General features: G+C 38.0%; 2 protein-coding genes across 2 annotated transcripts in view; one reads left to right on the forward strand and one right to left on the reverse strand.

Moving 5' to 3' along the window:
• The window catches only part of LOC132130618 (vesicle transport protein SEC20-like), a 3,095-nt gene extending 1,474 nt beyond the window's left edge, over positions 1-1,621 (forward strand). Inside the window, exons 4-6 of the mRNA XM_059542386.1 lie at positions 1-87; positions 276-394; positions 1,188-1,621. The exon at positions 1-87 is cut by the window's left edge and continues 15 nt beyond it. Coding sequence (XP_059398369.1) covers positions 1-87; positions 276-394; positions 1,188-1,384 — 403 coding nt within the window. The 3' untranslated portion in view covers positions 1,385-1,621. The remainder of the gene's footprint in view (positions 88-275; positions 395-1,187) is intronic.
• Positions 1,622-4,520: 2,899 nt separating this feature from the next.
• LOC132130861 (uncharacterized) lies at positions 4,521-31,639 on the reverse strand. The gene is made up of 7 exons (XM_059542700.1): positions 31,259-31,639; positions 30,828-30,952; positions 30,422-30,617; positions 20,182-20,356; positions 17,752-17,894; positions 17,277-17,488; positions 4,521-5,742 (listed from the first exon to the last, which is right to left on the reverse strand). Exons 1-7 carry the CDS (start codon positions 31,394-31,396, stop codon positions 5,367-5,369), a joined length of 1,365 nt encoding a protein of 454 aa, XP_059398683.1. The 5' UTR covers positions 31,397-31,639; the 3' UTR covers positions 4,521-5,366.
• Positions 31,640-72,089: the final 40,450 nt, after the last annotated feature.

Below are 72,089 nucleotides of genomic sequence, written 5' to 3' on the forward strand. Positions count from 1 at the left end.
GAGGAAGGCAAATCTGGCCTGCAAGATGGTCATTGACAACCTGGAGAAGGACGAACTGCTTCAAGGTGGTGATTCAGTTAGACAAAGGTAAACCATGCCGCTGTTTTCAGCCGGTCAGAATCAAATCACTGTGACTGACATTTGACCGTTTCTATGATGTTTGAAAAAATAGAACATTTGCACATTTAAATTTGTATATAAAATGGATGGTGTTTTACTTCCCAACACTGTCCTAAGCCATATTTTCTAATTTCATCTTGCTGTTGTTGTTTTAGGAAGGCCACTAAAGAGAGTTTGGTGCAGACATCCAGTGACATCACCGAGAGTCTGATGAGCGTCAGTCGTATGATGTCACAGCAGGTGCAGCAGAGCGAGGAGACCATCGGAAATCTGGGTAAAAAAAAACACCTGTGTGCTCTGGGTCGTCGGGGATGGAAATCGATTAAAAGAATAGTTTCCTGACATATGAAATAGAAATGTAACAGAATACCTAAAAAATTCTCATTAGTCTAAGAAAAAGTTGCTTTGTTTTGCATGTTGACATCACATGACCAGTTACTAATAGCAAGAAAAATAACACTAATTATTACTTTAGAAAGCATATATGAATAAATACATCTTAAACAAACCAAATACACAATGCTATATACACTACATAAGAAGAATCTCTTCCACTCGCCATTAAGAACAGTTATATCTTAAAATATTATTCTAATTTAAATAATATTTAAAATGAAATATATTTGACTATATTTTAAAATGGTGATGGCAGAGATGACTTTTCAGTCTTCAGTGTCACATGATCTTTCAGAATTGATTCTAATATACTGATATGGTGCTTAAGAAAATTATAAATTATTCTCCCATCCATCTATAAAATATGATAAATCATTTTTTCACGAACTGATTTGGGGGGAAATTGCTAGTGAAAGGATTTGAATGTTTTTTTTAAACCCGCAGAAGGTACAAGAATCTGAGATACATGATGTGTTTTGAGATTTGAGATGCAAATCTGATAGAAATGATTCCTTTTATATATTCGGGTTGAAGAGCATAACATTTGATTATAAATACTTTGTAGGAAGCTTGTAAAGGTGGACGTGGAACGCTGCTTCTGAACAGCCGTCTAACCTCATCTTGTTATGAATGTTGCAGGTTCTAATGTTCATTGTATGCTCTGTTTCCAGCTTCATCCTCCAGGACTGTGCAAGAGACAAATGAAGAGTTTAAGGCCATGACGGGAACCATTCACTCGGGGCGAAAACTTATCCTGAAATATAATCGGCGTGAACTGACCGACAAACTGCTGATCTTTTTAGCTCTTGCTCTGTTTCTGGCTACAGTGCTCTACATCCTGAAAAAGAGACTCTTCCCCTTCATTTAGTGGAAAAGAGAACTGTGTCAACTTCACACTGCTTTCCAGAAATCATTCTGTGGTGAGACCCACAGTCCTTAAACCAGTGGTTCTTTCAAAATGAGAGTTTTGTCACCATTTACTCACCATAAAGTGGGTGAAAAGCTTCAAAACTCTCTGGGGACACAATAAGGGAGGATATCGAAGTGCTGTTATAAAATCTCAATAATCAGGATCACTAAACAGAAAATCAGGAAGGAATGAAATCCACTTTGCTGTCTTGTAAATTTTCCTACTTTAGTCTTACTGATTGATAGCATTGGCATATTCAGTTGTATACTATAATAACATGTTTTGCTCTCAGGTTAGTTCTGTAATATCCCAGTATTGCATAAAGTTCAAAACAACCTTAAATATGTTTATGCCTTATGAACTATTGCAATGGTTAATAATATACATGACTGAAGGCCATGCTTTATATGCACTTCAGATCAAAGGTTAGAATAATTATAAGAAGTCGCTTCAGTAATTGTGAAATATTATAACAGTTTTAAAGGACTGTTTTCTATGATTAAAACCATAATACACTACTGTCAAAAAGTTAGATATATTTATTTTTTTCAAGAAACTCCTACTTTTATTCAGCAAGAAGGATGCATTAAATTGGTCAAGTGACAGTGAGTTTTAAATAAATAAATACACCTTTGAATGGTAGTGTATTTTCAACAATGATGATAGCAGATCAGCATATTAGAGTGATTTCTGAAGATCATGTGACACTGAAGACTGGAGGAATGATGCTGAAAATACAGCCGTGCATCACAGGAATAAATTACAGTGTAAAACAGTTCTTTTCTATGACTTCACATATTACAATTGACTATATTTGTGATCAAATAAATGCATCCTTACTAAGAGACTTAGTAAAAATAATTAATCCAAACTTTTGACTGCAGTTTAGTATCTGGGATATTTCATATTGTACACAGCCTCAGCAGTAACTCTCTACTTGGTCGCTATTCTAGACATTCTGAGTTATTCCACATTAAATATCTCAGAGCATGATTATAGTGTGTCCACAACATGGAAGATGTTTGGGGCTGTTAGGGTCCTTCATGTTTTTCTTTGGAGTTAACCACTAGGGGGTGCTGTGTCTCTGTTTCAATGGAAAATGTGTCTGGATGTCTTTAACAATTTACAAATATTCTGAACTGATCATTTTTTTTATTCATTTACAGTACTGTTAAAAATGTTAGCATTTTTTAAAATGTTTTTAAAGGAAGTCTCATAAAGGCTGCATTTGTCTGATCAAAAACAGTAAAATAATGAACAACATATTAGAATGATTTCTGAAGGATAACGTGACACTGAAGACTGGAGAGTTGATGCTGAAAATTCAGAATAAATTACATTTATTAAATGTATTCAAAACCGCAAACTTGATAGAAAACAGTCATTTTAAATATTTCACAGTGTTACTTTAAAAAGAATAATAAGAATAAGAGACTTCTTTCAGAGACATTAAAAATGTTTAATTATTCTAAATTTTGAGTGTAGTGTATTACCTAATTTACTCATCTCAGACAGGCTCCTTTTATTTAAATCACCACAGCTGCAAAAATGATGTAAATGCAAATGAGATTTAGAAATGCTGTCACTGGTATCTGTTTAGGTCTGTATCTTGTGGTATAATAATTCCAGCAAGATTTTCTTCTGTTGCAGTAGAGCTCTGCTGTTAAGTTTTGCTCTATGTTGAAATGATCCTCTCCCTCTCTGTCTGTGTGTGTGTTGATCAAAACAAACATTGTAGTCTTGCCGCGCTTGGTTTCTGATGGTAAAATGTTACTCAAGTAGCAGGTGTTGGCATTTTTGATTTATTACTTTATAGTTTCTTTATCACCTTTCAGAAACTGTGATGGTTCACACATTTTGAATCCACAAAAGGCCAAAAAATTGAATACAGGGTTAATTTATTGTGGGAAAACATTTTTTTTTTTCAGTGAATACATTTGATTACTTTGATGCAGATCCAAAATGTAAAAAAAAAAAAGTTAGTGGTTGATAAAATAACTAAAATAAAAAAAATAAATAGTACAAGCATGTATATAAAATGACTTTCCAGCACTATATAGTGGCTGAAATGAACCTGACTTTAAAAGAAAAATCCACAAGATACACTTCATGCATACATTTTAAGAAATTATTATTATTACTATTATTATTGAATAATAATAATGTAAAATATCTACAAGACACATTGAAACTGAGGGGAGTGAGTCTAGACATCGACCAGTTTGCCTTGTGAAAATATGGGACACGTTCTAACATGTTTTATGCAATATATTACACAGTATATTCAGGTGCATGTTACAGAGATGAGGTAGATCCAAAATCAATGATCTGCATATTCTATCATGTTTAAAAATGTTTGTGCATGTAACTGCAATCTATCAAGAATGGCATAGGTTTTTAGCACGCATGAAAAATGTCTATTCTAAATTCTATGCAAGAATAATATGAAATCTGATATTACGTATTAGATATGTCACATTGCCTTGGCTACAGGGACAGTGCAGGGGACACATTGAGTGTGCTGCACGAAGCACGTGGCATATAAGAGCTTATATCGCTGCTGAGGCTTCACCTGTGCTCAGAAACCGTCCAAATAGATCAATCTCACCCAACCGGTCAGTGGCATGTCCAGTTCCATATCTCACCCCAAATACAGATTAGAAGAGAGTAGAAAACACTGTATTATTAAAGGTATTTAAAGCATGGTAGTTGATGTACAGTCTTAATGTTCGATTTAATGTTAAAGATTTACAGTAATTACTTGAAATATGAAATGCAGCAAAAATAATTATTACCAAAAACAAAACAAAACAAAAAAACCCTTGAAATAATGCCGCACTTTTAAACATTCAAAAATACAGTAAAAATAATACTACGGTGAAATATCATTCCAATTTAAAAGAACTGTTTACTATACTTTCCTGTGATGTAAAGATTAATTTTCACATGATCTTTCAGAAATCATTCTAATACAGTATGCTGATTTACTGCTCAAGAAACATTTCTTATCATTATCAATGTTGAAAACAACTTTTGCTGCTTAATATTTTTGTGGAAGCCATAATACACATATACATGTTCAATTCAAAAGAAATGAATACTTTTATTCAGCGAGGACAAGCTCAAGACATCAACAGTGACAGTAAAGACATTTCCAAATTCGACATTTGAAACTAAATGCTGTTATTTGAAACTTTCCATTCATTAAAGAATAACTTAATACTGATGATCAGAAAGTTCAAAAGAGCAGGATTCCTTTGAAAGAAACTTTTGTATCATTATAAATATCTTGGCTGTCACTAGCTTGTTAAATAAAAGTATTCATTATATTAATTATATATATTGTTTTAAGTATACTGACCCCAAACTATAGAACGGAAGTGTAATCCAATGTTTAAATACTGTTTTTTAAGAACATTCCATTTATTAATATATATTTCCTTTTTTTTTCTTTTGGGGTGAGATGTGACCCAGACGTGTTTTTGTGATGTTCACCTAAATGGCCTCGCTTCAAAGCAGACAAATACTGAGCGGATGGAATGATGTCATCACAAAACACAAGGCCCAGTTTTTGTAATAATGCTGTTCACAGAATTGCAGCCTGACAGACTCCCTCTAAGCGTTCTGAAGAGTCTGCAGTCTGAGGAATGCACTTAGTCCACAATCTACAAATACATGAAACGTCACTGAAATATTGTGCAATTTTTGAGACTATCAAATATTGTACCAGTCCACGTTCTCACAGAATGACCTACAAATCAAACACAATGACGATGGCAGTTCTAAATGTAATATCACATTGAAATACCCTGTCATCGCTCGTGCTCTCATAATAGAAGCACTGGAGACTGCAGCTGATTTGTCCTTGAGCGAGGCAGGGATAGTGCTGAACAAACCTTTTTGGACGTGTGGGCTAAAGGCACTGAGAATCTTTTACCCTTCACCTCCTTTTGGTGGCATTCAGAGACCTCTTCAGCTCTTTTTCGGCATCAGAGGCATGGTGGTGAGGACCTGAGGACTGATTTTCATCTTCATCTCTTGCTGTGAGTGTCCAGAACGTTTCCCCATCAGCCTCAGGGAGAAGCGGGCTCACGGGAGGAAGGGAGTTGCCGCTGGCTCCTGAGGGGGTGGTGATGTCTGGGACAGGGGTGAGGGTGGAAATGGCCTGGTTCTCCACCTTTCCGAGGGCACAGAGACTCAGACTCCTGCACAGAGCTCCCCAGTTCTGCTCACACTGAGTTCGTATTCGGCGGGCGATGGCAACGCGCACCTCCTCGCCGCATCCCAACAGGATGTTTACTAACTCCACATGGGGCCTTTTCAGTGAAGGAGAGGAGACGGTTAGGAAAGTAAAACCACAGCTAAATCCAATTCACACCAAGAACGATAACTATAATAATAAAGATAGAGTGCTAAAAAAAATTCTAAATTTAAAAGAAGAGCAAAGTCACACCACAAAAATAATGATAACTGGAACAATATCATTGGAATCACTTTAAAAAATATTTTTCCAGCTGATGAACAATAAACTCCAATGAGAATCCTTCCTACTTTAAAGAGCTTGAACATTTAAAGGGTTAGTTCACCCAAAAATGAAAATGATGTCATTAATGACTCACCCTCATGTCGTTCCAAACCTGTAAAACCTCCGTTCATCTTGGGAACAAAGTTCAAGATATTTTAGATTTAGTCCGAGAGCTTTCTGTCCCTCCATTGAAACTGTGTGTATGGTATACTGTCCATGTCCAGAAAGGTAATAAAAACATCATCAAAGTAGTCCATGTGACATCAGAGGGTCAGTTAGAATTTGTTGAAGCATCAAAAATAAATTTTGGACCAAAAATAACAAACATTACGACTTTATTCAGCATTGTCTTCTCTTCCGGGTCTGTTGTGAGTGCGTTCATGATGCTGCTGATATATGATGCTGCTGTCGTGTTTTCTGGTGCGCCCAATAACAAAGATAACATGTCAGCAGCATAACTGCAGTGTTGTGAATGCACTCAGAACAGACCTGGAAGAGAAGACAATGCTGAATAAAGTCATTATTTTTGGACAAAAATGTATTTTTGAGTCATTAATGACATAATATTTATTTTTGGGTGAACTAACCCTTTAAAGGTGCAGTATGTGATATTGACAACTAGTTGTTGAAATGGGTACTGCGGTCCAAATTCAAAATATTACAGAGCATTTTTCTCCTTCCCCCTCCTCAGACTAGATGCTCACTTGTGTGGCCGGATTGAGAACTTGCAACGGGAACCAGAGCAATTGACAACGAAAGTTGATGAGCTGATTTTTTGTATAGCCTTGCCTGTGGGAAGCGCAATACATGTGAATTTGTTGACTAAGCTGACTGAACCGACCTGAACACAAAACTAACAGAGTGTGGTTCTAGCAGCTAGGAGGCTGCTCAGGTAGCAGCGGAGGTAGAATTCATCCAGTCAAGAGTAGTGTTGCACGGTGCACCGGTACTTCAAAAGTATCGCGATTCTTGGAAATTAAAAACGTCACAATACCTAAATTTATTAGTATCGATACTTCAAGGAATGACTGCGTTCCAGATTTGTAAGACACATATTTCATGTTGGTGTGTGCAACGCACGCTTCCAGTGCCTCCCTATGGACGTCTGTGTTTTCTCCTCAAGCACCAAAAAAGCACTAGCCTACAGCAAGATGCTGCATTAGTGGCTTTACTAAACTGATTTGGTAAAATGTGTGCATAATCGCATTAAATAGTTTAAATTAGTTGTTCAGATGAACAAAGCACGAGGTTTTCTTGCATAATTAACATTTTAATTGTTTGGTCAGACAGTTCATATATAATATTCACATTAATCGGGGATTAAATGTGGAGTTATGTTCTGTATGCTAAATATGAAAACGAGTGTATCTGCACAGCACCTATAACTGCGCTTTGTATCTGCTGATTGCTGATCGAGATTTACATTAGTGATGTCCGATTCGTGAACGAATCGTTCAATTTAGCCGGTTCTTCTTAGTGAACCGGTTGAACCAGTTCACCAAATCGAACTGAGTCATTTGAAACGGTTCACGTCTCCAATAAGCATTAATCCACAAATGACTTAAGCTGTTAACTTTTTCAACGTGACTGACACTCCCCCTGAGGCAGAATAAACCAATATCCCGGAGTAATTAATTTACTCAAACAGTACACTTACTGAACTGCTCTGAAGATGATCACCGAGCCGAGCCAGATGATGAACGAACACGCCCACTGCTGGAGCAGTTCTCGTTCTCGAGTCAAGAACCGGTTGCATCGGTTTTCGGTCACCAGTACACTGAACCGAGAATCGTTTCTGTCGGACGTGTCCGATTTGAGAACCGTGGAGCTGATTCTCGTTCTCGAGTCAAGAACCGGTTGCATCGGTTTTCGGCTCACCAGTACACTGAACCGATGAACTTATGATACTTATGATATGATACGCATGCGTGTAATTTTTTAAGTATTTTGTTAAACATCTATATAACTATATTTTATTTTGCTTTTTTTTTTTTTTAAATGAATGTTTCTTATCTGTATATTGTAGATAATGTATAGGCCAAAGGGGTTTTCAGGGAAGTTGGACAAAAATTAAGACTCTAAAGACTCTATGTTTAATAGGAATAAGGGATGATTTATGAAATATCTGTACTGTATATATAGTTAATGATGACCAGACATGGGGACTTGTGACTTGGTGACTTGGACTCGAGTCGACTCGAGTCGCTATTTTTATGACTTGTGACTTGACTTGACAAAAAATAAAATACTTGAGACTTGACTCGGACTTGGAAGTTAAAGACTCGGGACTTGACTTGACTTGAGACAGGATGACTTGAATGACTTGAGTGTTAATCACATTATGTTTTCAGTTTGAATATAAAATATATAAATTATTTTTAAAAAATAAAATTGATTACTCAGCTGGAGCGCAGGCTGAGAATCGCGTTGTCATGTCATGACATCATCAGTCATGCCCTCTCTACCTTACGCAGACCACGCCCACTTAGATCAGATATCACATCACATCAACATCTCAGCTTGAGGGGTACTGAGGGTCATCGCTTTTGTCGTCAATAATTCGCGCCTAAAAACGCGTGGAAATCGCTAGTTGCGCCGCTTTCTCCTTGTTTCCAAAGCGCTCGGGCAGTTGCGCCCCTGAGGCGTCGAGCGTGTCGCACCGCGTGCGAGTCGCGACCGCGTTGCTTCCATTATGAGCGCGCATACCGGTGGCGCATACATGGTGGGATAGGCCACATCGTGCTCGGCTTGCAGACAAGACTCTCGAATCTTATATTTTGCAAGTGCAATACCTTGTAATAGAGGTAATGACTTACGGATGTACTCTGAGAGAGAGATTGTGTGTGTGTGTGTGTGTGTGTGAGAGAGAGAGAGAGAGAGAGAGAGAGAGACACACTCGTGCTTCACCTGATGAAGGAAACCCAAACTGAGTCTGACTCCAATCACAACCCCAACATTCAGAAACTAATTGACAAAAATCTGAAGTATAATTATGATGAAAAATGAAAAAATGAATTTGAGCTCCAAACCAAACTCCAGTGTTATTCGGCCCTAAACAGAACCACAAAACTGGCAAATTACTTATCACTCAAGCAATTAAAAGAAAGACAAATCCTTTCAAAATATCGACTCAGTGATCATGATTTGGAAATAGAGATTGGTAGACATAAAAGATCCTGGCTACCGAGAGAAGAGAGGCAAACACTGAGCTGAATCAAACAGAGGATGAGAAACACTTCCTTCTTGTCTGTCCCAAATACAGCACTACAAGAGAAACATTCTTCCCACAGTTTGAAGCTTTGAATCGTTCATTCTTGTCTCTAAATGACTCAGAGAAACTACTCTATATACTTGGAGAGAATGAGACGGCAGTCACAATAGCTGCTAAATATTTATACACCATACACACCATACGAAAGGGATCATTTATTGTATTCAACTGTTTTATTTGATATTCTTAATTGTATATAATTACTATTATTAATATTAGAAATATTATCAGCTGCTGCTATTTTTATTGTATTGTATTTTATTGTAATCATATTTTATTCTGTATCTAAATGCTAAATTTGGCAATACTGTAACTCAAATGTCATGCCAATAAAGCAACTTGAACTTGAACTTAATGTTGTATGTAAACTGTGTTTGAGGGGAAGTTGTGGCCTAATGGTTAGAGAGTCGGACTTGCAATCGAAGGGTTGTGAGTTCGAGTCTCGGGCCGGCAGGAATTGTGGGTGCGTGCATGTACAGTTCTCTCTCCACCTTCAATACCATGACTTAGGTGCCCTTGAGCAAGGCATCAAACCCCCAACTGCTCCCCGGGCGCCGCAGCATAAATGGCTGTCCACTGCTCCGGGTGTGTGCTCACAGTGTGTGTGTGTGTGTGTTCACTGCTCTGTGTGTGTGCACTTCGGATGGGTTAAATGCAGAGCACGAATTCTGAGTATGGGTCACCATACTTGGCTGAATGTCACGTCACGTCGTTTGCGAGAGAGAGAGAGAGAGAGGGGGGTGTTCAGAGAGGAGTCTGTTGGATGTTTAGCTGTTATTTGTTTTATGGACTCAATGTTGAAAATTTCAATGTTTCTGTTGGCAGAAGTGAAAAATAAATAATTTTATGAAGTTACAATTTTGTTTGATTCCATGATGTATTTTACTGAACATGAGTATTTACAATGCAAATCCAAATTATTTTAATTTACTGTTACTTATATCTTGTCTTTTAACTTTATTAAGATCAGATTCTGCAGGTAAAATTACAATAATAAGGTGACTTGACTTGGACTTGACTTGACTTACTACAGGACTTGACTTGACTTGACTTGACATAACTTGTGACTTGACTTGACTTGACTTGCCCAAGAAAAAAATACTTGGGACTTACTTGAGACTTGAAGGTTAAGACTTGAGACTTACTTGAGACTTGCACATGTGTGACTTGGTCCCATCTCTGATGATGACACATTCACAAATTGCGTTTGTAGTAAACAGAACATGAACACGAGTAGAGCAGCTGATGAAACTGAACTGCAGCAAGTGCCAGTTAGAGTGATTCTCGTTCTTGAGTCAAGAACCGGTTGCATCGGTTTTCGGATCATCAGTACACTGAACCAAAAACCGTTTCTTTCGGACGCGTCCGATTCGAGAGCCAAGGAGCTGATGATACTGTGCATGCGTGATTCAGCATGAAGCCAACTGACTCACAGCGCGTCTGAACCGAACTGATTCTTTTGGTGATTGATTCTGAACTGATTCTGTGCTAATGTTATGAGCGCGGGTAAACGGAGGGCTTGGATCAAGGGCAGTCTGGCGTTTGAAGCGTAAGTTCATTTAATAAAAAATACATCGCAATGGATTATGTATAGTAAGTGGATCACATCTGCGCTGATGACACCTAATTTATTTACTTTATATCTTTAAGACTTAAATCCTCGTATGCACATTATTGCTGTTACTGTATTTGGGTGCGTTGTTGCAAAACTCAAACGTAAACTTTGAGGTTTTTAACTGACTAAAGTTATGATTACTGACTTATAAAATATATATATATATATATATATATATATATATATATATATATATATATATATATATATATATATATATATATATATATATATATATATATTTGATAGACGTGATGCCATTACGTCGAGCGTAAAAGAACCGCTGAACCGTTTTTTTCAACCGGTTCATTGAATCGAACCGTCCGAAAGAACCAGTTCAATCAAACTTCCCATCACTAATTTACATGCTTGGCTTACTGACCCTGTATACTCATTCATTTCATTCACGAACGAGATTTATCAGTTCATTCAACTTGTTCTCGAATGAGAAGATCTCTCGATCTCGTTCAGTGAGGGGCGGATTCGTTCACTACATTCAACAAATCACATGCTCCGTCACATCTTGAGTAACTCTTTGACAGGATGAAACAGTTCACCGAGCTGTTTACGAGCTGCGCTTGCGCTGCTAATAGCGCCGAGCTCGCACACTGCTGTGGAGGGAGGAGCTTCAGTCAATGAGAAATATGAGTCTAGTAGCAACGTATCTTCCGTGATGTCCTCGATGCGTGGGTCGGGGTGGATTAAGGAATATTACTTTATTTGCGGGCTGGGGTGGGCCAAATAATTTCATAAAAGCGGGACCCGTGGGTTGGAAAAATACCGACCCGCGCATCACTAGGCTGCATGTGCGAGCACAAGTGATACTGTGGCCACCGGTCCACGACTGGTAGAAAAAGATGATGCTCACTAAAGCCAGAAAGGACTTTGTTAAAGCTCACTGGCTGAGTTTTCTCCTCTGAAAGAAAAGGTTGCACAACTGACAGAATAAGTTACAATATCTGAGATATTGCTGCTAAATTTTATTTGCTTTTTTTTTTTTACTTGAATGCCATTGCTTAAATTGATATTATTTATCTTTTGACATTTAATCTTCTGAGTTCAGAAACATTGTTTAATATAATCACTGTTCATATTTTTATTTAAAGTTCAGAATCAAGATAAATGTATTACTCTTATGTTTCTTATGATAACTGAGATAATGCTGCTAAATTTATTCTTTCTTTACCTTGAATGTCATTGCTCTATTTTATTTTTTATATTTTGATATTTCATATTTTGTTCAAATGTTTAATATATCTGCTGTTCATATGTTCATTTATTAGTGTGTTATATGATTAGAATGTTGTCCCGGTTTTAAAATAAAGCACATCAATGAGATTTGAGAGTGTATTTTCCCTGTTAAGAAAAAGTATCGAAAAAGTATCGAAATCGCTCTAACGGATATGCAGGTCATCGATTCATGGGTTCTGAACTAATGAATCACGGTTCGTTGAATCTAAAACAATGCAAACCTAACACTTTTAGATTTTGATTTCAGGCATATAAAATGAAACCTTTTTACACTAAATGCCTGGCTGGATTTAAATTATTTACGACACAGGATGAGACATTCCAAAGTCATGTGAGCAGCCTCAAAGGAGAAACGAAACCCCCACATTCCTAAACACACACACACAAACTTTTCTTTACGCTCGGTATGTAAGTCCTTAATAATATGTATTTTGAATAGGTTTGTGTATTGCATAAAAATGGTTAATCCTCTGATGCGAGGATTATAAGTATGACTTGTAAATGGGAAATGTTTTTGGTGTAATGTTCTCAAATAGAACCATGGGTTGTAACCCTACCCCTGACCAGCTCATAAAACTTTATGATCCCACTGGGAAACAGGACAGGAAAAAGCCAGCTTACTGGCTAATTTCTCTCAAGGTATTCTAAATGTATTAACTATTGCTTTTTGTGCAGTAGATGTTTCCCCATATAAATTGGAGTATCTGCAGTTTATCGTGTGTTAATCAAACTTTAAATGTGTGTTATTCTACATTTGAATGTAACTTCATGTTTTGATCATTTATATATGTTATTTTTGGTATCTGTTTAATCGTCATGCTTTGACGGACTCACTTATATAAAGGAAATTAATGAAAAATGTATAAATCTGGAATTACGAACTTGCTAGAATATCACTGTTGAAATCTGATAAGCCATCATTTAGTAGAGTGGGTGTTTCCACAGAGACAAAGGAACTTTTTCCCGCTTCAGATCGCGGGCGTTCATTGGTTGTTCATGCTAACAGAGGCGTGAACCATTTCAAGCCATAAGAGCTGACCCAGGAAGTTCCTCCCTCTCTTGCTCTTAGTCCTTCTTCGATTCCAGGCTTCTGACCCTGCTGGTCCTTCTTCGCGGCCTCGGTCTGCTCTCCTATCGCTGTCACTCTCAGCACGGCGGCTGAGAGGACAGCCTTTTCCATGGCTCCTCTGGGAGCTTTTATCTTTTATTTCTTTTGTTTTCTTTTCTTTACTAAGTTTATTCACCTATTCGCCTCTCCACACGAGGAAGACGAATTCTGAAACATTGCTTTGTTGGACCTTTCAAATATCGCGCGATTCCGCAGCAGCCCTGAAAACAGAAAGAACATGCCTAGTTACGGGACCACGCTCACGCTGCTCATACGCACGCTCGTCTTTCGCATACACAAAGAGAACCATGCAAGTATCATTCTCTATGGAGATTTAAATGCTGCTTAAAGTTTGTCTCTGATTTGATTCGTTGTTGTCTTTCAAGGGTTACTGTCTGTGAGTTTGCATAACTGAGCGCGTGATTCTGTGATCACGCCTATTCTCTCATTCATCCTCTCTCACTCATTCTCTCTCTCTCTCTCTCTCTCTCTCTCTCTCTCTATCTCTCTCCCTCTCATTTGGATTCCGTTATGTCTTGTACAAAGTTTACTGTCTATATTGTCGTACGCGTATTTACTCTGTATAAATCGTAGTTTGATGTATTATTAGTTTAATTATTAAATTCCATATACTCCAGATTGTCTGTCTACGTTGCTCATGTTACAAAGTCAATGAAATGTCAATCTTAGCTACAAAGCTTATTTGTTACTTTTAAGTAATCTAAATTTTATAAGGACAGGAGAATGGTTTCATGGCCAGAAACTATTTGTCCTGGAATTATAAGAAGTGATAGCGTTACTGAGAGTTAATAAGTTAATCTTACGGCCGTTTGCTGGACGAACTACGTTTGATTTACATTAATTTCTAGTAAAAGATATCACAATAATTGATATGAAGAATAGAATATTAAAATATTAATGAGTAAATTACAGTGCCTTGTGATGAGTTATTAATATACACAATTGACCTATTTTTCATCTTCAATAATTTTAATGCAACTGTAATATGATATATATATATATATATATATATATATATACATTTGAATTAATTATTATGTACAACCCAGTGCGGCTACATCGCAATTCTCGACTAGGTATCGGTTTCGAAACAATAATTTTGGTATCATGACAACACTAGTCAAGAGGTGTTCTACCACTGAAATAATTTTACAGACATTATTTTAAGGTAAAAAAAAACTACATAGTGTGGCTTTAATATTCCTCTGGTCATAGGGCTTTTTCGATGGATGCCGATTCACACAGACCAAAACAAAAACAGGAATTCTGACACAGAACACACGTTTCAAAATAGAATAACTGGCTGTAGCACTCTTTTCAAAGAAACAAGTATGTGAACTCAGCATGTTTCCCTTAAAATCTGAAAGCATATTTTGGTCTTTTTATGCTTTAGTAAAGTAAAAAAAAAAAACACAGCACCTTTAAAGCTGTATACAACAAAGCTGCAATCCATGCTTATAATAAACAAACATAATATTATCATGCGGTGTGTACACTGATATGCAAACCCGATTCCAAAAAAGTTGGGACACTGTACCAATAAGCTGATGTGTGGTGGGCGTTCTGGCGCAATATGTCTGCCGTCGCATCATCCAGGTGGATGCTGCACACTGGTGGTGGATGAGGAGATACCCCCTGACTATGTAAAGCGCTTTGAGTGCCTAGAAAAGCGCTATATAAATGTAATGAATTATTATTAATTGGCAACATGATTGGGTATAAAAAGAGCCTTTCAGAGTGGCAGTGTCTCTCATAAGTCAAGATGGGCAGAGGATCACCAATTCCCCCAATGCTATGGCAAAAATAGTGGAGCAATATCAGAAAGGAGTCTCTCAGAGAAAAATCCCAAAGAGTTTGAATTTGACATAATCTACAGTGCATAATGTCATCCAAAGATTCAGAGAATCTGGAACAATCTCTGTGCGTAAGGGTCAAGGTCGGAAAACCATCCTGGATGCCCGTGATCTTCGGGCCCTTAGACGGCACTGCATCACATACAGGAATGCTACTGTAATGGAAATCACAGCATTGGCTCAGGAATACTTCCAGAAAACATTATCGGTGAACACAATCCACCGTGCCATTCACCGTTGCCGGCCAAAACTCTATAGGTCAAAAAAGAAGCCATATCTAAACATGATCCAGAAGCGCAGGCGTTTTCTCTGGGCCAAGGCTAATTTAAAATGGACTGTGGCAAAGTGGAAAACTGTTCTGTGGTCAGACAAATCAAAATTTGAAGTTCTTTTTGGAACACTGGGACGCATGTAATCCGGACTAAAGAGGACAAGGACAACCCAAGTTGTTATAAGTGCTCAGTTCAGAAGCCTGCATCTCTGATGGTATGGGGTTGCATGAGTGTGTGTGGCATGGGCAGCTTACACATCTGGAAAGGTACCATCAATGCTGAAAGGTATATCCAAGTTCTAGAACAACATATGTTGCCATCCAGACGTCGTCTCTTTTAGGGGAAGACCTTGCATCCAGAAAACATTTGGCGCATCATAAATAGGAAGATGTGACAAAGAAGACCTAAGACAGTTGAGCAACTAGAAGCCTGTATTAGACAAGAATGGGACAACATTCCTATTCCTAAACTTGAGCAACTTGTCTCCTCAGTCCCCAGACGTTTGCAGACTGTTATAAAAAGAAGAGGGGATGCCACACAGTGGTAAACATGGCCTTGTCCCAACTTTTTTGAGATGTGTTGAAGCCATGAAATTTTAAATCAACTTATTTTCCCCTTAAAATGATACATTTTCTCAGTTTAAACATTTGATGTGTCATCATGAAATTTGAAACTTCCACATCATTGCATTCTGTTTTTATTCACAATTTGTACAGTGTCCCAACTTTTTTAGAAATCGGGTTTGTAGTTATCGCATAGAGTATAGTATATTCATAGTAATCTATAATAATTGTTCTTGGTGTGGAAGGGCCTTTACTTGGTTATTCTTCCAAAGATTCAGTGCATGTGATATTGAAGTGGGAGTGTGATATGTATCATCAACTATAATATCTAATTTGTTGTTTGAACAATGTGGAAGCTGACATTTTTATACAAAAGTGTTTTGGTAAATTAAGTGTAAGCATGTTGCTTTTTCTCTAATAATATCCCAATTTTAAATGTGACATTGATTTTATATAGAATTTTATTGCAGCCCTATCTGAACACTGAACTGACTTGAGGTGAATAATGAGATGTTACAGTAGAATCTGAGCTGTCTTCATGGTTGAGTTGACATAATTGATTCTGATGTTTTCCTGTTTAAAACTGTGAAGCTGCTTTTACACAATCTATATTGTATAAAGCACTATAAAATAAAGGTGATTTTTTTTTTTTTTTGCACTATATCGCTAATAGAATGGTTCTAAACAAAGCCACAGCAGTACTATTGTGCATCTCTGTGGTGTTTCATTCCTGAATGAATCAGCATTTTTGAACAAATCAATGATTCACATGCTTTGTTCCTGAATGAATCATCTGGTTGAACAAATCAGTTGAGTGAATGACTCAATACCTCACTCATTAAGGCAGTTTTAGTTTCATATTTAAAGTATCATTTAATTTTTTTCATATTCTTACAAAATTATTTTAAAACATTAATCTCAAATAATTTTTATGCAATGGTAACTGCAGTGTAAATGCATCTAAATGCTACTTTAGATGCAGCTTCTGTGCACTTCTTCAGTGCAAAAAAAAATGTTGTTCAATGGTAACACACTAAAGTATTTTATTCTAATTGAATTTATTGGTTAAGTGTAAAAGATGATTAACACATCTCAAAATATGCTCTTATATAGGTGGAAATACCCCTGCAAATCAGTTTAAAGTGAAAAATACATATCACTCCTTAATGAATAATTTTTTTTATTCTGTCAGCTTCTGCTGTGAATTAACCATTGCACAGAATATGAGAATGTGAAAAGCCTAAACCAGTCCAGGAACAAGCATAAAAACACACTCAGTAAAATCGAATTATTGCTTTTGACAAAATCCCAGAAAATATCAGGATATAATTTTTTTGTTAATATCGCACACCCCTATATTGAAGGACTCACCCTTTAGGAAATAGGTCCTTGAAGTGGATCATCTCCACCATGACGTTTATGTTCTCCCTCACAGCAGAGCAGAGGTTGTGTTTGACGTAACATTCGCGCTGCAGCTGGAACACCATCTCTTTCACGGCCAGACACTTGCGGCTGACGCAGCTGAGCTTGTGGCGAAGTCCATGGGCCATGCATTTCAGCGCATCTTTGATGAACGATTTTCCCTGAGGTGATGCACAAGTCGTTCATCAAGCCAAAGTCGTTAGCACATGCAGTAAATGGCAAAATGCTGACTAAGTTAATTTCAGCTCAAGCATGTCTAATGATATGGACATAGCGAGCAAACTGCCAGCTCTCCATGACGAGGTGCTGTAGATTGCAGTGCAAAGCATTCAAGATGCCAACCCAACCTCAGACTAAATGTTAAATGCATTCATGTTGTGCACACTGTGATTTAAGTACATAGGTGAAGCAGTCAGGGTCCTACCTGGGAGTCAAATTTGCCAGCGTTGTGGAGGAACGTCATGCAGATGTCATGTAGTCCGCGGATCTCGCAGGAGTTGTTGTTAAAGCACTCAAACATCCCGCAGCCCACATCACCTGCGTTCACCAGACACTGCTGAATCTCCGCTGGAGAATGGTCAACGGAGAGAGAACATTGAGTAAATGACGTGAAAAAAAAGTGACGTGACATACAGCCAAGTATGGTGACCCATACTCAGAATTCATGCTCTGCATTTAACTCATCCAAAGTGCACAGACACAGCAGTGAACACACACACACACCCGGAGCAGTGGGCAGCCATTTATGCTGCAGCACCCAGGGAGCAGTTGGGGGTTTGATGCCTTGCTCAAGTCGTGTTATTGCCGGCCCAAAATTCAAACCCACAACCCTAGGGTTAGGAGTCAAACTCTCTAACCACTAAGCCACGACTTCCCTTCATCACATTACAGTTTTTACATTCACAATTACACATTGTCCTTGCTATAGTAACACTGTGAATATTAATTGTAAGTGGCCTGTCCATAGAACATGGCTAATACTAGTACTCGGGTCATGCAAAACACCATCAGGGCAATACACACGACACTAAAATAATGCCATAAACAATCCTTAAACAACAGATAATGTAACACAAAACACCCTAATGTACATTACTTATTACAAAAATAAAAAGACACTAAATTATTTATGCACTGTATAGTTTTTACTTGTAAAAACATACTTGAGAGTATTTTACAGTAAAATTACATATGTGATGTGTATCCATTTACAGTTTTTCTACCATATATGGTAAGGTAACTGATTAACAGGTTTTTACTGTAGCATTTTTACATTATCTGTCCAATGCATCTGAGTGGTATATAATTTGTATGAATTATATTCATATAAATATTGTTTAAAATCATTTTTATTTAAATTCTAAACAAACAGTTGTATAAAATATGATTATAAAATAATTCAACAACTATAAGTCACAATGGATAACATGGATATTGTTTAAAGGACTGCAATTGAGAACATTCAAAATAATCTAAATGTTCCATGTCTGATATGTTTGCAGGATAGAGCTTTGTGAAAACTGTATCTCTGCGTGGACTTTGGTATGGTTTGAAATGCAGTGTTCTAAATTTATGTGCACCATGTGTAATTTAAAGCTCTATGGCAGTAAATATTAAAAAGCTTTTGACAACTGCAGCTATGTCACTTAGTAGAGCATTTAGATAAGTTCATTTGTTATTTTTTATATTTTTGTTGTTTTGTATTTTGAGAGAATTTCATGATAATTAAACATTTTAATCTAATTAAAATGTTATGCAATTTCTAAAATATTTTTATATTAGGTACTTTTCAATTATGACTAAGGCTTATAAATTCTCTAGTTGGTTTTAGACATAATTACTTATTTTTCTTAAGTTGTGGATTTGGATATATATTTAAGACATTCTCAAAGACAACTTTTTGTAAAGATTTAGATTTTATTTATTTTACATTTTGCTTTGGTATTACAGTTTTTGCATTATTATTACTACAGTCAAACCTGAAAACATAGAAAAACATTTTGTTGCACACAACATTAAAATTAAACAGAGGGGATCAGGAATGATTTATCAGAGGTTAATCAGTCTGATTTCAACCTCTTATTTGAATCTTCTGGCTCAATCCTGCCATATTCCCATATTTTTACAGCCAGTTCATTTGTGTGTGTATAAATTATCGTTGAGCTGTTTTGGTGGAAGTGACAAACTGTAAGCTTTGAATGCTTTTATTTTCTAAATGCGAATTTTGTCTGTTTTGTAGGACACTGCCTTATAGATAACCTTAAGACTAACATATTGATGCTAACACCCAAAAAACTTTCATTTCATGGGGTCTTTAAATAGCCTACAGGTAAGGGTTATTCTGATTAGGCTACACAGCTTTTAAGTCAGAACACCTAATTATTATTATAGAATGTCAAAGTCTCACCATTTAATATGTCTACGTTTTTTTCTTTGCTTTAAAGAAAAAGAAACGTGGCAAAAAATTTAATGAATGTATGTAGCTACCAGTTTTGACGTGGTAATGAGGGCCAAAACGTCGCAACGGTGTTCAAATGCATATTTATTATGTATGTACAATATATGTGAATATTATGTAGCTATATAGCATTGAAAAAAAAAAAAAAAGAAAAAAAATATATATATATATAACTGGCAACTGATGTACGCAGGTTTAAAAAAATACAACATTTTAGAATATGCATTTTAATGTTGTGCTAACCGGGATGACATAATCTAGATAAGTTGTTTGATAGAACATCTAAAAGTTTGATTCAGCTTTAATGCAAGCAGTTTAAACAGCTCCAGGCATTTACGAGCTGTTCTTGAATTTCTGTGCATGCACTGCGCAAAAGCCCTATTACAACCAACCTACCTGTGTTCTGCAGAGAGAGTCTTCTCTTCAGGATGTTCAGGGATCTCTCTTGTGAGGTGTCATGAGCGCTGCTGGAATCAGTCGCGTGTGTTTGCCTCACCGCCAAAAACAATATAAACACTACTATAGTCAGTAGCACACGCATGTCTCGTGATGATGATAACGCTGTGTAAAACTGTCAATGTCTTCGGATCACTGTAGCATTACCACAGAGAATGAAGCACACGCGGCGGAGGGAGTAGCGCAGACGCGTAGTGAGGATCGGGGGGATGGATGCTGCCTATATTTCCTCCAACTCATGTCAGTTTGGATGAAGGAGGCGAGCAGGTGCTGACCAATCACAGTCACCGGCGAGACGACAGCACCGTGCGTCTATTCGAAGTTCACACAGCACGTAAAGTGTAGACCGGGGCTAGTTGACACGAGGGCTGTGGTTGTATCGCCAACTATAAGGTTTAAGTCAAAAGTCCTAATGCTATTTTTGTATGCATCCTTTTGATGAAACTTGAATTGAATTTCTGTTCCCTTATTGTTGATTTGTGCTGCTGTAATTTTTGTTTTCCTTTTTTTTTACTGTTTACATTTTCCTGAAAGCTACACACTGTATTTAGTCTAACACATTTTTTTTATGCATGGCATAAAAAGTGTGATATCTAGCCCCGACCTCCACAATTGTTAAAGTTATAGCTTTAGATATTAAATTATCAAATTAATAGTTCCGGTTTTGTCTTCTGATGAGATGTAAAAATCCATGATAGTAACGCCCGTTCATCTTATTGCCCAGCTCGTCCTCTCATGAGATTTAACAACAGCAAATTACATACATACATACATTTAGGTTATGATAAATTTCAACTAAAGTTTTGTTATATGAATACATTTCATTTTGTGCTGTATGTTATGTCCATTCACCTTATGAATAAATGTACTTCGAAAGACAATATGACCAACTTTTAATCATGCATGAAATGATATATTACTGATATGTTTCATTTAGACAGAGCTAACCAATGTAGAATTAAAAATGTTTATGTACTCCCAACCCCAACCTTTTGTCTTGACTTACTCTGGAGGGCGTCATAACCCCCCACCCTCCCATCCTGTAATTCACACCATAGTCATATGATCGTACAGTAATGTAGCCTCCAGCTATCAGGTGGCGAGTACACATGTTAAATCTATTAGATGGACCTAATGGGATTTTCACATTCAGACTCAATTAGTTGGATATATAACCCAACAGTGCTCCAAGATAACCTCTTGAGACCCAGGACAAGGAATCACTTATTTATTAAAAGATTTAAAAGAAACATATGAATAGTTTTTGAATATTTACTTATTTTTCTTAATATATGTATATAACACTATAACTTTATTTTACAAAAGCACAATGTTTTGTTGGCATTGTGAAAGTATACAAATAAAAGTAGACCTTTTACAGTTTCAAATGATATATTACTTTTTTCTGTACAATCGAAAATGACAGAATATTTTAAGTTATTTTGCTGTTATCAGGAAAAAAGCAAGATATCGTTGAAGGTGTTGTTTCATATGTAAGTTTTTTCAGTCAATATTAAATTACTGAAAGAACTATGAGTTTCACTTTGTAGTGTATTTTTTTAGGGCTGATAACTTAAAAAGTAAAATGAACTTGAAAGTAGGCTAACTTGAAAGTAAAGTAATAAGTAATCTGATTACTTTTTAAATGCAGGAATCAGTAATGTAATCAATCTGTAATTTTAAAATAGTAATTAGTCATTTGTAGTGGGTTACTTTTTTTGAGTAACTAACCCAACACTGCTTATCACATTAAATCAAATAGACATTCTTAATATCATCACAGGCTACACAGAAACTTCTGTTAAGTAACTTACTGCAGAAACCATATCAAGCAACCAGAAATTGATTTGTGCAATTTCAAGTTTCAAGTTTGTTTGTACTTTGCTTTTCACTTTATAAATAGTTTCAAAGAAACTTCACAATAAAATATTTTTTCAGTGTTAGAGTTGGGAGGGATTCTGTTATTGGTCAGAGATGAGTGTATGAAAAGTAATGTCCATATGGATTTAATATACAGCTGTAAGCCAATCTAAATTATGTGGTTGCAGTTAAGCAGTTAGGCCATGATTACAGCTTAATCATAATTATTACAATATAAGTATAATATGTGACAGTTTTGTATGTCAATCCAAATTTGGTGTCAAAATATGTAATTGTAATTTCTCCCTGGAATTATTGCTTATTGAAATAGTGCATAACTTACAAATTAACCAAAATATAGTCTCCTTGAAACACTTGGACAATAAATTATCACGTTAAAATAGCTATGGAGTCCAAGAAAACTTGCTAACTGGATGCAGTTATATACAGTGAATCAAAGTTATTTTCCCCATCGAAGGCATTGAAAAAGGAGTCACCGCACTGTTTTGCTTGAGGTATATAACAGATGATCTGTTTACCATGATCTATTTTTTCATTTTGCTTGAGCAGTGGAGGAACACGAGGTGAGAGGCAGTTGAATGCTTTCGCCGGGGCCTCCTGCCAAACCTAACATATCCCTTTGGCATCCTTACATTAGTGTCAATGGTCTGCATCCATTATATGTTAGAGCAAGCAGCTCTGGAAATGAGACCCTGGCTGAGAAGGAATGGCAAGCTTATTATGGGCTAAATTTGGCAAGTAAATGTACTCCTTGCAAGCAGAAATTATTCTAATTGTAACCACATATGATTTACTAAATGTCAGTTATTTTAGAGACATTATTTAGCACTGTGGTTGACTATTGCATCATCGCCGGGGGTCATGAACACATTGAATAGCATATAATTATCAGATAATAAATATAAATTTACAAGGACTGTAAAACAAGATTGCATGTTTCCAGAAAAATACATGGGAATGGCATAGGGAAAAATATGAAACCTATTTTACTTCTGCAATCATGCACAAGGATAGTAGAAGAATGATGGCGGACTCCATTGAGAATCAATTGGATTGTAAAAAGTGGGCATTAAATACTATAAAGCAGACAAGTGGTTGAGAAATAAGAGTGATTTGTGGCATCAGTCGATAAGAAACGTGATGCCAGATCATGATTAAAGACTGGTGAATCGTGCACAGTAACACCTGTTGACCTAAAGGCTATAGTCTTGTTTGACAATTGGTGGTGAACATTGTCTTGACATTCAGTTCATTGTTGATTCCATGCTTTAAAATTCAGCTCTGCTTTGTTCTAGACAGGTGTACCTTGTATAGTGACTTAATTGTGGGGATTTCACAAATACATGAGTGCAACAGAGGACCCAGGTTTGAAATATTGGAAATATTGTCTTTTTGTTTACTTGCGGTTACTTTTTTTAAAAAATGCAGTCGCAAATATATTTTCACATATGCTGTAATCAGTAGAACTGTGTGATACATTTTCCTAAACTTTTAACTTTCAAAAACTCAAGCTCAAACACAAAACACAAAAATGACCTATCAACTCTTGTTATGTACAGAGAACAATACGTTATTTGTAGGCTGATTTCCCCCACAAGTGTTTACACTGTTACTATTAAAACGGCATTCTGACCAGCCTGACACAGCAACATTTGCTCAAACAGTGGTGTAAGTTTGGGGTGGGAGTTGAGGGACTAGAATATGATACAACTTGAATTACCTTTTTATTTATTAATTATTTTTTTTTTTTTGGAAATGAAATCCACAAAAAAGGACCATTCACATCTATCTGTATTGTTTACCCAATTGTGTAGTGGTATGCAACTATGCAGTTTTTAGTATTTTTATCACGCTTTCTTATTTTAAAACCAGTATAAAACACCAGTCATTCATTACTGTCTGTACAAGTGGCAGGGCAATGACAAACAGCCTTTGCCAATAGCAGAGAGGCTCTGCTCAGTCCCGGTGTGTTTAGTTAAGATACTGCGTCTACAAATTTCCCTTAATATGTGACGGGTTAGTTACTGCAGAGGGTCATGGAAAACATCTTTGAAGCTGTTCCTCAAGTTCTTTGAGCTCGCTGACGCATGTTTAAGTTATTAGAAAGTTTACTACATTTGCTGTGCGGTGTTCCTCTTGTGTTTATCGTTTGGGTACATGCTATCCTTCTGGCACAGAGAAAGCATCATGTATCTGAACAAGTACACGATCAGGACAGGGGTCCTTGTGTTCCGAACAGTCAATGACAGCTTAAAAAAGAGCTGCAATGCTTTAAATGGAGAGGTTTCCTTGGATTCTTTTCCTCAGGATAACCACCGATATATTTAAACTGACAGACACACATTAATTGCATATTCTTAAAGCACTTGGGGAACTGAATACTGACCTATTTCCAACATCACAGAGAATGCATGTCATTTCATTAAAGTCATTCCATGCCAGAGTTTTTTCCGGCACATTACAGTTACGTCATCACAACAAACCTGCTTATCTTTCAGGGATAATGAGCACAATGTGTGTGAGGAGTGTTTGTGTTGAGAGATTCTTCACTTAAAAGTCATCATTTACTCACCCTCATGTTGTTCCTAAGCCAAATGACTTTCTCTTTTCTCTGGAACACAAACTTAAATTGTTATTCATATACTGATAATATTTCACTCCAGTGAGCTGTTACCTTCTGCAACTGGAACACTGAAATCAGAATTGAACATGAGAACTGGATCAGTCTGATTGAATATGAATGAAACATTCGGATCAGTTTGGTGAACCAGATTAAATGATTCATTGATAAGAACACTTCCGTCATTGGACATTGTAATATCCCTCAAGAACATGTCAAGGAGATCTAGGCTGGATGTCAAGATTTAAGGAGGATGATAACTAAAGTAAATAATCATTCTAATTCTAAAGTGACTTTAAAACTATTTACTTTGATGCAGCAAAGTGAAAGTTCATTTTTTCCCCCCAATTTTCAGGGGCTGCTGAAGTGTGCGGGGTATGTACGAAATTTAAAGGGATAGTTCACCCAAAAATGTCATCAATTACAATATTCTCCAAAATATCTTTAGAATTTTCATTTGTGGGTGAACTATGGGTTAAAAGGGTGTACTTTGATTCAATATATAAATCAAAAAATCTTAATTTCCCATGGAGTAAAAAAGTCATATGGATTTGGAAGTAAATAATTATAAAATTTGCTCATGCTACTAGGCTCATGAACGAAACATAGGCCAAGGTCAGTAGGAGTAGTGCACCATGGGACTGAATATGCCATGATACCAATCAGCCAAATTGGGTTAGTTACACATCTCTGTCTATGCTGGTGGTGTCCAAACCTGTTCATGGAGGGCAACTGTCCTGCAGAGTTTAGCCCCAACCCTATTTAAACACACCTGAACCAATGTTATCAAGGTCTTCAGACTCACTAGAAGCTTCCGGGCAAGTGTGTTGGAACTGGTTGGAGCTACACTCTGCTGGGCATTTGCCCTCCAGGGGCAGGATTTGACAACCTTGGTCTATGCTCCCCTGTCAGGTGACATTTTGGGGGGAAGTCGTGTTTATGCTCCTTGTTTGAGCGGCTGAATGTCTGATCTCTTGCCTACACACCGTTTTGAGTAGATTTACACAACTTGTTGGCATTAACCTCAGTTAACCTCACTGTTGATTGCAAGTTGACCCCTGTCCCACAAACACATTCTTACAAATACATGTACCCATGAACTCTTGTACTCTACTATGTTATGACCAGAGCAGCTGTGGCCAACATGCAGCACGTACATCATGTGCTGGGGCTTGAGGACCATTGCACACAAGTAAACTACTGTATGTCCGCATGATTATGTTGAAAGGGAGGAATTTTGGTTTGATAAGACCTTTAAGAGCTTTTGCTGAATGAGGTATGGTTCAAATGGATATAATTATTACCATTTTTTAAATTCTTCTGTATGGAAAATACTTTCATACTTCCAGGTGTTAGGTAGGAATGCAAAACACCATGTGCATGTACACACACACACTTAGAGATGAAACTAAGTATTCTGTTGGTCACGCAATTCAAACGTCACTTCGCTGCCATGAGCTTGTATATTATACAAAAATTACGGTAAGGTACGATGATCGTTAAGTTCAAAAACATAAACATAATGGAGTATGTTCCAGGAAGAAGCGGGTCAAGGCTGTGAGTAGGCATTTGTGTGTTTAGCATACTTTTTGTGTGTGTGTGTGTGTGTGTGTGTGTGTGTGTACATACTGTACACACATATTTGGGTCTGCACAGAATGTTTATTAGCACAAGACTCTCCCAACTTTCCAAAAGTCAAAAAAAGAATAATATAAAAAAAATAATATTAATAATTAAAAAAGGGGTTAAACATGGTTTGTAAATGTTTTTATGGTGTAGTAATTAAAAATATCTGAAGTATTGGAAATGTATATGGCATTTTAAAACTTTATTTATAATAAAATTAATTAGATACTTATTTTCTTCTCAACTGAAAAGGCATTTAAAAATTATAAAAAGTCATGATATATATATATATATATATATATATATATATATATATATATATATATATGGTTAAAACCCTAGAAGAGGTCAATACTCAACTGGATAACTATTCAAGAAATATTCAAACAGCTATCTTCATAAGTGAGTCACTGAATCATTCACTCAAACATTGATTCCTTCAGGAACAAAGTGTTGCCTCTGTGTGTTGCAAGAAGACTTAATGGTTGACTGTGCTTCCTTTTAGAACTATTTTCATTGGTTGCAGAAAAATATACAAAAAATATTGTGTCTGTAAAGTTTGAGTTGCTTCTTTCCTGAGCTGTTGCATTTTGGCATTGCTAGTGCCATGTTCTACATTTTCAAGCCTCAAGAGTGCAGATATCCGCAATCACGTTGCTGGTCTGAATATTGAAACCGCATTCTTGCTCACGTATGTCATGGTTGACTGATCAGAATCGGGATTTCCAGACATCTGTGTAATCAGAGTAATCAGTCACTTTAACATGTTATACAATGAAGCATCCTGGGAAACCATATAGGCCACGGTGACAACCTTCAGCTACATTTGACTCATGTGTTGCTCTGTTCCTACAAATAGCTGCATTGGAAATTACCTTTTCTGTTCAGTGGGACAATTCACTTGGGCTTTCTCAACATCTGGGCAGAAAAAGTTAGAATGGGGCCGATCTAGTTTGCCACTGTAATGAATCTCCTCCACCATGGGGTGAGAAAATTTGAAGAGCAATTAAACTCAACAGATGCAGCAGGATTTTTTGAGGAATGGGGATTTCATTGTTGTGGCTTGAACTTTGGAAGGCTAACTCGAGAGCGACCAGCAGCTGTGTCTCCGGAGAGGTTGGGGGTGGATGGGCGGTTGGATTTTCTCCCTCCCGTCCCCACTCGGTAATTACTCTGGTGATTTATAATGTCAAGAATACATATGCAATGTCAGCTGAGACGTCCCCCTAACCGATGCCCTAAACATACAATTTCACACTACATTACCGACCCTCTCCAAGGGCAGCGGGATTTAATTGCTGCATATACGAGGCCAAAAGTGCTGTGTCACTTGTTTCCAACATTGGACAACTTCTTTCGACACTTTGAGAGCTGATGGGGGATGAAATCGGACACCGTAATTCATCTGCACAGTAATCTACACATAATTCTTGGAATAACACAAGAGCTGCTAACATAGCTGGATCTTCAAAATTCATCCTTATGACCCCTCGTACATTTAGGTGTACAATAGAAAGGGTAAAATGATAAACTAATAGAATTACACATTTTTAAGTGGGGTATATTAATAAAATAATATCTGATGTTACTCTAAAACCAGTGATATTACTCTAAAACAAGGGTTTCCAGACTCTGTCCTGCAGAATTTTGCTCCAACCAGCTCAAACACCTGCCTGGAAGTTTCTAGTATGCCTAGTTTACCTGGTTCACGTGTGTTTAATTAGGGTTGGAGCTAAACTCTGCAGGACAGTGGCTCTCCAGGACCGAGTCTGAACACCCCTGCTCTAAAGCTTCTAAAAACAAATAAAAAATTAAGGAAATACTTAACACAAAAAGAAAATTTTGTCGCCATTTACTCACCGTCCTGTTTTTCCAGAACCATTTGACCTTTTTTCCTTATAGAATATTCTGGACTCTCTTTTTTGATTGTCTCAAAATGCTACACAGTAGATTTGTGAGACAATCAAATTTAGGTAGCTTATGTCACAGATCTCAAACCAAATATCACAATTTTTGGCTATGAAGCAAGCGAGAACAAATGGTGTTTTGCATCCGAGATGTTGTTAGTGTTCCATTGTTGCAGTCCACAGCTTCAGAGGGGATGATTTTCAGTGAATAAATGCAATCACATAAAAATACTGCATGACTTCATAAGACATGAGTACATGAGCTCCTTTAATGGTATTTTCTTCCATTTTGGAACTTGACAGCCCCAGACTCCACTCACTTTCATTGAATGAAAAAATAAAACTGCCAGAACGAGCTTCAAAAATGCACCTTTCATGTTCCACAGAAACAAAATGGCAAATAAATAATGATTTGAATTTTTTCTGTAAACTAGCTCATTGATTAACATCATCAAACACAGTAAAACCACACCTCCTACCGGCCTTAATCTTACACTTCTCAAAAACGTAAAAGTGAACACATGGGTTTGGTAGGTTGGCATGCTCCACTAGGAGCTTGCTGACAGCTCCAAAGAGTCCCTCAATTCCCAATGTGGCTTTCAAATGAGAGCAGGATCAGTTTTCATCAGATGGGGAGGAACTACAGCAAAGCATCTTAATAGGCATGAGTGGACGCTGGGTTCAGGACAGAATCGGCAGTGAAACTGCCAAGACCGGCGCTGGAAATATGAGCTTGCACCTGGGCTATTATGGAGAACATTTTGCTATCAAGCACACCAAATGAGAATCCAGAGTCTGTGGATGTGACATTACCAACGATGTATTATTGTGCATCCCATTATGACCATATTTACAACAGAATCATAACTAGATTTGAATATCTGCAGCTGCACAGAATATGAATATGGATCCACCAGCTAGACTGCAACAAGCAGCTAATGTCAAAAACACGTGACCAAAGTTCTTTAGCAATCCGACCGAGCATCTGACTGTTCAGAACATTCTCAGAGCAGAGGTGCTGAAAGACAGAAACAAGCTGGAGCAGTCGCCCTTTGTCCCAAGCCGGGACATGACACCTCTCCAGAGGCTCTTCTGTTACTAAAATGTTCTTTTCTGGAAATGCATGCCATGAGGATGCTGGAGATAAGCTTTTAGCCCCAAATGGTTTCAATCACATAACACTGTCTGCATGGTAGGGAACATGGTGAACTTTTGAGGGTACTCTCTCTCTCTTTACTTAATGTCCAGATGGAATCATAAAAACTCTGGTGATGACCTCCTGTCAGAAATGCCCCTGCTAAAAGGAGTCCAGGAGTATGTCATTATGTAGCATGTTTCCCCACAACAAACCGTCATCTCTTGCAATAGACTTTACAATAGCAGAAATGATACAACCAACTTGGCTTTTGTTAAAAAGTTACATTTATTGTACAAACATTGCTATAAGTTCCATTAGAATATCACCAGAATAAAACCAGTTGCGTAAAAAGGGTAATTTCAGTCTGTCTTCAGTCCAAATAAGAATTATGTACTTTTTATCAATGTTATTTTGAGATACATTTATTTTAATTTGGATAAATCAGCTTCGGTTGGTCTTTAGTGCTGAAAGAACTAAACCAGACTTCAGAGGCTTGGGCTGGACATCCTGCTGTTTTGTAACATGCTAAACACACACATACTGTAAAAAAAAAAATTAAAAAATAATAATAAATCTATCCAACCACTTTAAATTAGTGCAAACTTCCAATATTCCAGTGTTCAGCGATTCTTCATCCAGTCTAGCCAAGCACGAAAGGACAACTTTTGGTGATCTTCATGTGACAGCAAAAAAAAAAGTATCTCTGAACAGTAACTGGAAAATGAAAAAGTGTTACATGTGCAGGAAAAACTTTCCCCCAAGTTTTTACATGATGCACTCAACCATAACTTTCAATATTAGGGTTCGATATTGACACTTAACGATAAGTGTATGCTGAGAAATGTTGGAATAAGATACTTCTAAGTGGAATCAAACAAAAAATAGCTCCACCCCTAATACTGAAAGTTATGGTTGAGTGCAACATGTAAAAACTTGGAAGAAAAAAAAAATGTTTTTCCTGCACATGTAACACTTTGTCATTTTCCAGGTACTGGAAACACCTCATTGTGTTTTGGCTGCAGTGTTGCTTGATGTTTCCTGTTGTTCAGCATCAGGGGCTGAATTCGGTGCGCACTCTTCTTTCTTCTCTGCGGCTAGAAAATCATGAATGGCATCCTCGATGTGTGGCCTGAAGATATGGTTCAGTTTAGGATCCACCACCTGAGTAATGATACGGTCCACTCCTGATTCCAACATCCCTGACCTGTGAAGAAAAGCAAGTGTTTTCAACAAAAGTGCAAACTAAATTACATTATTTAATACACTCGTGTGATGCATCAGCTACCTTTCCTTTAAAATGAGCTCTCTAAAACATCACACATTTCTCACAACACATTTAAAACAAAACTGAGAGTACAGCACTGCACAACACACGGATACAAACACAATAAGAGTCCACGGAGTTGATACATACTGAACCACGCTTTGTCTCAAGACATTCCTCACTTGGTTCTTGTTGATGGATGGATTCCATTCTTGAGTACTGAGATGATTGGATACAAAGTTGTCCACCTTCTGTCGTAGATTTTGATAAGCAGGCTAGAGACAAAATATGAATTCACGTCAGTTTAAACAAGATGGATGGATGACAGATGGACAAAATAACATATAAGATACATACAAAGATAGACAGATAGTAGAAAGATAGATAGATGGATAGATAGATGGAGAGACAGACAGATAGAAAAAGACAGTGTTTCAAAAGCGAGTGAGTTGCCTAAATGTCCAGACAGGTAAATCTGGGCGTGTTCGACAGTTGTGATGGCCACAAATGCTGTCTATGTGGGCAGCTCACCAGGTTTTGATACACAGCCCTGACTGTTCATATGTACATCTAGATCTCACCTTCGTGTCCACGTCTGCCAGACAGTCTCGTCTGAACTCATCAAACAGGCCTCTGTTCTTCAGGTGCTGCACTATGAGCTCGATGAGCTGCGGGTCTCCTGGAGGAGCACTGCTCAGATTGCTGCTTCCCTCGGCCATCAATTATTATCAGCTTATCAACTATTATCGGCTGCTCTCGGTAACAGAGGAACACAACCCGCTCGCTCAGCCTTACAACGGCTCCTGTCGCGATTAAAGTGTAATAAATGAGTCTTGAAATAATAAAAAAACAACCGAAGTTTTTAGATGACAACAAAAGTAAACAAAAGCGCTTCGTCGTCTTCTTCTGTGCTGCTGTTTGTAAATGTGTCCCGGCAGACCTACCGCCACCCACCGGACACGAGGAGAACAGCACCTCAGTGTCGCGCTCTCTAGAATAGAATATAAAAGACAACAGTTTTTAATAGAATTGTAGAATTAAGTTGTATAGAATTGTAGAATTAAAATATAATTAAAAAGTAAATAAAATTGGAAACATGGGCTTTCAACTTTAAAAACATCAGACAGTGGCTTGGTTTAGGTTAAATCAGGATTAGGCCATAGTTCAATTAGGACATTTAAGTATCTTTTATAAATGTGATTTAGAAAATAGCATTAACTGGTGTGCATCTTGACACAAAACAATGTGTTAAACTCTCAAGACTGTGATAATTATAGGCCTGCACAATTTGCTCAAAGTTTGCACGTTCAGAAGTACATTAGAAGGTTTTAGAAGCTTCTCTGTCTGCTCAATGATTATATTTAAAAAAAATATTAATTTTTTTCAAGATGAAAAGCTTGTGTTATATTCTCAGAGCTTGGTAGATTACTTACAAATTATAGTTTGTTACTGAAAGAAAATGAAATGTTAAAAATCTAAAATTGTGGTCATTAATATAATAAAGATTAGGCCTACTCATTATAGGTAATGTATTCGGACTAAATTTGGATTACCCTTTGATTACTTTTGACACAACTTGTCAAAAGAGAATAAAAGAGAATCAAATGTATGACCATAAACTGAAATCAAACAACACAATTATTGAAACGATTTACTTTAAACCTCAGGGGTCTTCAAGTAAATAAATAAATTAATTAAATATATAAGTGTTCCATCCATGGCATCTATGGTGAACCTGGAACACTTTTGAAAGGGCAAATCATCCTGGCTATTGGAAGGATAATCTGAATGTGATTACGATTGATTAGTTGTGATAATGAACTGGAATAAAGAAAGGCCATCACATGATATTTACTCTCAAATTTTCCCATTGTGTAATTGGATGATTTTAAATCATGGAGTCTTTGATGTTTGCTTCAAATGCAGGATGAAACGGTTGCCAAGCAACAACAGAGAGGAACCAAGGTGACACTGATGAGTGGAAATGTAACAAATATGTCCCCTGTGCCCCGTCATTAGTGGATGACCTTGTGTCTATACCACTCACAATATTAATAGTTTTAATAATAATAATAATAGCAACAGATATGTAACACATGAAGCGCATCCACATATTCATGTTTCCTTTCAGAATATAGTAAGTGTTGCATTCTGTGTCCATGGGGAGTGACCATCAGGTATAGTGCTACTTCTCTCAAATTCTGTAGTTTAAATCTAGTTGCTTTTGTGGCATTATTTGTACCTTTATTAAGCTTGTCACCTTTCCTGATAGGGTCCAAAATATATTACGCCACAAGATGGCGACAAATTATAAATCAGTGCCATCACAAGATCAGCTTCTTTTAATATATTTTTTTATTGAAGTAATTAAAAAAAAAAAACATATAATACATATAATATAATTTTGTTGCTGTCTACACTCCACACTTTCCCAGCTTCGTCTGTCTCTTTAAGAAATAACCCCAAACACCCCCCCCCCCCAAAAAAACAAAAATAAACAAAATTACAGCTGAGGGACAAATGCATGCAAACACAAATTATCATTCGACACGTAAAAAAAGTTATTCTTTTAGAAAAGTACAAACTATAAAATAATAATACTTGTGCTACCATTAATATGAAAAATGGTTATACTAACTATAATTAAAAACCTAAAAACTAAGGAGTAGTTAATTCATTAAATTTATTTTATTATTTATTTTAACTTGTTCCAAAATAAAGAATATGTGTGTGTGTGTATGTGTGATAAAAAAAAATAATAATAACAAATAATAGAAAAAGAGCAGTGTGAACATTCTGCAAAACAACTCCTAAAATACAGTTTCTTTAAAAAAAAAAAAGAAAACAGAATTATAAGCAGAAATATTGTTTAATTCTCCTGTAGGATCAGAGTATAGCTGAAAGGATACCAAATAAAAGAAAGGCAATGAAGCGTCTGTAAAAAGCATAATTGCATGGCAAATGCAGTCTAGTGGACATATCCAAATGAAATGTGTCAGATTAAATTTCAGAAACAAGTCTGACAAGCTCCATCCTTATATTAGAGTGTCAATCAAATTCTGAAGGTGATTAATCAGATTATGACCTTTGAAAACATTCAATGGATTTAAGCTTCCATGCCATAAATCTGACATAAGAATACACGATGTCACTTAGCACAAATCAAGCATAATTCAGCAATTTATCATGAGTTCAATGTAAACAGACAAAATATATAATCTAAAACATAGCAGGCTTCATTTGTATACCAATGAACTGACAGGATTCCAAAATCATGTGTATTATAGCATGCACCTTTGTGTGGACACCATTCATGGCTTCTGCTCTTATTGTTCAATCCATCAGGGTCTGTGAACAGACAAAAGCAGATACAAGATTATCAAGCTTTACAAATACAGAACATTCCCTGTCTTTCTCTATTGAATCCACACAAAGTCACAGGGCTTCTGTATTGGATTTCCTTTTGACATCTCAAAAGATATTGAACAAGCAGTAATAGAAGCTCATCAGCTGGTGAAGTCTGTGCAAACGAACCCAGTTGGCCACAAAAATCTAATTTGCCGCTTTGAATGAGCATACAAGTCTTTTCGGTTGCCAAGGCAACTTGCTCCTTGTTCACTCTCTCCCCAAGCAGTGAGTCGGCAACAGATCTTTATATCACGTTCATAATTGTTCTCACAGACTGAGATAATTACTATTCAAAATGTTTGCAGTACTGTATTTGCAGAGAATAAAAAATCCACCTCGCATGAAGACAAACTACACGAAAGAGCAACTGCCTCAAATGAAATAAGTTGATGCAGGGGACATAGCTAGCTTTCATAGCTTACACCTACTATTATAAACCCTCATGGCACTTGTAATGAATCCTAATTGGACGGTGTGTGTTTTTGTCACATCTTGTTGTGTGTGTGTGTGTGTTTGCTGCAAGCTGGTTCAGAGCTCTTTTGAAAACCTCCACCTCCCCCAGCTCCACCTGTCTCAATCTGCTAAGGGATTCATGGATGCCTATTCATACAGCAGAAGCAGCATATCTTACACTATCACAGCAGGGAGTCCATACTTGCTCTGCAGCAGTAGTGTGAATAGCAGCTCTAGTGCTCCAAGACAACATACATTAACTTTGTCATATCTATTTATATATTTAAATTTGTATAGCCACGTGACCTGAATATATTACATTTTCTCAAGACTAATCAACATAGACAAAGAGGGACCACAACAGGAGGATGCATTCAGTCCAAAATTCATGATGTGGTATGGGTTTTTCAAAGGCTGGTACTTTTAAATATCACCTCTAATTTAAATTATGTGGTTACAGCCTGCACATTAGCAGTGTTTAAACCAATAGACTGAGACCATAACCCTTAATCATTTTATTTTAAATTGAATGCTGTCATGTCAAATCGCAGTTAAACCGATAATAAATTTATTTTGCATTAAAATTTATTAAATAATGTGACTATAAATACATTTCAGGTTAAAATGACACTGATTATTACAATAATAGATGATTGATCAGAAATCCATTTATATATCCATCCATTCATCCAATATTCAGACGAAGCTATGTTAAAGACAGAAAAAACCTCCAAAAATAAAATGTAGATTAAATATGAAACCAGTGGCAACAATGAAATTCTCATTATCACACATTGATAATGATGTCACACATTATAATGGTGTGACATCAACTGGCACATGGTTTTCCTAGAGGTCATCATTCAGACATACATAAAACAATCACACACAAGATCTAGGGGTCTTTTCAGGCATGACCTCCAGATGCTGTGAGGTCATGTTTCACTTTGTGGAGAGTCGCCCAGCCGTCCAGTGAGAGTCTCACAGATGTGAGCTTCATCAAGCAGGATGATCATGAGAGCTCATCTGATGATGGCTGAGAGATTGATGTGGCTCTGGGGTTGTCGGCTATTAATAATTCCTTGCAAGAGTGGTAAAGGCCACTGCTCTGATTGGAATAGATTGGATTGGCCATCTGTGTGGTCGGCATGGTTACCAGAGTGGCACAACAGCAGGAAATGCATCCTTTAGGTGTGATGATGCGTCTGTGTTCGAAGGGTTTGTGTCTAGATAATCTAGCCACGTTAATAGGATAGTTTGCGCAAACAAGAAAATTCATCGTTTACTTGTCGTTTTAAACCTTTATGGCTTTGTTTCTTCTGTGGAACATAGATAAAGAGATTTTGATAAATGTGACCAATCAGTGGAAGTCAACAGGTTTCCAACATTCTTCAGAATACCTTCTTTCGTCATAGTCCATTTCTGTATGGAATGCATTTTAGTGGTGCATTAATTAGTGGGTTAGGTGGATTTATCATTATTATTATAATTATAATTTTTTTTATATATTTTGTTTTATTTTCAAGAACAAGAGAGACACAATTTTTCAGTGTTTTCAGTGACATTGTTTTTTCTTAAGACTAAAAACTAATTCTGATTTGAAACACCTCATGTGCCTTTAGACCATATACTGACCAAATTAGTGATTCGTGAGCCAGTTTAGAGCGTCTTTCTCTTGGGTTTTCAGTTATCGGCAAAGAATCGATTTAAACTAATCAAGATCAATTTTCTACCCAATATGCCTTCTGGTGAAAATGAAAGCAGCATGGAATCAAAACGAAATCAAACCGAAGAAACGACATCCAAGTTCTACACTGATAGCACAGTACATGGACATATCTTTTTCGCTAAGAAGAAAAAAGTTGGTTGAAAATGAGCCTTCAGTAAAAGAATTTACAAAAATGGCCAGCACTCTTCAGGGAAAGTCAGGTAATTAAGACACATTGTATCTAGGGCATGTAAAAATGTTTTAAGTCTTAATGTGTTGTTTCTTTTGTTCTCCTCTTTTTGTAGATTATTGCTGAGTTCAACCGGATCACAAGCAAAAACCAAAAGCAAGAATTCTTCCCTGCCCTTGTTTTCGAAGCAAAGAAAGGCACAGCTGGAAAAAAGCTCTCGGAGTACCTAATGCAAATTAAATCAGCAGTTAAGTGTTTTTTTTGTTTTATTTTAAGTATTCTTCTAATTTAATATCTGTAAAAAGTGCTACAAGAAAGATGTCCCAATTTTTGTGTCAGCATTACATCTATTTAAGAGAACCTATATAAAGTACATAGAAGCTAAATAAAATGCAAGTAAAATATATACTTTGTTTTCCATAACATTTGATCAAATAAATCTTAAAATGTATAAAAATCTCATATAGAATAGTGTCTTGAATTTTTACAGTCCAATTTCAATCCAACTACTCAGGGCAAAGAGGTCTCTATATATAGCCATTCCTTACCTATGTCCTTTGACAGTTTTAGCAACATGCGTTCTGCACCCTATCACTTCACTCTCTGCTGGTATAGACGGTTTCAGAAGTAACTACAAAAACAAACGCCTTTCGATGACCAATAATTAGAGTTAAATAATAAGTTAAACATTAAAAGGATAGGGAAAGTATCTCATTTTGTTACAAACCTGTATACATTTATTTGTTCTGATGAACACGAAGGAAGATATTTTGAGTAATGTTTGAAACCAAACTGATCATGGGATGGATGTAACTGTTTTACTAAAAAGACATTGCTATTAAATGTTTCAATGATGCTTTTGCTGAAAAGGTCCAACTTATCACTGAATATTCCCACTGAAGCCCTGTTACAAATTTAAATGTTACTTCAAGAACTAGTAACAGCACCTTAAGCAGTTTACATTTTTAAAAGGAACATGCACTTGTTTGCGTTTGCAATATAAGAACATATTTTAATATTGCTTTTCTTTCTTTCTTAGGACTGTGATATTGTTGCACCTCAAGTATCGATAGTTTTTCTCACTGTGGTGCCAGAGGACAACCCGATGTCTCCACCAGGTTTGCCATTGGAGGTCACTGATACAGCAATAATTTTGGAGGGTGTTATAGCAATGGATGGACTTGAGAATGTTCCACGTGCCATGTGTTTTGTTTTTGGGCTGATCTATGCTTTAAATATGGAGTACCCTTCACAGCTTAAAAACACAAGTTCATTCATAGGGTTTTTCTTTCCCTGGGGCACAGATCTCTCAAGCCAAAACTGCAATCACTAAAACACCTACTGATGTTTTAATGTGTTTTTGTGTTTCTTATGGCAGAAACAAGACCATGTTACTGTAGGTCAATCAAGCTTTGTAGTCAAGAATTTGTTCAATATGTTTTTAATAGCAGAAACAAGACTGTCTTAGGTCTATTGTTGCATTTTGGGTGTTGTATCCAGATTGATGGGTGACTGATAAAAAATCTCAATACCTGCAACTTAAACCTTGTTTTAATCCGTTTTTGTTTTATGCTTCTGATGGCAGAAACAAGGCCATGTTGCCGTAGGTCTGTTGTTGAATTTTTTGGTAGTTTTAATCAGACATCTACCAAACTGGATGCAAAACCAAAACTTTATTTAGTCAAGATGTGTTTGTTAGTAATAACAAAGATTTAGTCTTGTGTCTATTGTTGCATTTTGGGTGTTGTATCCAGGTTGATGGTTGACTGATTAAAACAAATCCCTGTACCCACAACAAAAAAAAAAAACATCAATACTTTATATTATATATAATATTAATATAATATTAAGTTACCTCAACTAATGCTTTTGAGTCACCAGTACTTAATTGTACTTGATAATTAAGTTTAGTCTACAAATACTGTTTAGTTTTGCCAACTTAAAATGAATACTATACTTTACTTAATGAATAAGTTTAGTTTACAAATACTATTTAGTTTTACCAACTCAAAAGTAATATATTACTTTACTTATAAATTTAAAGCAATCGGTTTACCTCACTTTAAGTTAACTCAACTTATTACATTTTAAAGTGCAGAGATTAAGTTTGCATGTTACATCTCACTCATACATGCATTAATAATGTGGATCTGGAAGAATACCAACTCCATACTTACACTCTCAGGTCAAGAACAGACAGAGGCATGTCTGCATGAGTAAGAAAAGAGCACTGCATGCCAGCAGGATAAATAAATGTAGGTTAAGAAGCCTGGTTACTTAATTTTGATGTTCCCTTTGACACATTCTGTTGACTAAGTAATGTTGCACCTACATGTCATCTAACTCTCATTAGAGTATTAGTAGACTGGTAGAGATAGGGTTAGAATAAGTTGACGTACTTGCAAAGTTACTTATAGTCAGTAAAATGCCAGTTGGGAGACCATGACAATAAAGAGTTAGCAGATATTAAGCAAACAGTTAACTAATACTCTGATGAGAGTTAGACATGTAGGTGCAACATTACTTATTGTTAAAAGAACGGGGATTATAGATGGGGAATTCTTATCAAGAGTTGGGACCATCAAAATAAAGGAAGATCAATTAAATTAAAGGGTCCCAATTCTTGATTGGGAAGATTGGGAATTCTTCTTTAGTGTGAAAGGGCTTTTAAATTTGCTATAAATAGAACTTCTTATATTAAAAACAATGAAGCCCTGCTCATATTTAAAAGTAACGTGAAAGTTACTTAAAAGTAACATAATAAATTACTTTCCATAAAAAGTAACTAAGTAATGTAATTAGTTACTTTTTAAGGGAGTTACGCAATGTTGTAATGCATTACTTTTAAAAGTAACTTTCCCCAACACTGGAAATTTCACTTTGAAAATGTTGTGAAATGTGGAATAAGCAACATAATATCATTTTGCAGAGATTTGCAATAATTTTCTCCTATTCAATTCAGATAAGACAGAGATATTACTTATTGGACCAAAAAAAAAAAAAAAAAAAAAACAAGTACACAGGATCTTGTAGACTACAGTTTGCAACTAGACGGATGTACTGTTACTTCTTCTACAGTCAAAACTCTGGGTGTTATATTAGACTGCAGCTTGTCTTTTGAAAACCATATTTCCCAAGTTACTAAAAACGTATTCTTCCGTCTTAGAAACATTGCCAAGCTACGAAACATGTTATCTGTTTCTGATGCAGAAAAGCTAGTTCATGCATTCATGACCTCTAGACTGGATTATTGCAATGCACTTCTAGGTGGTTGTCCTGCATCTTCAATAAACAAGCTACAGGTAGTCCAAAATACAGCGGCTAAAGTCCTTACCAGGTCAAGAAAATATGATCATATTACCCCAATTTTACAGTCTCTGCACTGGCTACCTATTAAGTTCTGTATCAGTTACAAATTGTTATTACTTACCTATAAGGCCCTAAATGGTTTAGCTCCTGCGTACCTAACTAGCCTTCTACCACGCTACAACCCATCACGCACCCTAAGGTCACAAAACGCTGGACTTTTGGTAGTTCCTAGGATAGCAAAGTCCACTAAAGGAGGTAGAGCTTTCTCACATTTGGCTCCCAAACTCTGGAATAACCTTCCTGATAATGTTCGGGGTTCAGACACACTCTCTCTGTTTAAATCTAGATTAAAAACACATCTCTTTCGCCAAGCATTCAAATAATGCATCTCATAATTTTGGACTGCAGTTGTATCTGATCAAATGCGCATTATTATTCTCTAGCTTGGGTTAAACTAATTAATTTTACTTTGTTGGAACAGCAGCTATGCTAATGATGTCTCTATTTGTTTCTATGTTTTGCCACGGTATTTACACAAGCTCCAGTCTGGATCCAGAACACCAGAGAAGAGAAGATAATGACCCCTCAGAGGACCTCAGATGATGCTAACCCTGAATCAACAAACAGAACTAACAAATATTGCTACAAGTGTGACTGCATCATATAATAATGTATACATTTTTCTGAACATTTCTGTCATTTCTGCACACAAACTGACAGTCGACACTGATAAGCTACTACTAAATAATGTAGAAACTTAATTTTCTGTAAAGCTGCTTTGCAATGATTTGTATCATAAAAAGCGCTATATGAATAAACTTGATTAGATGTCATAAACAGAAACATTATTACAGTGAATCTGGATTGAAAATTTGTCATTGTGGTAACTCAATGTAACAAAAAGACTTATTTTTTTATGGTTCTTCTGTAATTCTGTAGTGCTAATTATGACCATACTATTTATTTTCACATAGCATAAATATTTTGGTGAATATTTAGGTCAGGTAAATTTTTGAACTTTTGAAATATGTTTGTAAAACAACATTTTTATTTATTTTATTTATTTTTAGATATTTTTCAATTGCAAGGATGCAAGGTTTATGGAAGTTTATATAACATTCTGTAATTGCTATTGTGGATTTCTTTTTTTGCTTTTGGAGCAAATGGGAATGCAAAAATCTGTCCGCTACTACAGAAGTTTACCCATCTATGATAATTAGCAGGAGAAACATTTTCATGTTAGAAGGCCATTTATCAGACAGCTCTTCTTATATGCCTTTGGACACAATGAGTTTAAATTTGTGCTAAATGTTAATGTTGAGTACACTAGACTCCACAAAGCCCCAGTTTTGATGGGATCTTTAATAGGATGTTGCCATGGTCACAGAATCCCGCCATCTCATCATTCACTACTGTGGCACACCAATCTGCCCAGGAGCGCCTCTGTTTTTTTTGGAATACACTGTGAACGATGTTCAAACCAACCAGACCTTGAATCAATTTGTGTGCGATTTACATTCTCTGCATGACTTTGACGCGCTAGATTGAATTCCGTCAGGGCTCTATCCGTGCCTCTTGGCGGTGTTTTCCATTTTGTTTTCTTATGAAGACACCACACCACTCTGCATGAGATGTAGACGTGAAAGATAATCACTCTTCTGCATCTCAAAGCTTGGCTCATCTCTACTTCACGTGCATCCACAGGTTGCTTTGACAGTCAAGAGGCTTGGCGTTCGTTTCAGATAGAAATCACTCATAGGAATAAAGTCAGATATATGGAAAGAAGTTGTTTCTGGAATTCTGATTCGGGAAATGTAAGACAAGCAAAAGATAAAATCATCCTGTAGAGAAATGAAAAACATTTGGCTTTATGTCATGCTGTAGCAGGAGGAAAGGAAACAAGCATGCTTTAAACCTCTGATAATTAAAAAATCCTGTAAAAAAGCTCCAGAGCTGCAGCCTAACCAGGGGATCAAGGGTTGCAGTGATGATATTTTTGTAGGACTTTCTGGAAGTTGGCATCACGCAGCTTTGACAGCCTAGTGGACTAATTTTTCCTGTTCGGCTCGATGATTTTTAATCAACAAACTCTTTAGCCACTTGCTATCAAACTGCCTTTTTCAAGACAAGAAAAAGCTTTTAAAAAAATCGCAAGGGAGTATTGATTGATGTTTTTATGTTGTAGAATAAAACATCAAAATATTCTGAGCTTCTTTTAGTACCCATTTACCCAAAACCCATTTAAAAATCACACTAACTTCAGAACGATGGAAATGGAAGGACTCATTTGCGTTTTGGCCTACACAAAAACGTCACCCCTACAGTACTCTAAAGTCACCCAAGCATTATGTGAAAACTGATTAGGTTCACACTGCACACAATTCCAGCTTGCTTTAGGACTGACTGTCCACACTGGCATTTTATAAGTGATGATATCTGGGCCATTTGTTCAGACAGCATCATCGATATCTGATGTAACCTATCCGTTGCCATAGCAATACCATGACACCAAGGAACCTCCTTCTGATATAATTTTGAATGCTAGCATACTCCTGAAATCAATGACTGAGGGATCAATCAATGAAAGAGATCATGAAAATTATTTTTTTGTTTGTTTACTGATGTCATTAAGGCAAGAACCCACTTGAGGCCTTGTGATTCACTGATGTTACAATTTTATAATAATATTAATAATATTTCTTCTTCAACCAAATAATATAGTTTATTAGTCTAACGACTGTAGGGTGCTTACGGTTGCCAAATAGTGATCACAATTGTGCGTTTATCACAATAGGCAGAATTGCAGGCAATGGCTGCACCAAAACACCTTTGGCTGGAGTCATGAGCCAAACCACTAGAGGGCGTCTTTTCCTCTCATGTCAATTAGCCTTTTGGTCATCTGAGGGAACATCCGCCTCTCAGGCCAGACAGCAGCATTCTTTACATATTCAAAGACACGATTAGGCCTTAGGTGAAGCGATAAGGTTGATGTTGACTGTATTCAGCAATTACAATCTTACAAGAATGCCAAGATTTGGACATAATCTGTTGTATATGTGTTAAATATATATAAAACTCATTTTGGTAAACCTTTGCAAAGTATGCACTCATATAAAATGCAAAGAAAATATAATAGCTAAAATGAACCAGATCATTAAAAATATCAGTAATGATTTCTTTCTCCCTTCATCTAAGGTTTTATTTTGTACCTTATTCATGGTAAGAGCAAAACACGCAGTCTTTCAGATGGATTCCTCATGCTGTTCATCTCTCTTCTATTCTTCTCTCTCGCTCCTCCATTTCCTGTCTAACCTCCTTTATATTCTTCTTTCACCTCTTTTCATGTGGTGTTGTGCCCATCAATCATATCCACAGATTTCTCACCTTCTCTGTCTAACCTAGTTGTCAAGTTCTTACTCTGTGAGTTTCACCAATCTACCATTTTCAACCCCTCCCACTGCAGCTACTTTCTTCCCTCAGCACGCGGTGTGTGTGTGTGTGTGTGTGCTCTTTCAGATGGGAGTCTTTCTCTGCTCTTGGGAAGCTCTATAAATAGCGGGATGCAGTGATAAGCAAGAACAGTGCTGCATTATGAAGCATTACATCGGCCATTACAAACATGAAATTAGAAAACTCGCTCTGCTGCAATGCAGGGAATAAACTTGAATGTATGATTGAGACATTTAGTGTGCCCTTTTATCCCATTTTGCATGATTATTTTTGCACACATTTATGTTTAACACAGCCCTCATTCTGACTGCTCAGGCACAGCATTCTGTGGTTAAACATTTCTTTATAATGACCGCTAAAGTATATTGAAAGATCACTGAACTGTATTTTTGTCTTGTTTTCTAGTACAACTATCTAAATATACTTATATCAACAGCAAAATGAAATAAAATATTCAGTCTTGTTTCTTAAAAAAAAAAGTTTCGCTTGAAACAAGAAAAATAATGTGGCTTTACCTTTTGAAATCATTTTTATTTTTCTTATTTTAAGTTAGAATTTTTGATCAAAAGGCATTTTTGATTCTCAAGTCAATGTATCTTGATTTACAAATGCTTAAATCATGATTTTGAGATTATTTATAGTATGTTTTACAATAAATATTTGAGTCTTTAGTTTAAAATGTGATGTTTATTGCAATGTGTTATTTGTAATTTCTTTGTAACTATTTGAGAAATGTACTTGCAGTTTCTCAGTCCATTTTTTTTCATCATCCACAGCTAATCTGCATTCATTTACTCACGTCTTCATGGTGTATGTGAGCATGAATAGTGTTTCTCTGGCACAGAAGCATATGGAGTGTGTGTTTGTGTAAGTGGAGCTCTCTGCTGAGACGCAGAACTCTGCATCATGAATCTTTAAACATGGGCTGGAGGCTCAGCTTTCTCACGCCACACACCACTGAAAGAGAAACGAGAGACAGATTTGACAGCTTTCTTCATCCTACACCCACACACCCTCTCTGTCTCTCTTCATGAGGGTATTCCCTGACTCCTCCCGCCTCCCGCACTACGTCACGCTCCCTCCCTCCCTCTCTCCACCAACATCATCAGAGCAATTATTCACTCTCGGGAACGGGAAGTGTGAGCGTCTGCCTCTGTCTTCTTCCTTCTCCTGCTCTTTTGCAATAGTAGCCCTTCCCTATTCTCTCTGATACATCTATTACAAAAAAGAAAGCTGCTAAATCAAATATTTTTCATAGGAGGTGAGCGAGAGAGCGAGAGACCAACAGAATGAGATAAAGAAGAAGGTGGCAGAGATTGGCACGATATTATCCTCTGGATCCTTGAGGAAAATCAAAATGTGTGTGAGAGATGACGAAAATAGATTGAAAGAGATATATGTCCCTAGAAGAAAAAAGATAGTGAATGATAGCACGATACAGAGCTAGCAAACTACTCTGCTATTTCTGCAGTACACTAGATATCTAAAATATTACAAATTGATTCATTTATTGAGAAATATTTGTAGACTAAGTGCGGCAGTCTAGGCATTATTTTTCAACCAATTTTTTTTTAAATTCCAAATTCAGGAGAAAAGGCATCTCATCTTTTGGCTGTCCATTAAAAACAAAACTGTTTAAAATGACATATAATGTGATTTAAAATTTTCTTTGCACACGAATATTCTTCAATACCAAGTTGCCAAGTGGCCAAGCTGAGTGCATTGCACTGTGAGAAACAATATTTTAGAGAATACTCTGTTGTATAATGTGCACTTTATTATTTATAATAGATTCAATGCATACAGTATATCATACAGTAACATATAGTATGAGTAGCTGATTTTTTTTTAGTGCTAATATCATTTTCAGTATTTGACCCGACTGTGAAAAGTAATTTTTACAGATACTTGGGATGGGAATGTAAAATAGTCATATATATTTCCTGGACTTAAATAAATAATTAACATGGTGAGGTCATGTGACCTCAGTGTAGCATAATATTATCTGAATCGTTTATCATATTGTATGTAGCTTCACACACATGCCATGCATTAAGGATTTGTGGCCATGGTGTAACTTAATTAAAATGATGTATTAGTACAACATGACCGTGATTTAACTACAACGAGGGAATGAATTAAGTCACCAAATTAATGTAGTAATTTAAGAATCAATTCTAAATGTCATATCGCACTAATTCATTCGTACATAGTGTTAAATAGTAGCCATGATTTAACTTAATAAAAACAAGGAAACATATAAATACACCATGGCCACAATTTAACTAAAAGAAGGAAGGGAATTAATAAAACATGGAGATGGACACATCTTAATTTGTGAACACACACACACAAAAAATACATATATATATGCAATAATGTAAAAAAAAAATTGCATACTAAAAACAGCCTATAGTATGTACTTTGCATGCTATAAACAGCCAAATAGTATCCCATTTTTTTCTGAATTCAGAACCATTTGGAATTAAGTATGATATGCTGGAACACATAAAACTACACAGTATATATTGGCTAATAGTAAAACAGTATGCAGTATGGAATGACTGATCTAATGTTATCACATGACTTAATTACACTGCCCCAAATTATTTTCACATTGTTTCATAATAATAAAATATTGCATCTTTTGGTTTTTCAATCAAATGAGTCAGGAAAGAGATCTAAAAATCAGTTTATTTGTCACATGAGTAACAAAAGGTCAAGAGCACATTGCATTGTGGGATACAGTACCCAGCGCAGTGTGTTCTGTTGTATACTGTCCATTTTAGCAAATGTAGAAGATTATCTCTTATGCGAACAGAAAATTGACTTGCTGCACACATAATTCATCCTGCATGCTGCATAAATAACAGTTCTATGGTCAACACAGGGAGAAAAAAGTGTCAGTGTTGCGATATTTCTATAAAATGATATTAAATTGCTTCTTGCATGTTTTGTGACACTATCAGTAAAGTAAAATTTCCAGTGAGTGGCATGAAAACAGAGTTTAGTTTTATTTGAAATGGGTGAATGTGAATCTGGCAATGCTTTATTACACTGAATGTTGTTAAATCAACCATACACTTTTAGCTTGCAATTTTAGCTTGCTAGTCTTTGAGCTTCTTTATCGTGACTCCAACCTGAGCGCTCTGCAGAGCTGTACCAGGTGAGCTACTGAGCAAGTTTACCACATCAAAAAAGTCATACATATGGAACTAGTTATTGTTATACAAACATCAATGTATTAGTTTACAAATCACGCACAATGTTAATCTGTTTTGAGGTCATAACATAGTATTGTGCAAGGAACTGTGCAGTCTGTCAGTAAAGACATTTTCCATTGAGTATAGTAGTATGCTATTCCAAACTTGGTCAAGGTAGGAAACTGTCTACTATGTGACAAAGCCTGTTAATTTAAATTCGGTGGAAAAGTGCTGCCTGGAAAAAATAAATAAATAAATACTTGCTCTCCATAAATGGTGCTCTCCATCACTCACCTTCATTGAATCATATTTTCAGATTTGCCCCATTCCTGCCTATTTCTATATTTCTGCCTGCTGCCCTCTTGTTATTTCATTTTTCTTTCCCTCTTGACTTTTCCATATTTCTGTGTCACTGTCAGCCAACAGCAGAGCAGGAATGTATGCCGGCATCTCTCAGCATGAGAAAATCAATGAAAGATTATGTCCGCTTAGCAACCACCACTACACCAATACCCTAGTAACCACACACAATATGCAAAAAACAAACAAACAACAACAACAAAAACAATACCTTTGCAACTGCTTAGCAAGGGATTGGCAACCAACTAGTCGGCCATCAGTGCAATGCCAATTTTGCCTGAGCAAACACAATACTTTTCAACCCAGAAATTGTGAACATTAAGTCAACTTTTATTATTTCCAAAATAAGTTCATTATAATTCTGATACTTTTTCCACTTTAAATATAATTTTATTAAAGGGGTCATATGATGTGATTTCAAGTTCCCTTTCGAGAGTACTCTCGTACTGCGTAAGCTAGCTTACGCTATGGGAAAAGGTCCCCTTTTCTCGAGAATATGAAGCCAAAAATTATCCTTAATTTTTAAATAATGTAAAACGCAGTGCTGCAGCACAGCAGACCTAAGCGAAGCGGCTCGCGCGCTTATTGGCTGTGCTGTGGCAACTGCAGCAACCTATGGTGAGGCGGCGGAGAGGAACGAACCAATGGGGGCGCTTCGCGCCCATTGGACGTCAGAGCGCGCCAAAATAGGCGTGGCTGGAACTATATAAGCCACCGCTTCGCCATAGGGATCAGATTTCATCTCCTTCAGCGATCTCACCTGCACTTCGCTGTCTTCTCCGGAGAAGCCTCTACACGCCGTCGAAAAGCCTCTCAGCGGGATAGCACTGCAACGCAGATCTGAGGATGTCGGCTCGTTCTTAATCTCGACGCCGCCTTCAGCACTCGCTTCCTGCTGCGCCATCCGGCGTGACTATATCCTTTATAAAGCTAGTGTGTTTGCCGCTGCATCACACTTTTTTCTCCAAAATTCGAGGCGTTGTTTCAAATGCCTCGGGCCTGCGCTTCCTGCCGAGGCCCTCTGCCCAGCGAGGACCGCCACATCCTCTGTGTCTCCTGCCTGGGCCGCGAGCATGCTGAGAATGCACTCTCCAAGGGCGGCTGCCCTGAGTGCGACAACATGGCTATATCGACCCTGCGGGCTCGATTAGCTCAAACCAGCCACGATGCTCCACCCGCTCCGCCTCTTCTCTCTCAAGTGCCGCGTAAGAAACAGATCAGAGAATGCCTGAGCACACTGCTACACGCGAGCTCACGCCGGAACACTCCCCGCGTGCCTCGCCCGCTCTCTCTCCTTCGCCTGTCCTCTTCGTGGATGAGCAGCGCCAGTCTCTGCTCACCAGCGCCCCCTTCTCCTTCGGAGCGCCTGAGGCGGAAGAGGACAGACACGACAGCCTTTCTCTCGCCGCGTCCAGTAGTGAGGAATGGTCGGGCTCCATTGCGGACCCCCCCCCTCTACAGCCCCCAGCTGCACCGGACAACGCGCTGATATTGACGCGGAGCTTACTCGCGTGCTTACAAGGGCTGTCAGCGACCTTCAGCTCGACTGGTCTCCTCCAGACGAGCCCGCTAAAAGCAGGCTGGACGAATGGTTCTTGCAGGAGCGCCCTTCGGCCCCTCCGCAAAGAAACGCCCCCTTCTTCCCGGAAGTTCACGATGAACTCACAAAGTCGTGGAAAGCCCCATTCTCCGCACGCTTGAAAACTTCTGTCTCGTCAGCGCTCTCCTCTGTCGACGGCGCCCGAGACCATGGTTACGAGAGCCTCCCCCCTCTCGAGGAGGCAATTGCTGCACACCTCTGCCCGCCCTCAGCCACAGGATGGCGGTCGAAGCCTGTGCATCCATCCAAACCGTGCCGCACCACCTCAGCTCTCGCTGGCCGAGCATACACCTCCGCTGGTCAAGCTGCTTCGGCTCTACACACCATGGCTGTACTGCAGGTTTTTCAGGCCAGACTTCTCCGTAACCTGGACGAGTCTGCCCCAGATACCTATGACTTTAAAGATCTCCGCAGCGCTACTGATCTAGCCCTGCGTGCGACAAAGACCACAGCACAAGCGATCGGCCGAAGCATGGCAAGCCTCGCTGTTTTAGAGCGACACCTCTGGCTCACGCTCACGGAGATGAAAGACGCCGACAAATCCGCCTTTCTTGACTCTCCTATCTCGCCTTCCGGCCTCTTTGGCCAGTCGGTTAAGGGTTTCGCTGAACGCTTCACTGAGGCTCAGAAGACGTCACAAGCAATGAGACACTTCCTGCCGAAACGCTCTAGCTCTGCTGCGGGACGCCGTAGAAATGCGCCACCCCCTCAGACCTCGAAGCCATCGCAGCCAGACTTACAGTCTCGCCCAGCGACCAAAACCCAGCACCGCTCTCGCTCTACGAGCCACAAACCGCCAGAGAGACGGGGACCTCGGCCCAGGATTGTGCTGAACCCCGAGCCTCCGAAGCCCTCCTGACCTTCGTGCTGAAAAGACCGTGGTTAAGTCCCGCTGCGGCCGGACCACCACACAAGAAACCTCACATACTTCCCCCAATCCCCTCACTAAAGGCGGTTGGAGATGTCTATACTGCAGTAAACGAGCCTGTTACAATGCACGCACGCCTGCACACAAACGCTGTTTTCACGGCGACCTCAATAAAGCACAAAAAGAGCTTTTTCTATGTAGGCAGTGTGCCCACTACACAGTACGCACCCCTACATGTATACACCCTCCCCCAAGTGTCACAAAAACACACTCGGGTCCCCTTTCATGCCCACCTTCCCGCTCGCGCCGGAGGTGCTCTAAATGTAGCGCGCGTGCCCACTTCTCAGTGCGCAACCCTACAAATAAGCGCTGTCACCACAGTGTCCCAAGCACAGCATACTCGAGCTACTGGTCCCCTCATAACAGGCGGCCAGTGCCCGAAGCACATTCAACCCATAGCCGCACGAGCCGCTGCATGGCAGGCCATCCCCGGCATATCAAATTGGGTTTTGAATATAATAAAACGAGGTTACTCGCTCCAGTTCGCTCGCAGACCGCCGCGCTTTCGCGCCGTGGTCGGAACTAAAGTGAAAAGCGAAATGACACACGTCTTTCGCGCCGAACTGATAAACCTTCTTGCAAAAGGGGCGATAGAAACTGTCCCCCCTGCGCAGCGCGAGTCAGGCTTTTACAGCCGCTACTTCCTCGTACCAAAAAAGGATGGCGGTCTCAGACCCATCCTAGATCTCAGACGTTTGAACAAAGCGCTTATGGCGCGATCGTTCAAAATGTTAACTACCAAACAAATACTCGCGCAAATTCGCCCGAGGGATTGGTTTTTCTCAGTGGATCTGAAAGACGCTTACTTTCACATTCAAATAGCACCTCATCACAGGCCATTCTTGAGATTCGCCTTCGAGGGGCAGACTTATCAGTACATGGTTCTTCCATTCGGCCTCTCCGTAGCGCCCCGTACGTTTACACGGTGCACGGATGCCGCTCTCGCACCCCTGAGAATGCGGGGAGTGCGAGTATTGAACTACCTCGACGACTGGCTAGTTTTAGCCCATTCCGAGGAACTACTGACGACACACAGATCCTGGATCCTCAGCCATTTAGAATGCCTGGGTCTCACGATCAACACTGTCAAGAGCACTCTGTCTCCCAGCCAGAGGATTTCCTTTTTGGGGATAGACATAGACTCTGTGACGTGTACAGCGCGTCTGACGTCACAGCGCGCTCTCACTATTCAGCATCTAGCCGTGTCGTTCAAAGCCGGGTCTCTTTACCCGCTCAAACGATTTCAAGAAATGCTAGGTCTGATGGCATCAGCCTCTGCGGTTCTCAAACTGGGCCTGCTGCGCATGCGCCCACTACAACGCTGGCTGAGAGACCGTGTTCCAGCGCGCGCCTGGATTTCCGGCCGCGTGCGCATCAAGGTGACCCACGGCTGCATCACAGCTCTGGCCCCTTGGAAAATAGCCAACTGGTATCAGTTAGGCGTAAGCACGGGCGCTGTCTCGAAATGGAAAGTAGTCTCGACAGATGCATCCAACCTCGGTTGGGGCGCCCTGTACGAGGGCAGGTCTGCCTCCGGCCTCTGGTCGAGCCCGGAGCGACTGTTACACATAAACTGTCTGGAGATGATAGCGGTCGAACTATCCCTGAAAGCTTTCCTCCCATTTTTAAAGGGCCACCACGTTCTGGTCAGATCAGACAGCATGTCAGTGGTGGCCTACATAAATCGCCAGGGTGGTGTCAGGTCAAAAACCTTGCACACCCTGACCGAACGTCTTCTGACATGGGCACATTACAATCTGCGCTCGCTAAAGGCAGCGCATGTGCCTGGCATCCTGAACCGGGGCCCGGACATGCTTTCCAGGGCGAATGTTCCCCCTGGGGAGTGGTCTCTTCACCCACAAACGGTTCAGTTGATGTGGAGCATCTTCGGCAGGGCAGAGGTCGACCTCTTCGCCTCAGAAGACAACGCTCATTGCCCAATATATTTTTCAAAGAGCAGGGACGCGCTGGCCCTCGATTGGCCCAGACGCCCGCTTTATGCCTTCCCACCGGTCGCGATGCTACCGCAGGTCATCGATCGGGTCAGGAAGAGCAGATGTGCTATGCTGCTAGTAGCCCCACTCTGGACGACCCAACCTTGGTTCTCCGAGCTGATGCAGCTGTCCAGTACAGCCCCATGGCCAATACCGCTGCGGAAAGATCTCCTCACGCAGCTGAAGGGCGCGCTCAGGCATCCCCACCCCGAACTTTGGGCCCTTCATGTATGGCCCCTCAACGGGTACCCGGGAACCTCCCTGAGGGAGTGTTAAAGACCATTACGGAAGCCAGAGCGCCCTCAACCAGGCGCCTTTATGTGCAGAAATGGTCAGTGTTCTCCACCTGGTGCAGGACACGGAACCTAGACCCTCACTTATGTGACGTGACGGAGATACTCTCCTTCCTACAGGAGCGTTTAGATGCGGGCAGATCCCCGTCTACGCTCAAAGTGTATGTGGCAGCCTTTGCAGCTTCTCATGCTCCGGTGGCCGGCCTATCACTGGGAAAAAACAAACTGGTCATTCGTTTCCTTAAGGGAGCTCGTCGGATGAACCCTCCCCGACCCCCTTCAATCCCTTCCTGGGACCTGTCTACGATCTTAGAGGCCTTAAAGGGCCCCCCTTTTGAACCGCTTCAGTCTGTCGATATGAAGCTTCTTTCGTTCAAAACCGCTTTTCTACTGGCTCTGGCCTCAGTCAAGCGAGTGGGGGATTTACATGCGCTATCTGTAAGTGCTGACTGTCTCGAGTTTGGGCCTAATGACTCCAGAGTCATTCTCAGACCAAGACACGGCTATGTCCCCAAGGTGCTCTCAACACCGTTCAGAGCACAGGTCATCTCGCTGTCAGCCCTTTCCTCGCAAAGCGACGAAAGCAACGCGAGCTTCATCTGCCCCGTCAGGGCTCTCAAAACCTATATTGCGCGCTCCGCCTCATTCAGGAGGTCGGACCAGCTCTTCATATGCTTTGGTGGGCGCACCCGAGGTCTCGCCACCACGAAGCAGAGCCTATCGCGATGGATAGTAGACACTATCTCGCTGGCTTACAAATCTAAAGGCCTTCGCTGCCCGTTCGGCATCAGAGCCCATTCCACCCGAGGTATGGCCTCGTCATGGGCGTGGTCCTGCGGGATACCACTGGATGATATCTGTGCGGCGGCAGGCTGGGCCTCTCCGTCCACATTTATTAGATTCTATAATCTGCAAGTCCCTGCCCTGCAGGCCAGGGTACTTTCTATATAGACGTGCTAAGCCTTATCACGTCCCCCTTTTTTCGTTCCCTATATAAAGCTCACTAAGGTTGGCTGTTGGGACTGGGATTTCTCCTGCTATAAAGCCCCGGGCTCTCGCCTCGGGCTGTGACAGGTCGAAGTTCCCGAGCACGCACGGCGTTTTACATTGTGTTCCCATAGCGTAAGCTAGCTTACGCAGTACGAGAGTACTCTCGAAAGGGAACGTACTCGGTTACTAACGTAACCTCGGTTCCCTGAGATGAGGGAACGAGTACTGCGTAACCTGCCGTGCTATGTGCTCGGACCGGGTGATCGCTTCAGTCGATTTAAAACCTGATCTCTATGGCGAAGCGGTGGCTTATATAGTTCCAGCCACGCCTATTTTGGCGCGCTCTGACGTCCAATGGGCGCGAAGCGCCCCCATTGGTTCGTTCCTCTCTGCCGCCTCACCATAGGTTGCTGCAGTTGCCACAGCACAGCCAATAAGCGCGCGAGCCGCTTCGCTTAGGTCTGCTGTGCTGCAGCACTGCGTTTTACATTATTTAAAAATTAAGGATAATTTTTGGCTTCATATTCTCGAGAAAAGGGGACCTTTTCCCATAGCGTAAGCTAGCTTACGCAGTACTCGTTCCCTCATCTCAGGAAACCGAGGTCACGTTAGTAACCGAGTACGTTTTCCTTTCCCTTTGGAGTGTTACAAGCTGTTTTGTGTTTGCAAGAAGTTGCAAAGACTAAAGTCTCAACCCCAAAGAGATATTCTTTATAAAAGTTAAGACTCTGCCACACCCTCCTAAAACGCCTCACTTAAACACACCCCCACATGTCTACATCACTGTGTGGGAAGATTTGCATAACACCGCCTAAATGTTCACACAAAGAAAGAAGGTGTAACCTTTGATTCTCGCTGTTGCAGCTGGCGCCATGTTGTGGAGACTCTGTGTGTCGTGAAAACTATACTACTTTGTTTGGTCTTCCAAAAGAGTACACAAATAGAAATCAGTAGTTAACTTGTATTTACAACACTGTTCCAGATGTGTGCAATGCATTTTAAGGAGGACTGTTTCCTGATCCTTGGAGAGAAGACTTCAATTCCAGAGCTTCTGAATCACAGCCTGTAAGTATGTTTTCATACGTAAAGGATATGCCGCTGATGATTCAAAAGTGAGTTTTAAACAGTGTAGAGTAGAGCTTGTTTGTCGTTTCTCCGATCACAAATGCAGACATGGTTTTATGGTTTTATGGTTACGCTGGACTGGGACACACATCACAGGATGAAAAGGGGCGTAACATTTCCATCACATGCTTGAGGCATTTGGCCAATCACAAAGCACTGGATAGCTGGCCAATCAGAGCACACCCAGCTTTTCAGACTTATGAGCTTTGTATTAATGATGCATTTCAGAAATGTGGGTCATTGAGGAGAAACAATAATGTACAGTATGTGTGAAATAATGTGTTTTTTTACCTTAATAAACACATTTCATTACACCAAATACACAAAATAATGTTCTATTTAGCAACATCTTATAACCCCTTTAAATCATTATTTGGCCTGTTTTATAAATTGCCCTATATAAGGTTTTATTTTATTTTTGAGAACATATTTATAAATGTGTCCCTCACAGGTATGGCAGAACAAGCACACACACAGGAGTTCATTCTCTCAGTTCTCTGGGTCTTTACACTCTCCCACACTTAATAAATGAATCCAGGACTAATTAAGATCTAAACTACTGCTCACAGTAGTACAGGGACTGTGTCCCTGAAGGGAGGTCTCTAATAGGGGTGTGTGTGTCTGTGTGTGGATCTTGGCATGGGCATGTTTTCGGGGTGTTTCTGTAATATTTAATATGGTGTAAGGCTGCTAGTGTGTCTATGTGTATACTTTTATAGACAGCCTGTTAGAAGTGTTCTGTTTTTGTACTCCAAGCTGTCCTAGCAGACACAGATGATGTACAGAAGAAGTACTGTGCCAGTGGCATGGCACACTTATGATTTCAAATGGTAATATATTCCAATGACACATTCCCTTGAAATATATGATTATCAAATTATTGTACCATGCCCTTGTTGTTATCATACCATATATGCTCTATCCTATCCTATTCTATTCTGTTCTATAAAATGTTTGATCAGTCAAATGCATGAATGCTTTTTTTGTTAGTGAGTTTTAATTCTGTTAATTTTTGTTCAAGAATTTGACACTAAACACAACATTTTTGTTATTGATGTTATTATAATGTATTAGGTTTTTTGTTTGTCCTAAACATTTTACCACTCACATATTTAAATGTGTATGTGTACACTGTAGTATATCTATTCTATAAAATCTTTTCAGCTTTTTTGTAATTTATGGGAAGAATTTATATACGTACAAATAAGTACACAAAAAATTGCATATTTAAGTATTTGTTGTCTTATTACATGATTTTAGTGCATGTTCTATCTTATTATATTCTATTCTATTCTAAGTAGTTTCAATTCATTTTTGTTTATTGCAGTTATAATTATTTTAATTATATTCTATTGTATTTGTTTTTTGTTTGTTTAAAATATTTTTACCATCCTAATTAATATACAATTATTATATTCTAAATTGTATATTTTTAATCTCATTGAAATTAATTTCAGTAAGATATTTGAGTTAAAAAATAAAATAGAAACTCTTGTTTTTCCATTCTATTTTTAAAATAGGTCTTTAACCACAAATATTCAAAGACAACTGTTTTCTAAAAAGTTCAAATTTCCATAAGCTCTCATCACAATTTTTCTCCCACTGGCTCATTTATGACGCTCCTATTATTGTCATGGGCTGTATGTGAGAGCTGCCACTTTATCTTTGCAGAAACATGCTTCACTTCACCCTCTATCTCTCACTCTCACACACCCTCACACTGTCTTAATACACGGGGATGGTGATTAGAGCACTATCTGTAACTTTCCTCTAGCTATACATCACAATCTCATTCACACACACACACACACAAACACACACACACACACACACACACACACACACACACACACACACACACACACACACACACACACACACACACACACTTTTCATTTCACACCACTCATTCAGTTGCTTCACTGTGAACATTGCTTTTTCTGTTGAAAGCATGCGGGCTAGTATAATAGCATTGGCTATGGGCAAACTCCACAGTTATACAGTCATAGATGCAAAACTGAATGAGGAAGCTCCTAAAGCTGGCATTTTAGTTTCCAACTTCATGGCTCTATATTGTTCTTAGGTTTAAGTGATTACTGTGTGCATTTGTATGTTTGTGTATGTGTATGTGTGTGTGTATGTGGGAGAGTGAAGATTTAAAGCAGTATCTATTCCTTAAAATGACAACACTCCAGCACCTAACCTTTTAAGCACACAAACACCCACACATAACGTTCACAGTAAGTTCCTTAAGATCCAGCCTGTCTTTGTATACGTTATAAGACAATTGCAGGTGCCATCTCTGCTGTTGTTACAGGCATGCTGCTATTTATGGCAGCCACATGTACCCATCAGGCCATGAACTTGCTGGCTGAATTCACTACAGTAACAGCCCAGCTGTAGTATTTGTAACAGCTTCAGAAAATGCACAGACTTCTCCACACTGCAGTCTGCAGCCTGATTAAAAAAATATTTAAACCTCATATAAACAAAATCTGAGATTCATGTCATGTTGACTTCAAGTTCATGTTGGAAGGATTGTATTTATGAGATGACCATGCATGAAAGCCACTGCAATGTTACATTAGCATCTGCAAAATTTTCTTTGAGCTCTAATTTTTTGATTTGTGGATATCTCTATTAAAATATCATGGTGGAATCAAGTTAATACTCGTTATACAAAAATACTACTCATAGCCAGTTTATGAGGCTATAACACTGAATAATAAAAATATTTATCCTTTTAATTTTGTTGTGCTAACAAGAAAAGGATGTCTCTTATTGTTGAAAATAAAGAAAGAAATATGAAATGGCCCAATGTGTCTGCTTTGTTCCAAAATAAATCACTTCAACATTCATCATGTCAAAATTAAGATTTTTGAACTAACTATAAAATCTAAATTTCTTGGAGGACTTGGGGCATTAGCTTAGAGGCTAACTGATTTGCTAGTGTACTATTAAAAGTTGAGAAAATATACCACATTAACACATTAAAATATATATATATATTATTTTTTTCTGGAAACTGAGTAAAACTATTGATGACTAATGTTGTAGGCAAGGGCAAAAACTTGGAAAAACTAATAATAATAATAAAATGCTCCCTTGAACGAGCATGTCCTAGACATTAGCTAATTTAAAAAAAGTACAAGCCTTTCAATATGTCCCATCCAAACTTCCTGTTTCAATAGGAAAAATCTCAACAAAGCAGGGGCCTTTACACATGGGGTCTTCAGCTCTGTGCTGAGAGCTTATTCAAAGACCTTTGTATAATAGATCTAAGTGTGCTTTGTTCTGAGAGCATTAGAAGCTGTGGCTGAAGGGAAGCACTTAAAAGTCTAATTCGACTTCAGTGGGAGAATCACATGTATAAAAACATATCAGTATCATTCAGAGTGTTCATATTGTTACATGTCTGTATGGATTTTAAACTGGAAGGTGGGGGTGGATTCCAGAAGCTTGCTTTCACTGAACCAGTCAGGCAGATGGAATATGTCAAGAAAGAACCATCAGCATTTTAAGGGTAGAAAGAGAGAGAGACAGGTGCGAGCAAGGGGTGAAAATGCGCAAATGGTGGGTCTCCCTCAGGCTGTCTGTAATTGATCAGTTTGAACACTGCACCAGTAATTATGAACCAATTGCAGCACTGTTTACATCTATGATGCATCAATCGGAGCACTCTACCACTCTACTCTATCGAATCTCTTTACCTGACCAATCAGAATATTGCCGAGAAGATATTGAGTAAATTTCACATCACTAATATTACTAACAAAGAAACTATGACTGCAATGGTGCGAGGACACACACAGTTATAGCTTTTAATATAAAGCAACATGCGTTTTATGTCGTCTTTGACCCATCCTTGTCATAACCAAAGACACTACTATTTTTTGAAAACAAAGGCAACGTAACCAAAACCTCCAAATTCCAACATTACACTATAGAGGACAATTCTTCATACTTCTTTTTTTTTTTTTTACTTAAATGCTAAATTTTAACACTTACTCTCTTCATACATTCCGTATCAAAGCAGGAAATATCAGATTTCCCTCTTTTAAGATTCTGTACAACTTGCTAATTTTCTTATATTTTGGTTAAAGCTGAAGAGGATTTACATGGAATGAGTAATAGATGTAGTTCAATCAATGAATCAATCAGGGCACTCTCCATATCTGTAGCTGACCAGTCAATACACTGCACCTGTCTGTTATGAACCAATCAGAGCACTGTTACTGTCTATATCCAACCAATCAGAGCACTGTTATCATCTAGAATGGATCAACAGGAGGACTCTCTATGACCAATCAGATCATTGGTATGGTTTAGAACTGATCAGTCAGAACACTGTTACCATCTATAACTAACAAATTAGAGCACTGTTAAACTCTTAAACTGAGCAATCAGGGCACTGTTGCTATCTATAATGGACCAATCAGAGAATTGTTACTGCCTACAACTAATCAGTCAAAGCACTGCCTCACCCCAGCACACTATTTACTTGTTGCCAGCTCTGGGAAAGGTGGTTTTAATCATTTGAATGACTGCAAGTGATCTATCTCAATCAATCTGAGCTTACAAAGAGGCTTGTGTTAACCACTAGCCTGTCCACTTTCCCAAAACACACACACACATACACACACACACCCCTCCCCCTGGAGCACACACAGGTTTCAGCCAATCACGGATGCCAAACAGGAGGAGTGGATATTCACAGTCCTCTGAACTATTGGGCCTTGTTAGAGTAAACAGATTTCTTATTCACTGTTTTCTCTGTGTGTATGTGTGTGTGTTTGTATGAGAGAGAGAAAGTTTGTCCTCACACACCTAATAACAAAGTACATACCAGCTCAGTGCTAATACCACCTACTTTTGTGGAAGTATCGCATACTTGGTTAAACTTTGCTTCACTGATATTCAATGAATGCTGTTTGCTCATGTGTACTCATAACAGCTAAGTTATACTAGGTATATTCAATCCCCAACTACTGCTTATAGCACTCATAAAATCCAATGTACTGCTGTAAACATAGAGTTGTGCTGCCATACGTGGAATATAATATTGAGAATAATGACACAAATAACAAAATTAAGTTTTGAAGGGATAGTTCACCCAAGAATTTCAATTGCTATCATTATTTACTTTTTGGAAATTTCTCATCTCAATTTATCTATTAATTATTGGTCAAGGAATGCCGGAAGAATTGGCAGAAATAATTGACAGGATTGAGGTAAGCAGTTGTTTGTATATCCTAGAGTTCTGATTGGCTGGATAACACAAACATGCCCTTTTTGAACCTTCAAAATGCCATTCAAAGTAAATATGTAACATTTTCCCAGAGTTTTGGTTTATTATTGTAATGTAGGAGTACAGCTAAGTGGGACAGGGCTTTACATTTACACAAACATCTAGCTGAAGGGTGTGATCCTAAATCATAGTTCCACGGCCATGTGAGAGAATGAAAGTATCACACATACTGATCATGTGATGGAGACTGGTATGATTATGCTCAGTGTGAGTTTACACACAGAGACACACACACACATCTGACCCACTTCTCTCATATAAACAGACATAAGACACACACTTTTATTTAGATCACTAAACCTAATATTAATAAGAATTTGAAACATGAAAACAAGTTTTAGTTTTAGATTCCATTTTAAATCTTACTGCCAAAAAAAAGGTGCTGATAGCTGAGCGATAATCCCATAAATGTGTTAGAAAATGATGGGTTTATAAGCAAGCTCAAAAATGTACCTTTGCATTCTGAATTAAACACTGACTTGTACTTACTCTGCTGTGCTCCTATCTAATCACTGTCCAGAAACCTCTGAAACCTGATCCTGATCCATATGTAGTCCCACTAGCCACCCCCATGTGTTTGTATAAAGGGAAATACATCTTTAAACAGGTTCTGGTTAGTGACTTCATGGGCGTGGGATTCCATGATGGTGTGTGAACAGGTCTGACAGACTTGCTGAAGTCCATCGTCATAGTTTAACACCTAGGTGTGACTGATTGTGAGACATTCCAATTGCAAACTGAATTAAATCAGAAAAGGTTTTAAGTTGTGTTGTAGAAAAGCAGACAGCGTGTGAAGCCAAGGGCTGGTAATATTATGATGTGATGCAATAGAGTGAAATCATGAGTGTTGGATAAATTTTATTTTTAAATTCAGCTCACTTTAGCTTTAAATTTTTTGGTAATTCACAAAATTTTTGTATGTGTTGTGTTCTTTCAAATATTGGTGCTAGTTGTGTTGTATTGCTCATTAGCAAGATATATGTCACGTCTTATTCAAATGTTGTTTCTAAACCTCGTGAGCACCTATGTAGGCTACCTTTTAAAGGATCTTATGTGCTCAAAATGGTAGGCAGCATAATTAAGATTGTCTGAATGCCATATTCTAAGGCAGCATTGCATACACTGCACTGCCACCATGTATTGTGAGATCTGTTCAAGGTGGTGGATGAATTTAATTCAGTAAAAAAAAAAAAAAAAAAAAAAAGTATTCGGTCTTAAATTATAAAATTTTGATTATTCAGTAAATAAAATATTTTACTTTTTACCTAATATCTGTGTGTGGTAATTTTATTTAATGCTTAGACCTAGAGCTACAGTGATAACATATCATCGTAAATTAGCATCACCCTGGTTCCCTCGACGAGAACACAACAGAATTTTTCTTTTGGCTTTTGGATCATTGCAGAAAACAAGTTCTGTGACCAACAAAATGTATGATTTTCTACATGTTTTGTTTGTCACGATAATATTCATAAATGAACACAGCTTTTATGATGCTGAATACAATATGCAAAAGCAAAAAGCTAAGGCTATGAACAAACTTTTCCATGGTTGCATCATCTTCACCAACTCCAGAGTTAATGCTAAAAGTTTTTGACTCTACAAAACCATAATAATACCATAATATGTTTGCAGATGAAACATGTTTTGTTCACATATTTGTTTCTCTGAAAAACAATCCTACAGCCAGGTTTAATTTGAAATGTGCATTCCGTGTTGGAATGTCTTTTTTTTTTGGTTTTGGTCTGTGTGATTATGGCCAATGCCAATTTACCCAACAGTAATTCAACACCCTAGGTTGCCAGCGGAAAACAGTGTATTCATAGAAGCCAGCAAACAAACTAGGTCAGAGATTGCACATTCTACCTGACATAAAAAGCCTTGACATCTATCTAGAAATTCTATGAAAAGAATAATATACAATGCTAATAAATCAACTCATCAACTTACAGTGTAAGTCTCATCTCCTTCCAAAGACAATTTTGCTCATTCCTGTTACGTGTCTTAAAAACTGGCAACCTGTATGAGCATCGAGTCTGAGGAGAAGGAAGCAGGAGAAAGAATGAACAAACTATTCCATGGTTACATCATCTTCACCAACTCCAGAGTAATGCTAAAAGTAGCCTAACGTTAGTGACATCTATTAAATACACACATCACAAACCCATCTTTTTAGGCAAGTACTAGATATTGGTTATGGCGTGATACAACTGAATTTGTATTTACCATGATCAAAATGTAATAAAACATTGTAAGGTACTAATTATAATGCTTTCATTTCCACGGTTATTCAAACAACAATGATTAAGAAATTCAAACAAATTATATACAGAAAGCGAGCAAAGAACATTTATATTACCAAAGAACATTATCACTGACTTCAGTCTAGTGCTAGTTTAAGGACTCCCACTATAAGCACTGAAGCTTTTTGGACTGTCGAATGAATTTCTTAGGAAAAGTCCGCGAGCATATGCACTGAACAGAACTCTGCCTCTGATTGGCCATTGCATTCATAAGATCAACAGTGGGTGATTGGTTATAATGCTCAGCTATGTAAAAGTGTGTTAAAATAAACATGATGCAATATGAGCAGATCTAAATTTTATGCCACAATTCACTTTATTCATTACAGCCATAATAGATTTAGTTTAATTAATGTGTCCAATTTGGTAAGATTTTTTTTGCATACAAAATTGTTTGGTTCAGGCTTGTTGACACAGGGGCACCCTGTCAACTTTAATACATTCTTTTACTTTAATGACTTGAAAGATCAGATTATCATTCTTATACTTCATTTTAACCATGTAATAATTTGCAGTTCCCAACAAAGTTACCAACCAACTGGTTAGAAACTCATCAAAGACAAACCCAACAAATTTTTATTAGATCTGGCTCTTGCTGAGCATTTGCAAAATGCCTCATCAATTTCCAAAATACTCACAATAACTCAGTATTTTTGAATATTTTGAAGGTGCCTTACATAACTCCACCATTACTATTTCTACACCACCCAAATTTTCCTATTTAATAAAACAGGCAGCCGGGAACACTGTGTTCCCTTATTGAGGTCAGCTGCTGTGATAGAACAGGCTACTGCTGCCCTCATATAATCCTTTCCTCTGCCTGGCATGGATGAACAAGCGAATTAGCAACTAACTGCGGCTTGTGTTGTGCAATCCTGGCACAGGAAAAAAAGACAGAGTGATGTGAAGTGTGGTTACTGGGTAGAAAGTAAAATGCAGCTGAAAAGAAGGAATTAAATAAAGACAAGAAGGAATATGTCAACCTAATCTTATAATTAAACTTAACTTTTTCCAAAAAAAAAAAAAAAATGTTGGCAGGTCTTGACTGCATTACATGCCCATCCATCACTTTGCCAAATGTTACTTTATTTCTAAGTCCTTACCATCTACTACAGCAAAAGAACTAAAACCCACAGTGACACTGATCAAGCAAATTAATATCATAAACAATAGGATAAAAACAACAAATTATTTCCATGTTTTGGCCATAAAATTACATTTTATAAAGTACAGGACGCACATTTCTTCTGGTAGTGCACACAGAAACATACATGTGTTGTCAACGCTGCTGTGATGATTTTATCAGTAAAATATTTAAAAGATACACAGCATTTCTCTCTATCGTGGTAATAACAGTGCTGTTCTTGAAGCAGATGAATTTACAGTTTTGCTTTAAGTAGAGACGCTGCTGCTTACAAGCTTAATCTCTCTCTCTCTCTCTCTCTCTCTCTCTCTTTCTCTGCATTAGTCTGCTATCAGTGGGTGAAGTCTCTATTACAATCTATAAAGTTATATTTTGTAATTAGCAACAGAGGCATGTTACAAGATGCATAAGTAATTAGTCCTAGACACAGAGGATTTTAAGGACAAAAACCTGATGAATGACCTGAAATACAACAACTGAACAATGTCTTGAGGTGTGGTGACCATAGTATAAGCTGAATAATTTTAACAGTCAATCTTCAATTATTCCTTAAGCCAAGTTCACACTACACAACTATAAACACTGACAGATTGCTGTGCGGTTCAGACTACATGACTTGCTGCCTTGTCTTGGTGTTCACACTAAGTTACACTACATAAAGGAATTTCAACAGGGGTTCACACACTACATGAGCTGACAACAACTCTGTCACCCAGTGACTATATCCGGTTCACAAAATACGTTTTGTCACAAAAACACATGTGAGCTCCATTTCTTGTGTCCAAACTTTTCTTAAAGCCATGTTGTTGCTGCTGCTGTTTTTTCCCCATGCCTTGCTTTCTCACATACTGTAGCTCCTTGTGACACCTGACACCACTGAGCATCTTTGGCTGCATTTACACTTGGCATTAACATGCAACCTGTATCTGTAAAGTATTTTGTCAAGTATATGTACCTGTAAAGATCTGCTTAAACGGATCACGGTGATCGCATGTTAATGGCAAGTGTAAACGCAGCCTTTGATGCATCGTTGAGTAGTTTGCACATAAAGATCGCAGAGCACTGATGACCCGCTGATTTTCCCTGGTGACAAGCTCGTTGACTTGAAAATTGGGCTTAAATTGGGTTTACAAACCTGTAGTGTGAATTTGGTTTTACATATCTTTTGTGGAAGGCTCAGGACATAAAATGTTCACCCAGTCATTGCATTTGCAAAGGTTGTTTGAAAACATGCTTTATTTTTGTAGTTTGGCTATGATAGTAGCACAGAATGATCCACCCCAACTTTAAAGGTGCTGTATGGAAGTTTTTGACTGGACAAAACCATAATAATACAGTAATATTTTTGCAGATGAAACATGTTTAGTTCACATATTTGTTTCTCTGAAAAACAATCCTACAGCCAGGTTTAATTTGAAATGTGCATTCCATTTTGGAATGTCTTTTTTTTTTTTTTTTTTGGTCTGTGTGATTATGGCCAATGCCAATTTACCCAACAGTAATTCAACACCCTAGGTTGCCAGCGGAAAACAGTGTATTCATGGAAGCCAGCAAACAAACTAGGTCAGAGATTGCACATTCTACCTGACATAAAAAGCCTTGACATCTATCTAGAAATTCTATGAAAAGAAGCATATAAAATGCTAATAAATCAACTCATCAACTTACAGTGTAAGTCTCATCTCCTTCCAAAGACAATTTTGCTCATTCCTGTTACGTGTCTTAAAAACTGGCAACCTGTGTGAGCATCGAGTCTGAGGAGGAGGAAGCAGGAGAAAGAATGCACTCCATTATTTTGAATTTGGACTGCAGTAACCATTTAAATTGCTAGCTGTCAATATTATATACTGAATCTTTAACTACTTTATGAAGTGGTGATTTCATAAGAATTGGTAGGATATGTTTTTTAAAGCAAGTGGTACCCCACCCCTAAACTTAAACATCAGTGGGGCGTACAATAAATACAACAAAAATGTACAAATGATATTGTATCAATTCAAACGAGCAGTTTGCCAAAATTTAAAATAGTTACAAATTGCCATGAAAGTGTGTTGCATATGTTACTTCTGTGTGAGTGCATGTGTTTTACTAGTCTCTTATGTGTGTCATGATGCAGACAGAGATTGAGAAAGACTTACATGGCCTGTGAGTATAGTCATATGAGTTTACCATGTGCAGCTGCTGAGTATGTGGGTTTAGCTGAGCCTCTTTACCTTACACATCCACAACCATCTGTGTTAAGGCCAGGAAAATACCTACTGTAGGTAAAATACTAATGACAGAAAGATATAGTTTATAGACATTTTGTGAAACAGGTTACAGATCTTAATGGTACTCTGCATCAGATGAATAAAGTAGATTTTTACATTTTCTGAAGTAAATGTTGCTGTGCAACCACAGTATGTTCTGAGTGGTTGCGAGGCAATTGCTAGTGTATTTTGGTGGCTGCTTACTGGTCTAAGCTAAAAGAGCCCATCTCCAAGTCTCTATGATATCCCAGTTTCTATATAGGGTTCAGATTCCTTTTGACAAGCCACATGACTATGATCATTCATGTCTACTTCAAACAGTGTGGGGTGAATTATGCTTTGCATCACCAAGAATTTAAGATTAATAATTAGTTTAATATTACTATAATAACATAATACAAATACTGAAACCCAGCAAAACATTGAGTAAAATTGGAAAAAAATATATATAGGTACAGAGCATGAGGAAGACCATGCTCTTAGAGGAAATCAGTCTGCATGTTTCCTTTTGAGGGAAAAGGTGTTGGCTTTCTAAGTTACCTCTATTACCTTTGTGTGTGTGTGTGTGTACAAATAAATGCAAGGCGGATACTGTGGAAGGGAAAATAAAAACCATAGGTGACTAACATAGGCATCTGTCAAAGGGCTTTTCTCTAAGCACTGAGATCTGGATGCTGTAATGTTGTTTTTCTTGAGGTGTGTTCTCTGACTTACAAAACCTGTACTGATCAGTCATACGGATACACTTTAATTCACTCTAAAATCCAGATCCTGTTACGAGTGTATGCGTGTTCATGTGTATATTCTCGCATGTGTGTGTATTGTATTGTTGCAGCTAAAAATCTTTTAGAAAGTTATAAATTGTAACACACCTCTCTCTAATTAACTGCATTATTTTAAATATTATTTATGATCTGTGGTGAGGGCTGAGTTACCTGTTTAGCAAGCTCTGTTAACACAGTATTGTTTTGCTCGACATGTCTCCTTGAACCATAATTGTACACTTTAAAAAAGTAAAGGTTCTTTATTGACATCTATAATATCATGGACATCTTACAATGAAACTTTTTTTATTGCACAAATGGTTCTACTGTATGTAGAACAAAAAAAGGTTTGTTATATTATTAAAATGTTTTCTTACACTAAGAAAGAAAATAAAAGTTCAGTGCTGTTTATTGAAAGGTTCTTTGGGAAAGTCAAAATGGTTCTTGCCATAGATGTAAAAACCCTCTTTTGGAACTTTTATTTTTAAGCGAATAGGATAAATATCAATTTTGTGTGCATGTGTGTGGGAGCACTTGTAAGTGAAGCCTAAAGTGACAGGATCCATTCTGAAGTAATCCCAAGTTAAATATCCTTCATCTCAGTGAGATCAAATAAGCGTATGTTGTGCTAGAGGAGCCACAAAGTAACTCTAATGAAGTTTTTCTGTTTTACCCGATACAGTGTACTTAGATACAAAAGAGTGAAAAACAAGGCGGGCCCGAAACAGAACCCTGTGGAACGCCCTGTGTGACCACGATGCTGAAACATGTACCTCAGGGGCAAGCGAGTGTGGCCTCTGTATGGAGCTCATTGTTCGTAATCCGGTCATGAGAGCTGCCGGATCACATGAAGCAGTAGGATTCTCACACAGACAGCGGCACACACATACACCACTAAACAGTGTTTCCAGATTCTCTGATACACCATCGTTGCAGAAAAATTGAAGATGCACATGCTGATGAAAATACATATTTTTAGGGTACAAACTGTATGTTTTAAAATCTGATTAAAAAGTATGTATTGGTATTAAAGGGTTAGTTCACCCAAAAATGAAAGTTATGTCATTAATGACTCACCCTCATGTCGTTCCAAACCCTTAAGGCCTCAGTTCATCTTCGGAACACAGTTTAAGATATTTTAGATTTAGTTCGAGAGCTTTCTGTCCCTCCATTGAAAATGTATGTATAGTATACTGTAAATGTCCAGAAAGGTAATAAAAACAAAAAAAAAAAAATAAACAATGTGACATCAGATGTTCAGTTAGAATTTGTTGAAGCATCGAAAAAATTTTGGTCCAAAAATAGCAAAAATTACGACTTTATTCAGCATTTTCTTCTCTTCCAGGTCTGTTGTGAGCATGAACAGAATTGTACTCCAAGGTACTATGAATGTTCAAAGACTTTCCAAGAATCATGTTTTGGAGTTAAAATCATGTTTCATGGTAATGTTTTTAAATATTCTGTGTTATCCTGGAAACTTTGTGGTCTCTAAGTACTAAAGTATAATTCTAATTCTAAAGTTACCGTACTGTTGTGCAGAAAAAAACACTCAATACAATTTACTAAAAAATAAAAATAAAAAATAAAAATAATAAAATGAACCCACATTACCCTAGCTTTGTGGCAACATCTTTTGACTGTATACTGTAAGTATGCCTCACATTCTCTGCAGAAAATGTATATATATAAAACATTTCAATCAGAGGAATATTATGCAAAATAATAATGTTGTGGTATTACCACAGAAAACAATTGCCTGCACTGAACCCTCTCACATCCGACTCAGCGTAGGTCACTAGAAAGGTTCTGTCTCTGTCTCTTCATCCTCCCCCACTGCCAGATGTGACCTATCACATGCCCCATCTGCTCAGAAAATCTGCATCACTGCTACCATCTCTACAGCACAATCCAGGATACTACTCTCTGAAGACATACACTTCAGAGAATGATGACACACATGCCCACCAAGGTTTAAAGCTATTCTGATCTGCATATGTTTAAGAGACCTCTCTTTGGATTAAAATGTATCTGTTTTAAGACTAATTTCTTTGATTTATCCATTAAACTGTAATGGGATGTTCCACACAATACACAGACAATTATGCACATACAAATGTACTATACATTTTGCTAAATAAATAAATAAAAAATACTATTAAGATTGTAATAAAACGTTGTTTAAAACAGAACAGCTTAAAAGCCAGTTTAGTTTAACACAAACCGTTACATTTCTGCAAAAATGCATTTTCATAGTGATCAACTGTGAACACATTACTTTTCCTGTAAATAAAAGGGGCCACTCTTTATTATTCATTAATGTGATTAAAGTTGCCATTCCTATAAATTATATTTATATTAAATAATTCAAAAACCTACATTTTTGTCTTTAACACCAAATACTGTTTTGATCAAGATGACTGTGCTCCTTTTATTTTATGCTCTGTTGGTTTGACATGCATGTGCATGCGCAAGTTCTATTTAATTGCTCACTTGAAATAAGGACATGCTGTGGAAATGGAAATTCATTTAAGTAACATAAGTAAAGTTTTTGGTTATACTTAAAGAGGTGAAACTTAAGAACTATAGCTACCACAACTATGTAAGTTTACATGCTTGAGAAATCAGACATCATTATAGTCAACTGTTGTAATGTAAACCACAAGGCTTATTTTATTCTTAAATCAAATATAACACTATCTAAAACCCCTTCGGACATTCTTGATGGAATCCATGGTAAATTAGCCTTCCAGGCTGGCCTACAAATTGACATCAGGACTGAAAAGCTTTGTAGAAATGTTCTCGTATTAACTACATTTGGTGCTGTAGTTATTAATGTGGCCTTTAGTGACCATCATGGATCAAACTGTAGAACAACTCTTTATTTTCAGTATGTGTTGGCTGAACCTAACACAGGACATTTTCGATTGCATTAAATAACAAATGGCATTCACTACTACTAAAATCTTGGTAGAAGATATAACAGCCCTCAGCTGTAGTTTTAAATGGAATGTCACATAAGAAGCTTATTGATGTTTCGTCTCTGTGCTTACATCTCGCCTTCCCGTGAAGCTTGTATGCTGTCTGCCATGGCACTGTTCACTGTTGCCATGGCAAGCAAATGAGGATGACACTCGAGCACACTCCCAATGATCTGACCTTGTGAGCGAGCATCCAGCTGTGGGACAATGTTTCTGAATGTGACACCAATGGATGATGAATCACATCGAGGTCATCGCCATAAATACACCCTCTCCCACCAGGTTGTCATTGTAATTATTGCTTTAGTAGTAACCTTAAGCACAGCTAATGCATTATTGATGCATCAGAATGAAGGAAGTATGATCAATGGGTCAATGATGTACAAGTGTGTCCTGAAAAAGGAAAAGGAAAAATCTTTTAACATCTAGTTTAAAACACAAGTGATAAGTTCCTAGAAATGTGTTCATGTTGGTTTCATGTGGCTAGAAACATAAAAAAAGAAGAAAAAAAGACTCAAATAATGGCATGTGGTATAAACGCTAAACCATTACTATTATTATTGCAATTTATTTCTCAAGGTAAATGTCTATTCTTATTATTATTATTATTATCATTTTAAATATCATACAGTACATTGTTAAATTCTACATTTTTATTAGATTTTTTGAATAGTCACACCACATACAATCTGAAATAATCTTGTCATGTCATTCAGTAGATAACATTTCCTGTTAAAGGTTTTTTTTTATTATTATTATTATTATTTATTTATTTTTTTTTCATCTGATAGTTGGTTGCACCAACTTTGATTTGGCAAAGGATTCGTAAAAAAACATTTTTTTTTTTATTCTAGGAAATGAAATCAACTCATTTCTTGATTATGAAATAGCCAACAAGTTGAGCTGCTAATGCTAAGGTAGAGGACTTTTAAGCAACTTTAAAACAACTTTCCTCCTTGAAGGGTAATGTTCCCATAATCTTGACATGTTACCCCAGCAGGGATGGTTGCTAAAGACAAAATTGGACTGGTGTTGAGGTTGACTGTTTGCAAACTGGGTTTCAAAAGGGTTGAGTTTACAGGTTTCAGAATTTTGTAGTTCTGTTATATTAAGACACAGTTCAGGGTCTGTTGGGATCTAAACATTTGAAACATACCATTCAGGAAAGAGATGCTATGAATTTATAAAATGTGAAGATTTCTCAGGGTTTCTAGGACAGAATTGGGGACAGGGCTTTAAGGATGATTACTTTTTCAAGAAGTGGCTATAGGGCCTTAACACTGTTCCTGCTGGATGGCTATTTAGGGCAGGCCCCCATAGTGCATCTTGGGTGATGACTTTCCCCTGGTGTGGCAGAAGCAGTCCATTTCCAAAGAACATACATTCACAATTCTTGTCTGAGATGCCAGTGATTGCAAAAGTATTGACTGTAATAGAGTGCTAGGGCAATTTTCCAGAAGTATAGAACAATTGAAAGTCCTCAGCATGGCCAATATCACAGTAAGAGTAAGCAAAAACCTGTTCTATTCCATAAAACACTCCATGAAAACTTTGACATACTAGCATTGAGCTTACATTTAGCATGCTATGCTAGCACCATTATAGTTGCATCCCAAATTGCATACAAGTCTAGTACAGGGCTGGAAACTTACTTTGCAACTGTTCTGTATAGTATGATTATTAGTATTATGAATGAAATTCACACGTTACCTTCTCCATTTTGCTACTGTCAATTTCAGCTGCCTCACCTCACTGACATTAACGAATCCTTTCTGTGGCCTAAAGGGATAGTGAAGAATCCATCAGATGTGCACTTCAGAATCCCGCCAGAAGTAGTAGGTTATTCAAATACTAGACATTATACTTGTCCAAGTAGGCATATTCAGGAACTGGTTATGTGAACAGTGATAAACTCTCTAATGCTGAGTTGACAAGCTCAGTATACTGATATTCCCTGTTTAAAATGCATCTTAAACCATTTTAAAGTGGTTTGCTGGTTTTGCTGATCCAAAAAGTGGATTTGCTTGGTCTGTTTTGAGGGTTTCAGTTGGGTTTTGGGCATTGAACGCAAGAATGACCATGTTGGGAGATGAGCCAAGTCAGGAAAACCATCTTAGGCTGGTTTAAGCAGGTTTTTCCAGATTGCATTCAAAATAGCTTGATGTTACTATATGACAACATGACAACAAGAGCAAAACCTACAACCCGAATTTCAGAAAAGTTGGGACGTTTTTTAAATTTTAATAAAATGAAAACTAAAGGAATTTCAAATCACATGAGCCAATATTTTATTCACAATAGAACATAGATAACGTAGCAAATGTTTAAACTGAGAAATTTTACACTTTTATCCACTTAATTAGCTCATTTAAAATTTAATGCCTGCTACAGGTTTCAAAAAAGTTGGCACGGGGGCAACAAATGGCTAAAAAAGCAAGCAGTTTTGAAAAGATTCAGCTGGGAGAACATCTAGTGATTAATTAAGTTAATTGATATCAGGTCTGTAACATGATTAGCTATAAAAGCTTTGTCTTAGAGAAGCAGAGTCTCTCAGAAGTAAAGATGGGCAGAGGCTCTCCAATCTGTGAAAGACTGCGTAAAAAAATTGTGGAAAACTTTAAAAACAATGCTCCTCAACGTCAAATTGCAAAGGCTTTGCAAATCTCATCATCTACAGTGCATAACATCATCAAAAGATTCAGAGAAACTGGAGAAATCTCTGTGCGTAAGGAACAAGGCCGGAGACCTTTATTGGATGCCCGTGGTCTTCGGGCTCTCAGACGACACTGCATCACTCATCGGCATGATTGTGTCAATGACATTACTAAATGGGCCCAGGAATACTTTCAGAAACCACTGTCGGTAAACACAATCCGCCATGCCATCAGCAGATGCCAACTAAAGCTCTATCATGCAAAAAGGAAGCCATATGTGAACATGGTCCAGAAGCGCCGTCGTGTCCTGTGGGCCAAGGCTCATTTAAAATGGACTATTTCAAAGTGGAATAGTGTTTTATGGTCAGACGAGTCCAAATTTGACATTCTTGTTGGAAATCACGGACGCCGTGTCCTCCGGGCTAAAGAGGAGGGAGACCTTCCAGCATGTTATCAGCGTTCAGTTCAAAAGCCAGCATCTCTGATGGTATGGGGGTGCATAAGTGCATACGGTATGGGCAGCTTGCATGTTTTGGAAGGCTCTGTGAATGCTGAAAGGTATATAAAGGTTTTAGAGCAACATATGCTTCCCTCCAAACAACGTCTATTTCAGGGAAGGCCTTGTTTATTTCAGCAGGACAATGCAAAACCACATACTGCAGCTATAACAACAGCATTGCTTCGTCGTAGAAGAGTCCGGGTGCTAACCTGGCCTGCCTGCAGTCCAGATCTTTCACCTATAGAGAACATTTGGCGCATCATTAAACGAAAAATACGTCAAAGACGACCACGAACTCTTCAGCAGCTGGAAATCTATATAAGGCAAGAATGGGACCAAATTCCAACAGCAAAACTCCAGCAACTCATAGCCTCAATGCCCAGACGTCTTCAAACTGTTTTGAAAAGAAAAGGAGATGCTACACCATGGTAAACATGCCCCGTCCCAACTATTTTGAGACCTGTAGCAGAAATCAAAATTGAAATGAGCTCATTTTGTGCCT

This window comes from Carassius carassius, chromosome 47 (genome assembly GCF_963082965.1).
Source record: "Carassius carassius chromosome 47, fCarCar2.1, whole genome shotgun sequence".
Taxonomy (NCBI): domain Eukaryota; kingdom Metazoa; phylum Chordata; class Actinopteri; order Cypriniformes; family Cyprinidae; genus Carassius; species Carassius carassius.

What these genes read in the sequence shown, in the direction of transcription:
- LOC132130861 (XM_059542700.1), bottom strand. Translation starts at nt 31,396, where the DNA reads ATGGCCGAGGGAAGCAGCAATCTGAGCAGTGCTCCTCCAGGAGACCCG. An exon ending in TGGCAGACGTGGACACGAAG is followed by an intron (nt 30,953 to 31,258) that starts GTGAGATCTAGA and finishes TTTTGTCTCTAG; the next exon opens with CCTGCTTATCAAAATCTACG. An exon ending in TTGAGACAAAGCGTGGTTCA is followed by an intron (nt 30,618 to 30,827) that starts GTATGTATCAAC and finishes TTTTCTTCACAG; the next exon opens with GTCAGGGATGTTGGAATCAG.